Source organism: Helianthus annuus, chromosome 17, assembly GCF_002127325.2.
Source record: "Helianthus annuus cultivar XRQ/B chromosome 17, HanXRQr2.0-SUNRISE, whole genome shotgun sequence".
In the NCBI taxonomy this organism is placed as follows: Eukaryota; Viridiplantae; Streptophyta; class Magnoliopsida; order Asterales; family Asteraceae; genus Helianthus; species Helianthus annuus.
In genome coordinates, this window is record NC_035449.2 from 81,091,008 (window position 1) to 81,163,096 (window position 72,089).

General features: G+C 37.4%; 1 protein-coding gene across 1 annotated transcript; it reads left to right on the forward strand.

Moving 5' to 3' along the window:
* Positions 1 to 41,695: 41,695 nt before the first annotated feature.
* On the forward strand, positions 41,696 to 42,058 carry LOC110925104. The gene has a single exon (XM_022169071.1). It carries the CDS (start codon positions 41,696 to 41,698, stop codon positions 42,056 to 42,058), a length of 363 nt encoding a protein of 120 aa, XP_022024763.1.
* The last annotated feature ends 30,031 nt before the right edge of the window (positions 42,059 to 72,089 follow it).

Consider the following 72,089-nt stretch of genomic DNA (forward strand, 5'->3'; position numbering starts at 1 on the left):
AAGGGTTGTTTGACAACATCTGAATGGTTAAGGGGTTGTTTGTTTACCTCTTAATGAGACCCTTAATAGTTCAGACATCTTACTGGTTCAACACTTAATGGTTCAAACTGTTCGTTTCAGACATTTGCCTCTGAATGGTTAAGCATTATACAGAGTCTGAATGGTTAAGACCTCTAATCTGAATTGGTCAGACATTTACCTTTGAACAGTAAAACGTTATACAAGCTCTTAATGGTTCAGACCTCTTACTGGTTCAGCACTTAATGTTTCATACCTCTTACTGGTTCAACACTTAGCCATTCAGATGTTGCCAAACAGCCCCTAAGTGCTGAACCAGTAAGAGGTCTGAATCATTAAGTGTTTAACCAGTAAGTGGTATGAACCATTAAGAGATAGTGTAAAGCTTAACCGTTCAGAGGCAAATGTCTGACCAGTTCAGATTAGAGGTCTTCACCATTCAGACTCAGTATAATGCTTAACCATTAGAGGCAATTGTCTGAACCATTCAGACATTTGCTCGTGAAACAAACAGTCTGAACCATTAAGTGCTGAACCAGTAAAATGTCTGAGCCATTAAGAGCCCCACTGAGAGGTAAACAAACAGCCCCTAACACCTATAGTCCCCAACTTTTGAAAATTACACTAGTGCTCCCTGTGGTTTGTTTTTTGTTACTCGGATGATACCTGGAGTGGATGTCCGTTAGTTTTCACCGTTAAGTCCATGTGAAATTACTTATTTACCCATCTCTTTAAAAATATATTATACACACTTCTATTATTATATTGAAAGTGTGGGGCCCACAAAATCTTTTGTCTTCTACAAAACAATCGGCCACCATCACCATAGTCACCCACATCCACCTCCACCTCCACCTTCTAGCTCCACCCACACCCACCTCCGCCACCTAAACCTAACCCCTACAACCCTTAACCCATCACAAAACACCACCACATTCACTACCACCACAACAGCAGTCACCAGCAGCCACCATCTGCACCACTACCATCTCTATACACATTTAGTGAGAGAAACAGCTAGAGAGAGATCGATCAAAGAGATAGATTTGGGGCTCGGATAGTCTGAAACAGAGGCTAGTATACGTATATAAACCCTCACGCGACCACCTGTTACCAATTTGGGGAAAAAGGTATCTTCACACAGTCATACTTCCATCAATCAGCAACACAATTGATTAAGTACTGTTAGGATTTAGATTGTGAGGTTTATATGGCGGAGCACACCGACGAAATCGAGCCACGAAGAGTCGATTCCTTCATGGATAAGGTTACGAAGAAGATTCACCGCGACGATTCTTCGTCGTCGGATTCTGAATCGGAGAAGAAGAAGCATGATGATAGTCGATTCCTTCATGGATAAGGTTACGAAGAAGATTCACCGCGACGATTCTTCGTCGTCGGATTCTGAATCGGAGAAGAAGAAGCATGATGATGCCTTAAAGAAGAAGAAGCATGATCTCTCTCTCTCTCTCACTCTCTCTCTAGTTTTTTCTCTTTCTAAATGTGGTAGATGAAGGGATCTGGGATGGAGGAGGGAGTTCAGGTGGTAGAGATGTTGATGTTGATGTTGGTGGAGTTGCAGGTGGCGGCGGCTGGTGGTAAGTGGCGACGGCAGGTGGTGGTGAGTGAGTGAGTGTGTGTGTGTGTGTGTGTTTGAGAGAGAGAGAGAGAGAGAGAGGCATACAAGGGCTTAAAGAGTGAATAAGAAGGTTGGTGGGTCCTACCTTTAATTTTAATATATCTATTTTAGTGTTTTATTTTAATACTAAGGGCATGTTGATCATTTTACATGGAGCTAACGGAGAAAACTAATGGACATCCACTCCAAGGACCATCCGAGTAACAAAAAGCAAACCACATGGAGCACCGGTGTAATTTCTAAAAGTTGGGGACTATAGGGGATATTTTACAAAACCACATGGACTATCCGGGCATTTTACTCCTTCATTTAATTATTTGATGACGAGTACTTAACTAGAGTAAGCCTCGTCGCTTCACGGACGGGTTTGTTAGCAGATATGTTAATTTGTCAACATAGTGTACAAGGTACAATCGAAGACATTGGATTATATCATTGATCGTTAATAAAAATTATTACAAAATTTAACAATCAATGATTACAAAAAAAAAAACAAATATATCTAAACATATTAACTTTTATTAGCATTGTTAGACTGAGCAAAACGCGCATAAAGCGTGTTTAATTCAACTTGTAGCTCAATTTGTTTTTCATGTATTTTCGCCATTCGTTAGGTTAGTTTGTCTAGTGTAACAACTTCTTCGAGTACACGCCTAAGTTGTTTGGAAGGTTACTACGTATTTTTACACAACTTACAAGTTCATGTGTTTGCGATTTATACTTGTTTTGACTAGTTCGACATTTGAATATTGTTTGTTGATGATGGGAAAATTGTTGATTGAATTTTGAAAAGAAAATGATACGCTTGTAAGCGTGGCCACCTCCAGTTACAGAGGAAACTCGGCGAAATTTTTCCAGAAATATAACACTTGGAAAATATTTTTACAACAAGTGTTATGAATATTTTTTTAACTTATTTTTCCAAATAAAAATTCGCCATGAATTTTTATTACAAAATTACCAAGTGTCGGAGGTGAATTTTCATAAATAAAACTTGCGAAATATATATTTAGAATATATATTTTTCATAGTAAATGCTTGTGTGAATTTTATGATTATTTGTGTGAACTACATAAATATTATTTTAGAGTAAAAATAATACTACTGGAAACACTGAACACTAACGACTCCAAAATAATACTAACCCCCTCACAATAAATATTTAAGTTACACCGGTATTATTATTACCACACGAACCTTAAAATGTAACTTATGTATTTTCGGTAAAATACTCTTAATTGCGTATTGTGATAGAAGTATTATTTTGAGAAATGGTATGAAATAAAATATAATATTTTTGGGAAAAATATGTATATTTTGGAAGTAGAATATTTTAGACAAATGAATTAAAATATATGTTATTAAGTGAGACTTAATAATATATTTTGAAATTATATAAACGCACATGTATTAAAACCCCCATCCTTGGGAAGGAATATAATTAATACATAATTACGAAGTGTAAAAACGAAATAGTTGTCTAACTATTTCCCAAAAACGTTAAACCTTAAGCCAAGGCACGACCGTCCGTCTAATAGAAGTTAGTACGTGTAGGTCGTCACGCAGCAGGTTGACTGGGAGATTACTATTTCGAGACGCACTTCAGTGAGTTCATGTCCCCCTTTTCTCTTAACTGTTTTCAGTTTTTATACTCCGGGGGTGAAATACATGTTACTATGATTACGAATACTTTTTACATGGTATGGTTAGCGTAAGGAGGGTTACTACTTAGATCATATGAGTGGGTAGGCGGGAACTGGAGGCCATTAATCCTCATTGTAGGACCGAGGGTCATTAGCGGTAGATCTATCTGGGTGTAGCGAGCCCAACCCCTGAGTTTGCTGAATGAGCCAGGTGGTGACTTTGAGCCCGACGCAAAAATCTGCTAGGTTTGAGTCTTCCTACTGCACTTCACACATATCATTGGCTTTGCAACCCAATGACGATCTCTTTTTCCTTATTTGCTACATACCAGGGATTTTTATACATATAGACATTTTTATAACGGGTTATACATACCCACTTACACATGAACTCGCTCAACTTTATGTTGACTTTTCCAAACTATATGTATTTCAGGAAACTAACGGATCTGGCACGGTATGCACGTATTTTCAAGCTGCGTTTGAATAAAGAAGTCATCCAGGGCTTAGAAGGTGTAACCTCTTCCTGGACGGGTTACATATCCCTAAACCTAGTATTGTTTAAAGTCTTTTGCTAACTCTTTATGAACTCAATTAAATCAAGTTAAGGTTTGTAACTTATTTTGTGATTGTTGAAAATGGGATTTTTCTAAACTTTATTAATGGTGAATATCTCATGTTTTTATCATATAACATTGTTATGATTGTTGCTATGGTATTAAGAAGTCACACCAAATGAACCCACGCTTCCGCAAAGCCAGGGTGTGACAGCTTGGTATCAGAGCCTTGATCATAGCGAACTAGGATTCCTTCTCGAGTCTAGACTATGATCAATAGGGCTCCCACGAAAACATTTTTTTACATTGCATACACTACGTCCAGATCCCGGATACAAACCGTTTTTACAAACAAAAGTTGAGCACTTTTCCTTCTTAAAAATTATAATTCAGTCGGGGAGACTGAGAGAGTTCAGTCGGGGAGACTGAGGGAGTTCAGTCGGGGAGACTGGGGGAGTTCAGTCGGGGAGACTGAGGGAGTTCAGTCGGGGAGACTGAGGGAATTCCGTCGGGGAGACTGAGGGAATTAGTCGGGGAGACTAGGAGATTCAGTCGGGGAGACTGAGGGAATTAGTCAGGGAGACTAGGAGATTCAGTCGGGGAGACTGAGGGAATTAGTCGGGGAGACAGGAGATTCAGACAGGGAGACTGAGGGAATTAGTCGGAGAGACTAGGAGATTTAGTCGGGGATGCTGGGAGGATAATCTAGTGGGACTAGGATGATTACTTGCTTACATTAATTAAGACTTACCTGCTTATTTGATTTAAGGTTGATGTACGTACATATGGGGTATTTGTTCGCATATGCTAATTGTTAATAATTACTATGGATATACATGCTACGCACCGGCACACATGTCACGAGTTATCAGACATTGATAACCCTACGACCACCGCCACGGATAATGAGACTGCAACGGCACCAGAGACAATTACGTCAGAAAATGAGAGTGATCCTGATGTGTTAAGGACGAGGACGACTCCTAGCAGTCCGTGCTACCAGACTTTGGTGATACTTCATCTCTACTGATGGTTTCTCTGACAAGAATCTTTCTGTCACTCTCGTTTCAATCCATGACCACTCCAATCACTGGTCATCCCGATGATGGACACACCATGGCTCCAATCCTCGACGATGCGCCTCCTACGGACATTTCTACTGAAGGTTGGCTACTCGACAAACAATATATGACTACGTTGGCATGCTTATCGATGGTCCTCCTACCGACGCCCATAACAATGGAAAATTAGACGAGAACACTGTTACCAACTTCACTTCATAAGACCCCTGTTAACAAGCCTTCCCCTGATTCTAGCATGCATTCAGACTCCTTTGACTCTGTGATACCTGCCACCTTACAAACAGCTGGATTTCAGCATTCTACTACTGACACGAAATGACGATGACATGGCTGCTGCTCTATCACCTGCTCGAGACACCACACCGTTACACGACCCAGAGCCTGCTCTTGAGCTAACTTCTACACCTTTTGGGTCAGCTTGATGTTGCGCCTGCTGAACCTACACCTTTACGTGATCACGATCCTGTTTCTTTTTGGTCTGCCAGACATTGCACCCCTTATATCTACCTACATCGGGCAATCTCCTCATTTGTTGAGATGTTTGTTTTTACACCCGCAACCGCCGACATTGCTCCTTTCCCCTATGAAGACTGACGTCCATTGCGCGAAGGTGCCTATAGCTTTCTTACAAAATATACCCGCACCCCGGGAAAGTACTTCAGGTCAGCACCCGCATAACGATTCATTTACTACAACAACATTTTCCCAACTGCGCAGGTCGCATCATTTGCTACATTCACCTCTACAATACCGGACGAGCCACTTTGATGGATCTTATAACACGCTATACTGATTTTAGACCCTTGCCATCCCTCTCATTATGGAGGCTGTACACAGGATGAGTGCTCCTGTAACATCAACTACAGTTTAAGGATACGAGTCGCAGAATGTTGGGGCTTGAGCCGACGCCACAATTGGCAACTTCAAACGCAAAACATTACATAACCGAAAACATGATTTGAGTGTCTACGTCACAAGACAGCATATTGTCTGAAAAGTTTATGTGAAACACCACGTCCTCCACCCTGTCTATCACCAGCATGCTTTGATCCGCCACATACATCAAGATTCCTTTGTGCTCTTAACCTTTGCTATTTCACCATTCCCGGGATTCTGATGCTCGTTCCTTTTACCATCAAGCGGCAAATCAGTGGATTACTTCAACTTATGTACAAGCTCGAGGAAAGACTCACGCATGCTAACAATTACTTTTCTTTCCTCCTCCACCTCAGTCACCAGTATAGTTGGTTCCTGGATTATGCGGATTGCATTACGTTTGGGTAAAGACACTAATGATAAGCCGGGATTGCAGAAACTTTTGAGGACTACTTCTGACTACGTAATTTTGATGCGCTAATATACTGGTTGGACAAGGGTAGGGTGACCCTGTGTCCCTTCTGCTGTGATGCATTTTGTAAGACACAGTGATTGTGGCCGAAGGAAAATGAAAGCCCGATCATCTTTAAACACGCGACAATACTTATGACTAGTGACTAACGAAAAACTCCGTCGCTATGTCCCCACTAAGCACGCTGTTGATCTACATCTTTGTGCTATAACTATAATGCTACATGCTTACTTGCTACATTTACTAGCTGTGCAATACTTATGATGATATGTGATACAATGTTATAACAACTACATATATGCATATATGTAATACACCTCGGAAGTCTTATTCGTTGAATAGAGGCTTGTGTGCTCGTGTCCTTCACAAAACCTGACTTAACCAATCTTCTCTTCAGAAGATGTCGATACCAGGGAACGCTGATACCAACAACCCTCTACCTACAACAGAGGCGGAAATGCAAGAGCGCCTCTTACAGGTCATCGCACGGTACGAGACCCGTCGCTCTAACTGCAGCGGAGGTACCTCAGGAAATAATCCCCCCAATGGTAATGTCTAGTCCTTTAAGATACATTACAAAACATTTGGACATTTCCACGAGAGCCTTGCTAAGGCCTTACGCGAATAATGTTGCTTACATCGCAGGTTACACCTACAAGCAGTTCTTGGACCACAAACCTCGAGAGTTCGACGGCACTGGGGGTGCCTTAGCCTTCGTACGCTGGGTTGAGAAGACGGATTATGTTCTACGATTGAGCAAATGTGACCCCGAACATCAGGTCACGTATATAGCTGGACTATTGGTGGATGAGGCTCTGTCATGGTGGAATCATCAAGTTCGGACAATGGGCGAGGCCGCTGCGTATGCTATGACGTGCGACGAACTGAAAGATCTGATGCATAAGAGATTGATGTGCGTTAGGTGTAATATATTTTAGATGTATAATTAAGCCCTTTTTACACTTTTAGCCAAGTTTTAAATTTATAAAACACGATATTCACTAACACTAAACACACATATGGGCAAGTGCACCCATCGTGAACGTAGTATAGTGTTGGTAAGATACCGAGGTCGTCCAAGGACACAAGAGCTTTTAATACCGGTTTATCCTCAACGTCTAACCAAATCAAAAAGTTAGAAAAATGTTTTAAACTAAGAAAAATAAAAACTAACTAAATGCTGAAAATTAAAATAAAAATAAAAACAGATAGACAAGATGAATCACTTGGATCCGACACGTGTATTAGTATAACCTTTGATTATTTTCGCACTTTTGCACTTGTTTAAGAGATTATCTTAGTTATTGTAGTAGGCCCCTCTTTTGAAGGCGACGTTACCCTCAACCCAGTAGTTTGAGTCAGCAAGGATACAATCCTAAAGGGTCGGATTATTGAAAGATAATGAATTAAGTTATTAATGCAAATTATGGTAGGCCCCGCTTTTGGCGGTGACGTTACCCTCGGCTAAGTAGTCTGAGTCAGCAGGGATACAGTCCTAAATAGCCGGGTTATAGTATTAATAGTAGTTAGCTTATGAGGGGGTCAAAGAGTTTGGAGCCCCGCCATCCAATACCTATGGGTATTGAAGGAGATCCTACTAAATTTGACCCAGGTCCCAAGCAGGACCTCTAAACGCTGAACAAGGGCAAGACCCTTACCAAACCGTTCCCTTAACCCCCGACCAGGTAGCCAACATACCTCCATATAGACCGTGGAGATATGAATGGTGAAAATCTTTTATTTTATATAGACAGTAAAATAATGCCAAGACACCACGGACAAACGATAAGGAAAGATCACCTTCAACATAAGTAACTAGTTATTAAAGTCATTAATACAAAACCAAATAAAAAGTGCAAAAGATTAAAAATAAAAAGTATTATACTAAACACTTGTCTTCACCAAGTGATGTAAGAGACTTAGGCAAACATGGCCTTGATTGTCAAGAACTCTTACGATCAATCTTGGATCCCGAGACGACTCACACACTCTACGATGGACAATGGATGATGGTGGTGGATGATGGTGTTATGGTGGTGGTGGGTGGTGGATGAAGTGTGAGAGAGGTGGTGTGCCAAGGGATGAGAGAGAATGAAACCAAGCTCCTCTATTTATAGGCTGGACAGAACGCTGGACACGGCCTCGTGTCCGCTGGACACGGCCCCGTGCCCGTCTGACACTCTCTCTCTTCATTAATTGTAATTGCGAATTACAATTAATGCGCCTGCTGTACTTTCAACACGCCCCCGTGCCCGCTGGGCACGGCCCCGTGGTGAGCAATGGAAGCTTCTACTGGTTTGTCTTTTCTGCTGCTTCCTGGGCACGCCCCCGTGTTCGCTGGACACGGGGCGTGTTCAGACTCTGTTTTCTTCTCTTTGTCTTGGGAGGTGCCGTTGAGGGTTCGGGCAGTCCACTTTTGTTCCTTTTCTTGTATTTATGGTAGAATTAGTGGTCTTTTTGCTTCTTTTGTGATTTTGAGCTCATTTCATCCTGAAAATACAAAAGAAAGACAAAAACACTCTTTTTCCAACATTAGTACTTAAAAAGGGTTAGTTTTATCCCTTAATTGATGTGTTTTATATGTTGCATTTTACACACATCAGAGATATTGCTCGAGGGCAAAAGTCCAGAAGTTGGAGACAAAACTGTGGAATTTGAAAATGGAAGGACCAAAGATAGCGGAGTATGTGCAGAGATTTAATGAATTATCACAAGTTGCTTTACTACTGGGGGGACCAGAGTTTAAGAGAATTGAACAGTTCATAAGAGGATTGGCACCTCAGATTCTAAGCCTGGTAACAACATCTAAACCTTCAACGATCACCGAGGCTATCAACATAAGCGTGGCGCTCACGGAAGAAGCAGTTAGACGAGGAGAATTTTCCACTGCGGAGGAGAAAAAGGAGACTGCTATAGAGGCGTCTGGGATAACAAGATAAAGCTCACAAATTTCAAGATGGTTACTCGGGGGAGTAGCAAGAAGAAGGCTAAAAAGGGAAAAGACTACACGGGCATCCTACCTAAGTGCGACAATTGTTTACGTTATCATGTCGGGCGATGTAGATATGGGAAATGTACTAACTGTGGTAAGAGGGGGCATCCTAAAGAAACTTGTTGGCAAGATACTGAACGTCGTAATGGGGGCCAAGACGTAGTGAGAATCACGAAGGGGACAACGACAATGAAAATTGTCAGGGCAGAATAAGTGATAAACAGAAACGTACTCAAGGTTGTTTTAACTGTGGAAGCAAAAAGCATTTAAGAGAATACTGCCCCAAGAAGAATCAGGCACAGGGATAAAAGCTCAGTAGCAGAGCTAGGGGAGAACCCCAGGAATCCAAGCATGGATATCGGTATGTCCCGAATTACTTAATGTTATGCATCTGTATTGCCAAATACTGTAGCAAATTTTACGATTCGCATCTCTAGAGTTCAAGAGTATAATTGGTTTAAGTAGCGAGTAAGTAGACATTCCAGTACCCATTAGAACTAGCTTAGGGGAAGCTAGTGGAAGCCAACGCAGTAACTGGAATTGGCAAGATAGAACCCGGAGAGTGTAAGTTTACGCTAGATCTATTGCCAGTTAAGTTGGGAAGCTTCAACGTGGTAATTGGATGAATTAGTTGGCAAGCGGTCGAGCGGAGGTTGATATCCACACCTCGATGACGAATGAAGGAACGATTGTGACTCACGAAGCAGGATACGCCTCTACAGATCACGAATTGCTTGAGGGCACGAAAGTTGTTGCGGAAAGGATGTGTTGTTTTCTGGCTCATGTCGGGGACAAGGGAGCCAAAGAACTAAAACTTAACGATACCCCCGTGATCGGAGAATACCCTGAAGTCTTCCTCGAAGACTAGTCGGAATTATCTCCTCAACGACGAGTCGAATTCTTGCATCGATTTGATTCCAGGCGTCGCGCCTGTAGTCAATGCACCCTGAGCGACTTACAGCTTCGGAAATTCAAGGATTGACAGTGAAGTTTTAGCAGTGGATAGAGAAGGAAGATAACAGACCAAGATGTTCCTTTTGGGTAACCCCATTTCTGCTCGTCGAAAAGAAGGATGATGATTTTTAAATAAACGTCAACTACCAGGGGCCGAACGAGCTAACATACGAGAGTCGATGACTCTTACTAAGGGTTAATGAACCTCTTACATAATTGACTATGAGGACCCAACTATTACTACACGACCGGTCGACAATTGAGCGTCGTTAGCGGTGAAATTCAGGAAGAAAGTATACCAGGGCGAAATTGTGGGACAATGACCTATTCTAGACGTAGACAAAATGGTGCTTCCTACCCAATGTACAAACCAGATCCACACGGGATACGAAATCTGGAGAATCTAGAAAGCTTATATCTAGGACCTTTGGGAACCCAGGACTAAACTCGTAAGGGTTTTACTTAGGAACCATATCTGTCAACTCAATCAAACATCATTAACTTGACAAACTTGTCATTGCAGAACCGAAAGTACTTAAATTTTCTTCCGTTGAAGTCTTCACTTTTACTTCTAACGAGTAGATAATTGCATTTCTACTCCCCTCAAAGTAGTTTCATCACGTTGATTTCCTTCGCTGAGAGCGAACACACGTTTGCTTCGTATACTTGGTCACTTCTCCCTGTTGGTAGAAACACATTGCTTCATTTCTTGAAAACCCATATGTTAAACATGCACCTTTTATTACGCATGCGGTTTCATTTCGAATAAACGCCTCATTAAAGTTCAAATATTACGATGCTAAATCTAATTACTGGGTTGTGATTCGAATGACCTACATCTTGTCATTTTTGACTCTTTTGTTATCAAATCAACACACTTTCTTGAAACCGCTTTCCTTCAAGTTACATGTTTGCTATCATGCCAAGATTCCCTTGTTGATATGTACGTTTATTGTTGGGTTACGTTGAAACTAAGTTCGATTGCTTGAACTTATCCAGTTCACATGTTTGATTTGAGACGCCATATGATGTATTGAGAGCATCATATTCTAATACTTTGGCACAGATCCTTTTGTTTCGAGTCGTAGTAGACTTGTTTGGTCTATGACCCCACTAAACCGTTGGTTGATTTCGATACCTTGCAGTGATACTTCCACAGAATTGAAGCTTGCACTAATTTGATTACTCACTCCGTACGCGGATTTAATTGCCTATTTATTTGTTAACAACCCACTTTGATATCCACGATCGAAGCAGTCTTAACACAATTGTGTGTTGAGGAAATGGTACATATATTCATTTCATAAGCACAAAGTACCTCCTAACGATTCTTTCGTTGTCAATCAAATGCCTTACAGTACTTAATACTTTTTCATCTTCGATCAAAACAGTGGCTCTTTGATGATTCCGTATTCAACTGAAAAACTTTATGACATTATGTAAATCAATTCTTCAGGCTTGTTTCGGTACACTTTCATCTGAGCACAAACACGGTGAACTTGTTCAATCACCGCCATTATGGAATTATGTCATTGCGACACCTTGTGGTGTCATTACAAACTTGTAGCTTGTGCTAATCGTGGTCAACCGTTTCACACAAAACTGCATATACTTTAGTTTGACCTGTCATTTAAACATTTCTGATGCAACTACGAATCATGATACACCAGATTCGCCTGTATTTCATTCAGTGTACTTTCGAAATTTAAGAATGTCAACACACTAAACTTTACCATTCATCTACTCGGGAGTTGACGGATCAATTTACTATTTCATTTGAGTTGTTGATTTTTGAATTTATATAGCGGGTGCTATGTTTCGTGGAAACTCGCTTGCATATTGCGATCGATCGTTTGAGAGCCTTATTAGTCAAGGCTCCTCTTTGTGGAACCCCCTACTAGCTGGATTACACTAGGCTATACGTCAAGTACGTCTTGTACCCATGACATCAACTGCTATGAGCACACACCTTTTAACCCTAGAATTCGGGTTGATATATATTCTTGGACTCACCAAATGTGAGTAAGGTTTGATTTGGATTGCAGATTATCTACCTTGATATTATTCATATACATACACGTGTGACGAAACCATAAGGGGGCTAAGGTAGTACATATTTTGAAGACCAAATTTTTCTAACGGGGGGAGAATGTGACAACCCTAAAAATTACGGGTATTCGTACAATTAATTTATATTTAATTAATGCTTAATTACTGTGCTTGCTTACAATTGTGATCTAACTGCTTACTGATTTCTGTTACATACATGCACATGCATCATACTTTATTACTGTCACTCCACTTATTATACACAAAACAATAGTGACAAACTTGATGCACAAAGCACAGTTAGCGCAGTGAACGGATAACCCAGTAAACATGCTGACATAGCCAGCACTAGACAGACACTGTCTCTGAGGCCAGTATGAGCCGGGAATAGATTACTACACTAGAAGGGAGTGTAGGGAGGTGAGGATTGTAGAACTGCGTCACTAGGCAATATTTATAGTGACCGGATGTGCCTAAAACATGCTCAAATTACAAAATCCTGCACTTTCTACAAAAATTCAGCATTTAACGTAACTAGTGAAGTGCAAAAACATGGGAAAATAATACTAGACACTTTCCAAAGTGTCGGGAATTCATTGCGTCACTAAAAATAATATTAAAGACACTTTAAATGCTTATTAAGCACTTTAACGGATGAGTATCCAACCGAACAACCGGACTTTACCCGGGACATAAAAATATTGTCAATGACACTGTTTTTCCTTTTCTGAGCCAGTTAGGGTCCCCGAATACCCTAACACCCGCTAATAACTAATTTTAACCTCTAACTAGACTAACCAAACACTAACTATAAAGTTCAAACCAAACCATGACCCCCCCTTCAACCGAATCGGTCCCCAAGGGGACACACCCTTACACACTTGATTATTTTATTTGCTTATATCCCATATCTAACATACATATTGCACCATGGTTAAAACACTAATGAGGTCTATAAGTATACTTGGAGGATAAGAGTTACATTCATTCTAAACACTTAACAAAAATTGCACACTCTCTCCTTCCCTCTCTTGTGTTCGGCCGCAAGCACCCACACACCCACCACCACTTTCGAGTTTCAATCTAGCTAAACCACTAACATCCTAAGGTGCAAGAGTTCATACAAGGAGGCTCGGTGCTTACGGAATCACAAGGACCTCTCTACATCGCTTTTATCCACCTAGTTTTCGCTTTGATTCTTCCCTAGCCTTGAGCTAGTTGTAAGTGATTCTAAACACCCTCTTGATCTTGTCTAAAGTGGTTAAAAAGAGATTTAACGGGTAAAAATCGAGAACACTAAAGATTAAAGCTTAAAGTCTTGTAAGAAGGATGAACAAGGTGGTTAAAGAGTAAATAATGGTGTAAAACTCATGAATCTTCTTTAGTAATGATTATTTTATGTTGTTGGTTGCTAGTAGTGGAACGGATCGTCATCTAACCACGCTAGATCATGTTCATGGAACATGAACTAGCATTATGTTAAGTAGGAAAGTTACTAGATGACGAACCCTTTCATACATAAACATGAACTTGTGTAAAAATAGTTTTTCTTGTAAAATGGAGTTCTAAACTAGTAGATCTAAAGATCTACAAGTGGTATTTTCGAAGAACCAAGTGTAAGATGCAATCACGTTTAAAAGCCGAATCTTTCATGAAACAAAAGCATTTTTTGTGAACAAACAATTGTGTAGACACTTGTGTAACGAAAGGATTTAACAAAGAAATATTTTTGTAATTTTTTACTAAGAAGTTGTAAAGATGCATTTTCTTTAAAAATAAAGCTTTCAAGAAACCGATTTCATTTTTAAAGGTAGAAAGACCTACGAAAAAGGTTGGAAGGTTACTACGTATTTTTACACAACTTACAAGTTCATGTGTTTGCGATTTATACTTGTTTTGACTAGTTCGACATTTGAATATTGTTTGTTGATGATGGGAAAATTGTTGATTGAATTTTGAAAAGAAAATGATACGCTTGTAAGCGTGACCACCTCTAGTTACAGAGGAAACTCTGGCGAAAGTTTTCCAGAAATCTAACACTTGGAAAATATTTTTACAACAAGTGTTATGAATATTTTTTTAACTTATTTTTCCAAATAAAAATTCGCCATGAATTTTTATTACAAAATTACCAAGTGTCAGAGGTGGATTTTCATAAATAAAACTTGCGAAATATATATTTAGAATATATATTTTTCGTAGTAAATGCTTGTGTGAATTTTATGATTATTTGTGTGAACCACATAAATATTATTTTTAGAGTAAAAATAATACTACTGGAATACACTGAACCTTAACGACTCCAAAATAATACTAACGCCCTCACAATAAATATTTAAGTTACACCGGTATTATTATTACCACACGAACCTTAAAATGTAACTTATGTATTTTCGATAAAATATTCTTAATTGCGTATTGTGATAGAAGTATTATTTTGAGAAATGATATGAAATAAAATATAATATTTTTGGGAAAAATATGTATATTTTGGAAGTAGAATATTTTAGACAAATGAATTAAAATATATTTTATTAAGTGAGACTTAATAATATATTTTGAAATTATACAAACGCACATATATTAAAACCCCCATCCTTGGGAAGGAATATAATTAATACACAATTACGAAGTGTAAAAACGAAATAGTTGTCTAACTATTTCCCAAAAACGTTAAACCTTAAGCCAAGGCACGACCGTCCGTCTAATAGAAGTTAGTACGTGTAGGTCGTCACGCAGCAGGTTGACTGGGAGATTACTATTTCGAGACGCACTTCAGTGAGTTCATGTCCCCCTTTTCTCTTAACTGTTTTCAGTTTTTATACTCCGGAGGAGACATACATGTTACTATGATTACGAATACTTTTTACATGGTATGGTTAGCGTAAGAAGGGTTACTACTTAGATCATGTGAGTGGGTAGGCGGGAACTGGAGGCCATTAATCCTCATTGTAGGACCGAGGTTCATTAGCGGTAGATCTATCTGGGTGTAGCGAGCCCAACCCCTGAGTTCGCTGAATGAGCCAAGTGGTGACTTTGAGCCCGACGCAAAAATCTGCTAGGTTTGAGTCCTCCTACTGCACTTCACACATATCATTGGCTTTGCAATCCAATGGCGATCTCTTTTTCCTTATTTGCTACATACCATGGATTATTATACATACATACATTTTTACAACGGGTTATACATACCCACTTACACAGGAACTCGCTTAACTTTATGTTGACTTTTCCAAACTACATGTATTTCAGGAAACTAACGGATCTGGCACGGTATGCACGTATGAAGGTGTTCGTAAAGTAAAGGGTTGTTTGACAACATCTGAATGGTTAAGGGGCTATTTGTTTACCTCTTAATGAGACCCTTAATGGTTCAGACCTCTTACTGGTTCAACACTTAATGGTTCAAACTGTTCGTTTCAGACATTTGCCTCTGAATGGTTAAGCATTATACAGAGTCTGAATGGTTAAGACCTCTAATCTGAATTGGTCAGACATTTACCTTTGAACGGTAAAACGTTATACAAGCTCTTAATGGTTAATACCTCTTACTGGTTCAGCACTTAATGTTTCAGACCTCTTACTGGTTCAGCACTTAGCCATTCAGATGTTGCCAAACAACCCCTAAGTGCTGAACCAGTAAGAGGTCTGAATCATTAAGTGTTGAACCAGTAAGTGGTATGAACCATTAAGAGATAGTGTAAAGCTTAACCGTTCAGAGGCAAATGTCTGACCAGTTCAGATTAGAGGTCTTAACCATTCAGACTCAGTATAATGCTTAACCATTCAGAGGCAATTGTCTGAACCATTCAGACATTTGCTCGTGAAACAAACAGTCTGAACCATTAAGTGTTGAACCAGTAAAATGTCTGAGCTATTAAGAGCCCCATTAAGAGGTAAACAAACAGCCCCTAACACCTATAGTCCCCAACTTTTGAAAATTACACTAGTGCTCCCTGTGGTTTGTTTTTTGTTACTCGGATGATACCTGGAGTGGATGTCCGTTAGTTTTCACCGTTAAGTCCATGTGAAATTACTTATTTACTCATCTCTTTAAAAATATATTATACACACTTATATTATTATATTGAAAGTGTGGGGCCCACAAACTCTTTTGTCTTCTACAAAACAATCGGCCACCATCACCATAGTCACCCACATCCACCTCCACCTCCACCTTCTAGCTCCACCCACACCCACCTCCGCCACCTAAACCTAACCCCTACAACCCTTAACCCATCACAAAACACCACCACATTCACTACCACCACAACAGCAGTCACTAACAGCCACCATCTGAACCACTACTATCTCTATACACATTTAGTAAGAGAAACAGCTAGAGAGAGATCGATCAAAGAGATAGATTTGGGGCTCGGATAGTCTGAAACAGAGGCTAGTATACGTATATAAACCCTCACGCGACCACCTGTTACTTTGGGGAAAAAGTTATATTCACACAGTCATACTTCCATCAATCAGCAACACAATTGATTAAGTACTGTTAGGATTTAGATTGTGAGGTTTATATGGCGGAGCACACCGACGAAATCGAGCCACGAAGAGTCAATTCCTTCATGGATAAGGTTACGAAGAAGATTCCCCGCGACTATTCTTCGTCGTCGGATTTTGAATCGGAGAAGAAGAAGCATGATGATGACTTAAAGAAGAAGAAGCATGATCTATCTCTCTCACTGTCTCTCTAGTTTTTCTCTCTCTCTAAATGTGGTAGATGAAGGGATCTGGGATGGAGGAGGGAGTTCACGTGGTAGAGATGTTGATGTTGGTGGAGTTGCAGGTGGTGGCGGCTGGTGGTAAGTGGCGACGGCAGGTGGTGGTGAGTGAGTGTGAGAGAGAGAGAGAGAGAGAGACATACAAGGGCTTAAAAGAGTGAATAAGAAGGTTGGTGGGTCCTACCTTTAATTTTAATATATCTATTTTAGTGTTTTATTTTAATACTAAGGGCATGTTGGTCATTTTACATGGAGCTATCGGAGAAAACTAACGGACATCCACTCCAAGGACCATCTGAGTAAGAAAAAGCAAACCACAGGGAGCACCGGTGTAATTTCTAAAAGTTGGGGACTATAGGTGTTATTTTACAAAACCACATAGACTATCCGGGCATTTTACTCCTTCATTTAACTATTTGATGACAAGTACTTAACTAGAGTAAGCCTCGTCGCTTCACGGACGGGTTTGTTAGCAGATATGTTAATTTGTCAATATAGTGTACAAGGTACAATCGAAGACATTGGATTATATCATTGATCGTTAATAAAAATTATTACAAAATTTAACAATCAATGATTACAAAAAAAAAAACAAATATATCTAAACATATTGACTTTTATTAGCATTGTTAGACTGAGCAAAACGCGCATAAAGCGTGTTTAATTCAACTTGTAGCTCAATTTGTTTTTCATGTATTTTCGCCATTCGTTAGGTTAGTTTGTCTAGTGTAACAACTTCTTCGAGTACAAGCCTAAGTTGTTCAAAAACGTTAATTTCTTCATTCGAAGTCGACATTATAAACCTATAAATTTAAGTAGATATTAGAATATATATTTAACTAAAAAAACAGCATAAAATAATACGAACTAATTTTCTATAAGGAAACATAAGGCTCGTACACATCATTTTTAGCCTTACACTTCTTTGATGTAGGTTAGTCACAGAAACACGTAGCTCCTGAATAGTCATCGCCAAAAAATACGTAAACCTCATATAAACTTATAAAAAAGGAAAAACATATAAAAGAGGCAATAACAATTTGACGTAAACATTAACGCGTTTAACATGTTCGTAAACCATGAACAATGTAGAACAATATCATTTATCAATGAAACGATGTGTTTTGGTCTCAATGTTTATGTATTTGTGTTTGACAATTTCACGTTTTGATTCTAGTTCAATTTCAAGCTTTTAATCGCTTTCTGGAATGTTATATGCAAACCATTACGTAAACGTAATCAGTTTAACGTGACAAACACTCCGGAATAGTGACATAAGCTTAACATACCTTAAATAACCTTTACATAACTTAGAAATAAGTTTTGAAGGGTTTGGTGTGTCAAAAACAAGTTTATTCGATCACAGGGATTATTTGCGACAAACTGCAAAAGTCTGCCGATTCGTATAGCAACGCACACTCTGGAACAAATAAGTTTTGAGGGGTTCGGTATGCGAAAATACGCTTATTTGATCACAGGGACTAAAAGCGTCAAAACTGCGAAAGTATGCATTTACGTGTATATCTTGCATTCTGACCATATCCGGACATTCAAAATTTGTTTTGTAATCACTAGAATATTGTATTGTAGTGATAGGAATGCAAAAACACCATTCGTCGCGCAATTTGGATCGTTTTCGCGTCCATTCGAGTTTCGTCGTAATTAACCAAACAACACGGTTGTACGATCAAACGAACCGACATCCATGACATTTTTTAGCATAATTCAAGTTAAATATACTTTAACTTCATTATGGAGATTGAAAATGGGCTTGACGGGTGTTAGAAGTGCCAAAACGCGACAAAACGAAGTGCAGGGACTAAACTGTCAACTTTTGAAAGTTGCTGTCAGATCAAGGTCCATACGGACCGTATGTAGGACCCCTTACGGTCCGTAAGGTTTCCCCAGATCAGCAGAAATGTGGCAGCTCCTTGTTTAATCTCTTCGACACTAAGCAATTCGATTGTTGCCACTTCTCACCTGCAATTGACACCTGTTGGACCACCCTAGGATCATGCCAACACATGGGACACTTGGAATGATCTTATGGCACTTGAAAATCTATAAATAGCAAGGGTTTTGTAACAATTGTCACTAAAAACCATAATTAGGATGGTAATTAGCTATTAAGGAAACCCTAATTAAGAAACCCAAGTAATTCTGCACTAACCCTAAAATTTCCAGAACAATCAGAATCAGGATCAGGGCCCCTAAAACTCAGGGGGGGGGGCAAAACCCTAGTTACGATTATCTAAATAACTTGTTGGCCGTTTTGAATTTTACAATTTCATCAACTCAGCAAGCCTAGTTAGGGACGTGGCTACCTATAGAAACTAGGTTACCCCTCGCGTAGCGCGACGCCCATGGGGGGTACCCCTCGCGCTACGCGACAGGGTCAAATTTCGGGTATAAATAGTAGAGGTTGGGACTTGAATTCTGGCACAAAATCGACGTTAAAAGTCGAATTATACACGGAGTTATGCTCTGTTTACCACAATTAACACACACAAACCTCGAAACGCTGCCGCAATCAGGGTAATAACTCGATCGCTATTACGATTCAACGTCCGATCGATTGTAACTATCCAACGATAGTCCAGGTGCTGCTCAATTGAGCTTGTACTTTGATTATTCGTCGTGATTTCGACTTGAATATTAGAGTGCTGTTCGAATTCGGACTATGCTCTGTTATTCGTTGTGAATCCGATTGAATTATCGAGTATTGCACTGATTAATCGTTGTGAAGTTTTAATCTCGTGAATTGTCGTAATTGCTGTATTAGTTACAACCCCGTTTATGTGAATTAGGCTAATCAGTAGACTAGACTCTGCCCAAATTGAATCAGCAGTATATCAAGGATATCTGTAGACTAAACTTTACCCGTAGAAATCTGCAATGTGAGTTCATTTCTCTTTTCTCACCGTTTGTGAGTCCATACTCTTTTATCACAGTTTTATCACCTTTTTGTGAAACAATTATATTACAAAATGCTTTCTAAAATCCTAAATGGTTACCAGTTATACGTACAGTGATTAAGTTATTATATTTTACTGGTATAGGAGGTATTATACATTATTGATTCTCGTTACTATTATCCAGGAAGTTAGCATGACCACAATGATAACTAATATTACTCTTAAATTATTAGGTATAAATCTAAATGGTGCATGCCATAATAAAATAGTCAAGTATAATACTTTTAGTCAGGTTACTATACACTGATATTACAATTAGTGAATTAATATATTTTGATAAGTTATAATAATTGACATAAAATGTCATTATTCTGGATTGCATGATTTAGTGCTAGAGGTAATATATTTGACAAAGTAATAAGACATCATTATGTCCAAAGTCACTAGCTGAAAGAATGATCAGCAGTGATATGTCCAAAGACACTAGTTGAAAGAATGATCAACAGTGTTATAATTAAAATCACTAGTTGAAAGAATGATCAACAGTGATAATGACCAGAAGCACTAGTTGAAAGAATGATCAACAGTGCCATGAATAGAATCGCTAGTTGAAAGAATGATCAACAGCGATATGACCAAAGACCTTAGTTGAAAGAATGATCAACAGTATTATAATTAGAATCACTAGTTGAAAGAATGATCAACAGTGATAATGTCCAGGAACACTAGTTGAAAGAATGATCAACAGTGTTATAATTAGAATCACTAGTTGAAAGAATGATCAACAGTGTTATAATTAGAATCACTAGTTGAAAGAATGATCAACAGTGATATGACCCAGTCAAAGGAATTGCCTAATGATAGATAAATTGAATAACAGTAAAATATAGTTATTTGATTAATTCACTATTGGATGAAAGTAAACCAATGAGTGATATTATTGCTGTTATATTGGAATTGCTATTATGTGACAAAATACTGATTGAGTAAGGTAAATGCAAATAAATATAAAACCTTAATACTGTAAGGTATAACAATATATTTGTATAAAAATGGAATGAATTCACTCAGCATTCCCGCTGACAAAACCTTTTTCAAACATGTTTCAGGTAATTATCATAAGGCTGGATACGACACTGAAAGGCATCAAGAAATGGCTTATTAAAGAAATATTGTTTTATAAAATAAAATTTATCTTTATTAAAGCTACCATTTTAAAATAGGGAATTATCCCATCTATTCAAATCAAATCCGGTGTTTTCTAAACTCTGATATTATTCCTAACTCACGGTCCTGATGAAAATTCCGCTGCAATGTTTTTCAAAAATAATCACCGGTACCACGGGATTGCTCACGGCACCCGATTCCGTCCAGGGTGGGTCGGGGGTCGTGACAGAAGGTGGTATCAGAGCTAAGCCACTACTTTGAGCCTATAAGTGTTGTGATAATAATATTTAAACTTAAAAGAGTTAGGAAATTGCTATTAACTGGTAGCACATCTGATAACATTCAAAAGTTGAATAAGAAAAGATGCCTTCGTATAAGTTAAGCCACTTGTTTAAGCTAATTAGGTGTTCTTTAATACCTAAAGTTAAGAAACTAATACAAATTAACTTATGTGTTGTACATGAATATGTATATGTCAATATGCACATATAATATCCTGGAGATATTATTTTTAATTATTATGTGATATTAATAAGTGAAAATATTTGCAATCCAGATGTCGAATGAAGTATCACCTAATCCAGAAGCTCATGCTAATAATGAAAATCCTTTGGATAAAAATGCTATAGAAAATCTAATAGCTCAAGGAATAGCTAATGCTTTACCTTTAATAATTAAAGCTGTTAAAAATCCTATAGAACCCACCAAAGCTATGAGCAGTAAGCATACCCGTGACAATAGTTTTAACCATAGTGTCAATAGTGATAATAATAATATTATCAAAACCCCATTTCCTAAGAAAAAGAAGGCAATGACTCTCGGGTGTACTTACAAAGAATTTCTAGCCTGTAAACCAACCGAGTTCGCGGGCAGTGAAGGTGCCACGGCTGCTCTGCGATGGTTGGAAAAGACAGAGGCTGTTCTTACGATCAGCAAATGTGCTGAAGAAGATAAGGTGATGTATGCATCTAATCTCTTTAAGGAAGAAGCCTTAGAATGGTGGAATACAATTCTTCAGGCAAAAGGAAGGACCATGGCTTATGCCATTAACTGGGAAGAATTCAAGGGAATGGTAGAAAGAAAATTTTGTCCTCCTTATGAAAAGGAAAGAATAACTAACAAGTTCCTAAATCATAAAATGACAGATGTGAATTGTCGTGAATATACGACAATATTCTTCGAATATGCAAGAATGGTACCAACTCTGGCTTCGCCAGAACCCGTACTAATTTCTCGTTATATTTGGGGATTAGTTAGCGAAATCCGAGACATAGTCAAGGCCGTTAGACCACAGACTATCGAGGAAGCAGTTGAACTAGCTAACATGCTGACCGATGGACTAATCCGCACAAGAGAAGGAAATAAGAAGAAAGAATTAGCCCAGAAAATTTCCCAAGAACTCAAGAAGAAAGAAACTGAACCGTCATTAGAGCAACCTATCTGCAGAAATAGTAACAAAACGCATTCAGGACGATGTCGTTTTAGGAACACACCCTACTGTGACTTCTGCAAGATGACCGGGCACACAGAGGAAGAGTGCAGAAGGAAAACTAACATCTGTTACAATTGCGGGGAAACCGGACACATCAAACCATATTGCCCAAAATTAACCAAAACATCTGACAACAAGGCTAGAACAACAAAAGGAGCTAAGAAGAACGCGCTAGCATACGCACTTACTACACAAGAAGTAGAGATGATTCCAGACGTAGTCACTGATATATATCTAAGTTAAGTTATTATTTGACCCTAGTACAAATAAAAGTTCATAAATAAATACATTCCGTCAAATATTTCCTCTATTTCAGATCCATACCAAACTTGTTTGGTTTTCACTTTCGTTAAATCATTTATTTGGTCACGATCACCTTGTGGTGACGTTTTCACAAATTTGAAGCTTGTGCTAATCTCGTTGCACCTCTTACATACAGGTTTAATTATTCATTCATATTGAATCACTTTGATTTATTCTATCAAAACAATCTTAACACAATCGTGTGCTAAGATAATGATACACAAATTCATTTCATATTTCCGTGTATGTATCGAGCGCTTCGCAATCTTTATTGCTTTATCATCTTTGATCATTTCAATTTCAATCCAAAATCCTAATGTATTTATTTGAAACATTCGGATTTACTTCATTTGATTTACATCATGGTGAAACTCGTTTCATTCACCGCTAGTATTTCAATCACTATGACACCTTGTGGCGTCATAATAAATTTGTAGCTTGAGCTATTTTCACTCCTAATATACGAATTTTAATTTTTGGTTCATATTCTTAACCAATCTTAATACAACTATGTGTTAAGATAAAAGTACACAAATTCGTATCATATTCCGGTGTACTTCCTAAACATTTCTTCTATCATCGAAAATTTTATAATATTTCATTTTGTCTTTTCATCATCAATTGAAACTCCTATTTGAAATGAGTATCCAAGTTTTCTTCATTTAAACTTTCAGTTGATTATACGGTGAAATTGTTCGAGCACCGTAACTATTGAAATTATTCCAATCATTACGACACCTTGCGGAGTCGTTACAAACTTGTAGCTTGGGCTAATCCTAATCATACGAACCATTCAAAACCACGTATGTCTTTGTGTATTAAGACAATGATACACTAAACTTTATTGCATTCCAGTGTATCCTTGCAATGTCAACACACTGATTTTTCTCTTGATATGATTCGATAAATAACAATGATCTTCGTGCTATTATTCTGACCTTATTGATTCTGAGTTTTCCTCAGTTGCCAATCAAAGTAAGTTTTCTTTTGACCATGAATTTTATTCTAAAAAGTCATTTCATTAACTGTAAACAGATATCTATTTGATCATATATCTGTTGACTTGAACCTAGTCCCATTCGAAACTATATCATTTCATCTCATTCAGTGGTCATCGATTTCTTGAACTATTTCAGTTGGATTTTTTTTTAAAACCCTACTGATACAACTAGTATTCACAAAATTTGACTCTGTGTCATTTACCTTAAAAGAATCCAGTTTCATTGACTAAATTATGACATAAATCTAACAGAAATATCATAACCCAAATCTCGAGGACGAGATTTTTATTAAGGTGGGGAGGATGTAACAACTGTCACTAAAAACCATAATTAGGATGGTAATTAGCTATTAAGGAAACCCTAATTAAGAAACCCAAGTAATTCTGCACTAACCCTAAAATTTCCAGAACAATCAGAATCAGGATCAGGGCCCCTAAAACTCAGGGGGAGGCAAAACCCTAGTTACGATTATCTAAATAACTTGTTGGCCGTTTTGAATTTTACAATTTCATCAACTCAGCAAGCCTAGTTAGGGACGTGGCTACCTATAGAAACTAGGTTACCCCTCGCGTAGCGCGACGCCCATGGGGGGTACCCCTCGCGCTAAGCGACAGGGTCAAATTTCGGGTATAAATAGTAGAGGTTGGGACTTGAATTCTGGCACAAAATCGACGTTAAAAGTCGAATTATACACGGAGTTATGCTCTGTTTACCACAATTAACACACACAACCCTCGAAACGCTGCCGCAATCAGGGTAATAACTCGATCGCTATTACGATTCAACGTCCGATCGATTGTAACTATCCAACGATAGTCCAGGTGCTGCTCAATTGAGCTTGTACTTTGATTATTCGTCGTGATTTCGACTTGAATATTAGAGTGCTGTTCGAATTCGGACTATGCTCTGTTATTCGTTGTGAATCCGATTGAATTATCGAGTATTGCACTGATTAATCGTTGTGAAGGTTTAATCTCGTGAATTGTCGTAATTGCTGTATTAGTTACAACCCCGTTTATGTGAATTAGGCTAATCAGTAGACTAGACTCTGCCCAAATTGAATCAGCAGTATATCAAGGATATCTGTAGACTAAACTTTACCCGTAGAAATCTGCAATGTGAGTTCATTTCTCTTTTCTCACCGTTTGTGAGTCCATACTCTTTTATCACAGTTTTATCACCTTTTTGTGAAACAATTATATTACAAAATGCTTTCTAAAATCCTAAATGGTTACCAGTTATACTTACAGTGATTAAGTTATTATATTTTACTGGTATAGGAGGTATTATACATTATTGATTCTCGTTACTATTATCCAGGAAGTTAGCATGACCACAATGATAACTAATATTACTCTTAAATTATTAGGTATAAATCTAAATGGTGCATGCCATAATAAAATAGTCAAGTATAATACTTTTAGTCAGGTTACTATACACTGATATTACAATTAGTGAATTAATATATTTTGATAAGTTATAATAATTGACATAAAATGTCATTATTCTGGATTGCATGATTTAGTTCTAGAGGTAATATATTTGACAAAGTAATAAGACATCATTATGTCCAAAGTCACTAGCTGAAAGAATGATCAGCAGTGATATGTCCAAAGACACTAGTTGAAAGAATGATCAACAGTGTTATAATTAAAATCACTAGTTGAAAGAATGATCAACAGTGATAATGACCAGAAGCACTAGTTGAAAGAATGATCAACAGTGCCATGAATAGAATCGCTAGTTGAAAGAATGATCAACAGCGATATGACCAAAGACCTTAGTTGAAAGAATGATCAACAGTATTATAATTAGAATCACTAGTTGAAAGAATGATCAACAGTGATAATGTCCAGGAACACTAGTTGAAAGAATGATCAACAGTGTTATAATTAGAATCACTAGTTGAAAGAATGATCAACAGTGTTATAATTAGAATCACTAGTTGAAAGAATGATCAACAGTGATATGACCCAGTCAAAGGAATTGCCTAATGATAGATAAATTGAATAACAGTAAAATATAGTTATTTGATTAATTCACTATTGGATGAAAGTAAACCAATGAGTGATATTATTGCTGTTATATTGGAATTGCTATTATGTGACAAAATACTGATTGAGTAAGGTAAATGCAAATAAATATAAAACCTTAATACTGTAAGGTATAACAATATATTTGTATAAAAATGGAATGAATTCACTCAGCATTCCCGCTTACAAAACCTTTTTCAAACATGTTTCAGGTAATTATCATAAGGCTGGATACGGCACTGAAAGGCATCAAGAAATGGCTTATTAAAGAAATATTGTTTTATAAAATAAAATTTATCTTTATTAAAGCTACCATTTTAAAATAGGGAATTATCCCATCTATTCAAATCAAATCCGGTGTTTTCTAAACTCTGATATTATTCCTAACTCACGGTCCTGATGAAAATTCCGCTGCAATGTTTTTCAAAAATAATCACCGGTACCACGGGATTGCTCACGGCACCCGATTCCGTCCAGGGTGGGTCGGGGGTCGTGACAGAAGGTGGTATCAGAGCTAAGCCACTACTTTGAGCCTATAAGTGTTGTGATAATAATATTTAAACTTAAAAGAGTTAGGAAATTGCTATTAACTGGTAGCACATCTGATAACATTCAAAAGTTGAATAAGAAAAGATGCCTTCGTATAAGTTAAGCCACTTGTTTAAGCTAATTAGGTGTTCTTTAATACCTAAAGTTAAGAAACTAATACAAATTAACTTATGTGTTGTACATGAATATGTATATGTCAATATGCACATATAATATCCTGGAGATATTATTTTTAATTATTATGTGATATTAATAAGTGAAAATATTTGCAATCCAGATGTCGAATGAAGTATCACCTAATCCAGAAGCTCATGCTAATAATGAAAATCCTTTGGATAAAAATGCTATAGAAAATCTAATAGCTCAAGGAATAGCTAATGCTTTACCTTTAATAATTAAAGCTGTTAAAAATCCTATAGAACCCACCAAAGCTATGAGCAGTAAGCATACCCGTGACAATAGTTTTAACCATAGTGTCAATAGTGATAATAATAATATTATCAAAACCCCATTTCCTAAGAAAAAGAAGGCAATGACTCTCGGGTGTACCTACAAAGAATTTCTAGCCTGTAAACCAACCGAGTTCGCGGGCAGTGAAGGTGCCACGGCTGCTCTGCGATGGTTGGAAAAGACAGAGGCTGTTCTTACGATCAGCAAATGTGCTGAAGAAGATAAGGTGATGTATGCATCTAATCTCTTTAAGGAAGAAGCCTTAGAATGGTGGAATACAATTCTTCAGGCAAAAGGAAGGACCATGGCTTATGCCATTAACTGGGAAGAATTCAAGGGAATGGTAGAAAGAAAATTTTGTCCTCCTTATGAAAAGGAAAGAATAACTAACAAGTTCCTAAATCATAAAATGACAGATGTGAATTGTCGTGAATATACGACAATATTCTTCGAATATGCAAGAATGGTACCAACTCTGGCTTCGCCAGAACCCGTACTAATTTCTCGTTATATTTGGGGATTAGTTAGCAAAATCCGAGACATAGTCAAGGCCGTTAGACCACAGACTATCGAGGAAGCAGTTGAACTAGCTAACATGCTGACAGATGGACTAATCCGCACAAGAGAAGGAAATAAGAAGAAAGAATTAGCCCAGAAAATTTCCCAAGAACTCAAGAAGAAAGAAACTGAACCGTCATTAGAGCAACCTATCTGCAGAAATAGTAACAAAACGCATTCAGGACGATGTCGTTTTAGGAACACACCCTACTGTGACTTCTGCAAGATGACCGGGCACACAGAGGAAGAGTGCAGAAGGAAAACTAACATCTGTTACAATTGCGGGGAAACCGGACACATCAAACCATATTGCCCAAAATTAACCAAAACATCTGACAACAAGGCTAGAACAACAAAAGGAGCTAAGAAGAACGCGCTAGCATACGCACTTACTACACAAGAAGTAGAGATGATTCCAGACGTAGTCACTGATATATATCTAAGTTAAGTTATTATTTGACCCTAGTACAAATAAAAGTTCATAAATAAATACATTCCGTCAAATATTTCCTCTATTTCAGATCCATACCAAACTTGTTTGGTTTTCACTTTCGTTAAATCATTTATTTGGTCACGATCACCTTGTGGTGACGTTTTCACAAATTTGAAGCTTGTGCTAATCTCGTTGCACCTCTTACATACAGGTTTAATTATTCATTCATATTGAATCACTTTGATTTATTCTATCAAAACAATCTTAACACAATCGTGTGCTAAGATAATGATACACAAATTCATTTCATATTTCCGTGTATCTATCGAGCGCTTCGCAATCTTTATTGCTTTATCATCTTTGATCATTTCAATTTCAATCCAAAATCCTAATGTATTTATTTGAAACATTCGGATTTACTTCATTTGATTTACATCATGGTGAAACTCGTTTCATTCACCGCTACTATTTCAATCACTATGACACCTTGTGGCGTCATAATAAATTTGTAGCTTGAGCTATTTTCACTCCTAATATACGAATTTTAATTTTTGGTTCATATTCTTAACCAATCTTAATACAACTATGTGTTAAGATAAAAGTACACAAATTCGTATCATATTCCGGTGTACTTCCTAAACATTTCTTCTATCATCGAAAATTTTATAATATTTCATTTTGTCTTTTCATCATCAATTGAAACTCCTATTTGAAATGAGTATCCAAGTTTTCTTCATTTAAACTTTCAGTTGATTATACGGTGAAATTGTTCGAGCACCGTAACTATTGAAATTATTCCAATCATTACGACACCTTGCGGAGTCGTTACAAACTTGTAGCTTGGGCTAATCCTAATCATACGAACCATTCAAAACCACGTATGTCTTTGTGTATTAAGACAATGATACACTAAACTTTATTGCATTCCAGTGTATCCTTGCAATGTCAACACACTGATTTTTCTCTTGATATGATTCGATAAATAACAATGATCTTCGTGCTATTATTCTGACCTTATTGATTCTGAGTTTTCCTCAGTTGCCAATCAAAGTAAGTTTTCTTTTGACCATGAATTTTATTCTAAAAAGTCATTTCATTAACTGTAAACAGATATCTATTTGATCATATATCTGTTGACTTGAACCTAGTCCCATTCGAAACTATATCATTTCATCTCATTCAGTGGTCATCGATTTCTTGAACTATTTCAGTTGGATTTTTTTTAAAACCCTACTGATACAACTAGTATTCACAAAATTTGACTCTGTGTCATTTACCTTAAAAGAATCCAGTTTCATTGATTAAATTATGACATAAATCTAATAGAAATATCATAACCCAAATCTCGAGGACGAGATTTTTATTAAGGTGGGGAGGATGTAACAACTGTCACTAAAAACCATAATTAGGATGGTAATTAGCTATTAAGGAAACCCTAATTAAGAAACCCAAGTAATTCTGCACTAACCCTAAAATTTCCAGAACAATCAGAATCAGGATCAGGGCCCCTAAAACTCAGGGGGGGGGGCAAAACCCTAGTTACGATTATCTAAATAACTTGTTGGCCGTTTTGAATTTTACAATTTCATCAACTCAGCAAGCCTAGTTAGGGACGTGGCTACCTATAGAAACTAGGTTACCCCTCGCGTAGCGCGACGCCCATGGGGGGTACCCCTCGCGCTACGCGACAGGGTCAAATTTCGGGTATAAATAGTAGAGGTTGGGACTTGAATTCTGGCACAAAATCGACGTTAAAAGTCGAATTATACACGGAGTTATGCTCTGTTTACCACAATTAACACACACAAACCTCGAAACGCTGCCGCAATCAGGGTAATAACTCGATCGCTATTACGATTCAACGTCCGATCGATTGTAACTATCCAACGATAGTCCAGGTGCTGCTCAATTGAGCTTGTACTTTGATTATTCGTCGTGATTTCGACTTGAATATTAGAGTGCTGTTCGAATTCGGACTATGCTCTGTTATTCGTTGTGAATCCGATTGAATTATCGAGTATTGCACTGATTAATCGTTGTGAAGGTTTAATCTCGTGAATTGTCGTAATTGCTGTATTAGTTACAACCCCGTTTATGTGAATTAGGCTAATCAGTAGACTAGACTCTGCCCAAATTGAATCAGCAGTATATCAAGGATATCTGTAGACTAAACTTTACCCGTAGAAATCTGCAATGTGAGTTCATTTCTCTTTTCTCACCGTTTGTGAGTCCATACTCTTTTATCACAGTTTTATCACCTTTTTGTGAAACAATTATATTACAAAATGCTTTCTAAAATCCTAAATGGTTACCAGTTATACTTACAGTGATTAAGTTATTATATTTTACTGGTATAGGAGGTATTATACATTATTGATTCTCGTTACTATTATCCAGGAAGTTAGCATGACCACAACTATAACTAATATTACTCTTAAATTATTAGGTATAAATCTAAATGGTGCATGCCATAATAAAATAGTCAAGTATAATACTTTTAGTCAGGTTACTATACACTGATATTACAATTAGTGAATTAATATATTTTGAAAAGTTATAATAATTGACATAAAATGTCATTATTCTGGATTGCATGATTTAGTGCTAGAGGTAATATATTTGACAAAGTAATAAGACATCATTATGTCCAAAGTCACTAGCTGAAAGAATGATCAGCAGTGATATGTCCAAAGACACTAGTTGAAAGAATGATTAACAGTGTTATAATTAAAATCACTAGTTGAAAGAATGATCAACAGTGATAATGACCAGAAGCACTAGTTGAAAGAATGATCAACAGTGCCATGAATAGAATCGCTAGTTGAAAGAATGATCAACAGCGATATGACCAAAGACCTTAGTTGAAAGAATGATCAACAGTATTATAATTAGAATCACTAGTTGAAAGAATGATCAACAGTGATAATGTCCAGGAACACTGTTGAAAGAATGATCAACAGTGTTATAATTAGAATCACTAGTTGAAAGAATGATCAAAAGTGATATAATTAGAATCACTAGTTGAAAGAATGATCAACAGTGATATGACCCAGTCAAAGGAATTGCCTAATGATAGATAAATTGAATAACAGTAAAATATAGTTATTTGATTAATTCACTATTGGATGAAAGTAAACCAATGAGTGATATTATTGCTGTTATATTGGAATTGCTATTATGTGACAAAATACTGATTGAGTAAGGTAAATGCAAATAAATATAAAACCTTAATACTGTAAGGTATAACAATATATTTGTATAAAAATGGAATGAATTCACTCAGCATTCCCGCTGACAAAACCTTTTTCAAACATGTCTCAGGTAATTATCATAAGGCTGGATACGGCACTGAAAGGCATCAAGAAATGGCTTATTAAAGAAATATTGTTTTATAAAATAAAATTTATCTTTATTAAAGCTACCATTTTAAAATAGGGAATTATCCCATCTATTCAAATCAAATCCGGTGTTTTCTAAACTTTGATATTATTCCTAACTCACGGTCCTGATGAAAATTCCGCTGCAATGTTTTTCAAAAATAATCACCGGTACCACGGGACTGCTCACGGCACCCGATTCCGTCCAGGGTGGGTCGGGGGTCGTGACAGGTTTTTTCATGGATTCCTTGCTCATTTGCTTCTTATTCTCAAATCTGCTCTAAGTGGAGGCAATCACATAGTTGAAGGCCCCCTACCTGAGTATTCTTAGTCTTCTCTTTAAGTATTGGACTCTTGTAAGTATTCCTTCATGCTTGTGTAGTTATTTCAAGCAAGAAAGTCAAACAGTGTTTGACTTTCAGCTTTGACCATGATTTGGTCAACACAAAGTTCGTTTGAACTTTGCAACATGAGCGTAATCACGATGGTTATAATCCCTTGTGACAATACCTACTGATTACCACGTTGATTAGTCGAAGTGACGAGTCAAAGTTTCGGTCAAAATGCACGATTATGTGCATTTTGCGATGAAACTATTTTCGGATATCAAAACACTTTGTTTTGATATCAAATCAGTTTTCTAGCATAGTTAAACATGTTTTAACATTTTTAACTCGTCACTTTTAGTTTAGTGCTTACTTAGGGTCGTAAGTCAAGCGGTCTAAACAACCGCTTAGACTTTTGAACCCGACCCGTTTGGTCGATCATTAGGATCCGACCAAACATATTTGTGACCATAGTTGTATAGGGAATAACCTTTCGAGGTTATACCTTATGGTCACTTAGTTTGATTAGTTGTATGATAGGTAGTTTATATGCCTTAGAAAAATGACCAAAATACCCTTTTCATGCATAATTTGAATTTAAGCATATGTAACTTAATTTTTGATACTTAAACTGATTATGCAATGTTACTAAACATGTTAAGTCATATAATACTTGTCATAGGACTAGTTACGCGGTTCGAATGCGCTTTTGCGCAAACGACACGTTAAAGTAGCGTAGATTACCTTAACGGGTCATAAGCACTTAGGATAGGTTCCGAACCAGAATGTAGGCTTTGTAAACCATATCACATGAGTTCCAATCCTCATATGGTTTACGAAACCTCATTCTACCCGATCTCCCGATTTAGGTGTCGATTTATTAACATTGTAATCCGATTACTAGGTACCACTTGAATTCCTTGATTTCCCGAGCTTGTTAGTTCACTTAAATCGATGATACCTTGCAATATCAAGTGAGTACATAGTTCCCCTATTTTACTGCTTTCAATTATTTTGGGGTGATTCATATGTGCTAAACGATTTCAAGTTTTCAAAACAAATACTATGGTTTATATTAAATACAACGATTTTAATAATGTGGACGAACTTGTTGGTACGTTAATACATAACACGAATGACATTGTTAGGATCTGAGTTTGGTTTTGATTGTGTTTTACGTTTGAATAAAGATGAAGATGAAAGAGTTGTGCAGCGGAATTAAGATGGAAGCAAACTTTTCACAATCAAACAGGAGAAATGCTTTTAACATACAAGTTTAACATTGAACCGAATGATTGAATTTAATTTCAACAACGATTACAATATGCAAGTATGCAACAAACTCCCCCTCAGCCCGAGCTCACAGTATTTGTTCGTGCAAGAAGAAGATGGTGAAAGAGCTAAATAGAACAGTACAGAGGACTGTTCTATTTATAGGCACGTACAAACCACTGAAGCATCTAAGCTGACGTCACCATGAAAGTGACATCTAACCTCCTAACAAACTCTAACATCTGACCTATACAAACACTGCTATGCTAACTACTGATATTACAATACATTACATAAAGTAAACAAAACAACTGCTGCATCCTTCCACTGCTGAGAACCCAGCAGTACTTATCATGATCAGCAGTGCTTGACACAAGGCAGTAGATTGGGCAGCAGGGCTTTAGTTCTTCATCAGTCTTTGACTTGATCAGCAGTTGTAGGTCAGCAGTTTGTATGATCAGTAGATAGGAGGTCAACAGATGTTGAAACCACTTTCAAGGGGAGAGACTTGTATCCATAACATCTGCTTATTCTGGATCCACTGCTCTGATCTAGTTTTGACTTTAATTATCTGTTCCTTTGGCAGGGTTCAATCCCAACAGACATTCATTAGCTTTGGCCGAGCCGACCAGTAGTATGTTATGGTACCACAGGATCTGACAAATCCCGTTATCAGACTATCACCATGGTTATGTATGGGGGTAATGTGGGTAACGACAGAACCTGATGAATGTTAACAAACCCTTTGGTGGTTTGTTAATACGATTTGAACGATTGGAACGAGTCAGAACACAGGTTTGAATGTATTCAACGAGAACGACCAAAAGTTAGTTTTCACAATTAAAACACGAACGATTTGAACAATTTGAACGATTGGAACGATTTGAATGATTGAACAATGGTTTATAACACGAACGAGTTGAACGATTGGTTTTGATAACACGAACTATTAAGAACAAGTACAATTGAACGATTGGTTTTTGATGTGTGATTAGATAACGGGACGGATGTAATGTGATAAAAGCATGGTAGATACGCCGCTGGTACTTCTTATATATAAGTGCTTTTATCATATTACATTCCGTGGCGTTATTTAGTTCACTCGAATGATTGATTTCAAGCGATGATATGCAACGACGTTTACTAAATGATATAAACCATACGAGTTTTATTACCAGAACGATTTACAATTTGGTTTACAAAAGCAAATGTTTTTGGGTCAAGATTCATGGCAACGAGGTTTTATAAACTATAACCAACTTGTTTTAAGTTGGTTAATCATATTGCAATACAAAACACTTTTCAAAACAAGGTTTTCAATTATCGACTCTTGTAGTCGTACGAGGTATTGCAACAAGTATACAAGCCATGAATTTGACACATTCACAAAACCTATGTGCTCGCCGGCATTTCTTTGCTGACTTTATTTTCACAAATGTTTCAGGTGGTGTTTAATGATGTTGATGATGACTAGGATGCATGCTCACATAGGATCGGACGAGGCCTTAGTAACTTAATAACAATGATAGACAATATATTTTTTGTTTTAAATTTTAATATCAAGACAATGTAGCAAACTTAATCCAATAAAATGAAACTCTAATCCATGTGTTGTGAAACAATGATTCTGTTACTCCACTCCCCGACGTTTCCGCCGCGGTTTCGTTGTTTTAACGCGGTCGGGGTGTGACAATAGCCAACATACCCATACCATACAATACAGTCAATCTCATATGTCAACAAAGTCATCTTCATCGATACTGATGTATAAGAATCTATACATCTTTAAAACGTCAAATATGCCCCATTTATGCGAGAACTCTTTGTATTTTCATTGATTTTGGTACTTATTTGAGTTGTTTGTGAAAATACAGGCCCGACTTCGGCCCGATGTTGAAACGAAGGCTTTTGGAGCAAATGGAGAAAAAATGGAACATTCCAACAAACTGCCAGATATGGCACGACCGTGCCAAACACTCGCACGACCATGCCAAGTGAGCCATCATCGGCACTCTCGCCAACACTATCAGTCATCAGCGCCAACCTGGAGAATCCACGACTCGCACGACCATGCCATCCCCAAGCACGATCGTACCTGGTCCAAGTCAGTCTCTGATCAGCTCATTTCCGAGATCGCAGCAGTTATCGTCGGTAATTCATCAATATGCACGGTTGTGCCATAGTCTGGCATGGTCGTGCCACCTCGGGAAATTTTGAGCGGGATTTTTCCAGAAATGGTAGTAAACAAGATCGACAGACGGAAAGCTAGTCTGACACTTACCACGCACGACCGTGCCAAAAGGTGGCATGGTCGTGCCAAACGACCAGCAACTTAAATATGGGTCTCAAGCTCATTTGCAAGAGAGTTGGACCATTTTGGTGAAGTTTTCTCTAAAAAAATCTGGACTTAGAAGCTTGTTGGAGCCAAGGAGGAGCTTTGAAGAAGACTTAACATTTGAAGATTCACTCATTTACCATTTAATCTTGTCTTTAAACTTGGTTAGCTTACTTATTACATTATGAACAATTTAAGCTTTCTTGTATTTGATCTAGTAGTTATGAGCCTTATGGGCTAAACATTTGTGTTGCTTAAACTTTGTTGAAGCTAACGAATATGTGATAATATGGAAGGAGATGTGATGATTGTTTTTGTTAATCTTCATAGTGATGTTTAATCTTGTTCTTGGAGTTCATGTACATGTTTAAAGTTGTTGTTCTTGAATGTTTGATCATAAGTATATACATGATGTGTTGGAAAGCCCATGTAAAGATTATGATTGTTGAATCTTGTTAACTTGTTAGTATGATTCATAGCATGAAACAAGGAATGGTAATTGCTAACATGAATTGGGTGATGATTTGAACATGTGTATGAGCTGACGTATGTGCGGGTGGTATATAATGTTTAGATATATTTTAGCTCTTTTTGTCACACCCCGACCGCGTAAAACAACAACCGCGGCGGAAACATCGGGGAGTGTCGTAACAGAATCATTGTTTTATAACACATGGTAATTGAAGTTTTGTTTTATTGAATTAAAAGAGGTTACAATGTCTTAAAAACAAAGAAACATAACATAATTAACTAGTCTTGCATCTTTTATTGTCACTAAAGCCCAAGTCTGCCTAAGTGTATCTTGATCAACTCTATGCATCAGCTCCTGAAAACACATGTGAAAATAGGTACGTCAGCATAAAAATGCCTGTGAGATACATAGGTTTTATTGATGCAGGATTCATGACTTGTAGGTTAAAAGAATGTTTAACAAAAATAATCATGAACCTTATAAAAATGTTTTCTTTTATAAATTATACGAAAATCGATAAGAAAAAGACGATATAAAAGGAAGATGTATGGTTAAATGAATAACCAAATAAAATGAGTTTGTATAAAATATGTTGTTTGTAAAATAATGTTTTGTGAAATTATGTTATTTGTGTAAAATGTAATATGTCTAAATTGAAATGGTTTAAATAACACTACGATATGTAATATCATAAAAGCACTTATATATAGGAAGTACCAAGGGCGTATCCACCATGCTTTTATCATATTACACACGTCTCGTTATTTAAATCACTTACCCAAACAAACCACCAAATTGTATTGTTTTAACCAATTTAAAAATGTTCATGTATAATCAAATGTTATGTACGGCAAATAAAAATTTCTACTCAAGCCATATGTAAAATGTACAAAACAATGTATTTGAATAAATCATAGTTTAAATCAAAAGTTATGTTTTGTAAAATTAATGCTTTATTGATACAAACATCTATGCGGTAATGTTAAAACGCATACATTCAAGCCTTGCGACTTTGGAGACAAACCCTTAAACAAATTAAAGGTTTATCAAAATTATGTATATCGGATTCAGTCATTCCTTCTACCCAAACAAACCTAGGATTTCGGGAATGGGAGTTGTCAATTCCTATGGTACCACTACTTACTACCGAGCGGCGTGATCAATGTTAATGAACGTATTTTTGAGCCGTTAAACAAACCAAATGTCATACCAAATGTAAGCATGTTATGTGAAAACAATGTACTAAGTATGCTAAATGAACTTACATAGCAAAAATGTGATGTAAATCAATATGTACATATGCTAAAATAAACATATGAAACAAATGTGTTTATGAAATCAATGTACTAGCATGTTAATTAAACATACATAGCATAAACATAGATGAAATCATGTACTATATACGTGTACTATATGAACATAGCAAGTATATGTTATAAAAGCATGAAAAGCACGAAAGTAAACAAGTAGGCACATGTGTTTCACCCCAAAATGTTTGAAAACAGTAAAAGAGGGGACTATGTACTCACTTGAGAATGCTCAATAGTCTTTGAATAACAACCAAGCAATGCTAGAGGGATCATGGAATCAATCGGCACCTAATATAGGTAACTACGTTGATAAACCGGTCCTAAATCGGAAGATCGGATAGAATGAGGTTTCGTAAACCATATGAGTATAGGAACTCATGTAATATGGTTTAACAAAGCCTACATTCTAAATCGAAACCTATCCTAAGTGCTTATGACCCATTACGACTCGTTAAGGTAGCTTATGCTACGTTAACGCGTCGTTCGCGTAAAACGCGTTCGAACCACCTAACTAGTCCTATGACAAGTATTATATGCCTTAACAGGTCTAATATTATTTCCTAATCAGTTTAGATGTCAAAATTTAGGTTACATATGCTTAAAATTAAATTATGCGTAAAAAGGGCATTTTGGTCACTTTCCTAAGGCATATAAACTACCTATCATACAACTAACTAAACGAAGTGACCATAAGGTATAACCTCGAAAGGTTATTCCCTATGCGATTATGGCCACAAATATGTTTGGTCGGATCCTAATGATCGACCAAACGGGTCGGGTTTGAAAGTCTAAGCGGTTGTTTAGACCGCTTATCTTACTACCCTATATAAGCACTAAACTAAAAGTGACGAGTTAAACATGTTAAAACATGTTTAACTAAGTTATAAAACAAGTTTGATATCAAAACAAAGTGTTTTGATACCCAAAGATAGTTTCGTGGCAAAATACGCATAAACACGTATTTTGACCGAAACTATGACTCGTCACTATGCCTAATCAACGTGGTAATCAGTAGGTATAGTCACAAGGGACCATAACCATCGTGATTATGCTTACGTTGCAAAGTTCAAACGAACTTTGTGTTGACTATAAACTGGTCAAAGCAGAAAGTCAAACACCGTTTGACTTTCATGCTTGAAATACATAAAAAGCATGAAAGAAACTTACAAAAGGTCCAAGCTAGGAAGATTTGAACTCAAAATACTCAGGTATGAAGCCTCAGAAGGGAGAGCTTCAACTTAGAGCAGAAGTGAGTTCAATTGTGAGGAATGAGGGTTGAATTGGTGGGTATTTATAGATTTCGGACAACCGTTAGGATCGTTTCTTGAAATTTGAGCTTCAATTTTGACCATCCATGTGTTACCCACTGAATTATAATACTAGGGGTGTCCAAAACCAGCCCAAATTTTGATTAAACCATGTCCCAAAACCTAGAAACCAGCTGCTGTTTGAGAAAATGGTTTCTGCTGACCTGATGATGGCTTACGGACCGCAAATCATTTTTTATTGATTGCACGAGCTAGCCAGCAAGCCGTAAAGGACTCCATACGGTCCGTATGGTGCTTGTTTGTCACACCCCCAAAATCCACCATGCAGAGTATCACCGCTTGGAGGCGTGACATGACCAGGATCGAGCCACCAATCATATTGAACAACGCAATTAAGTAAATAAAACCAACCACAATACAATTGGTGACCAAAAGAAAGTAACCGATTTTAAGTTTACAACGAAAGCATAAAACGTAAGTCCAAAACATAAGTTCCATAGTTCATAGGTTTAAAGTCCAAAACGTAGGTTTAATAAGTTCATAAGGAATAAATGTTTAGCGCGGGATATAACAATCCATATTCCAGAACGACCTCCTCCTCGTGCGAGCTCCATAAGCATCTAACGACCTGTAAGGCATGTAACAATGAGTCAACAACAAAGTTGAGTGAGTTCACGGTTGGTTGTTTAGTTTTAAGTTGTTTCCGAAAACATGGTTTGTCTTTCGTTGGCTTATTTGCCGTGGGGGTTACCCCATAGTTGAAAGTGTGATTAACCAGTTCCTTCTTTATTACCCAAACCATATCCAAAATCAGTGGGGGTTTCCCCATGTAAACCACTAGACCATACCATATTGACAACTGACGAACAATAGTTGTGCCCTACGTCAATGTCTATCATCATTGACAGTTTGCCATAGTCCATTAGTACACGCCCGTCCGACTGGCACGGTGTGAGGTTTGTTAAACCTAATAGCGCTATTAACTAATGACCCGCTCACCATTGGCCTCGGCGATTAAGTCGATATAAAATGAGGGACTTAATGATAGAGTTTTGTCTAGTAAGTTTTAAGGTTGTTGTCCTACCCAAGGAGGTCGAACGTACGTATTCTACCCAAGGAGAATACGCAGGATTAATATTGGCATCCTACCCAAGGAGGATGGCAGTACATATCCTACCCAAGGAGGATATGTAGGTTCCGTTTTAATTCTTTAACCCATTCCCAAACCACCGGGAATCCCATGCCTTGTAGAAAGTGTGAACTCACCTTGGTTTGCTCGGTTAGATTAATTACTCAAATAATCAGGAAATCAAGCACGTCCTAATAAGGTACAGATAACAATCAGTTTCTCATGCATAACACGTATCCTACGTACGGTTTATCTACTCACTACTTCTATCACATACCACATAATTCTAGTGTCATGGTACTTTGTTAGGTTATATTATTTTACCCTAAAATAATATAACTATCTCACAAAATAAACAAGTATCCACACAAGTGTTCTAGTATAAAATATATATTCTAAACATATATATTTATCCATTTCACTTGTAAAAATCAACTTCCGATACTTTGTGTTTTTGAAACAAAACTGATGGCGAAGTTTATTTTGAAAAGCAAGGTTAAAACGTATATGTGAACACTTGTTAGAAAAATAATTTCTAAGTGTTGGAAATTTTAGAAAATTTCGCCAGAGTTTCCTTTGTAAATGGAGGTGTCCATGCTAATAAGCATATCATTTTCTTTTCCGAAAACCAATCAAACAATCAACAACAATTTACTAAGAGCAAACTATTCCAATTACAAACCAACATGAACTTGATGTTTCGTAAAAACGCATAGTAACTTGGTACGGCGTTTAGTGGACTTAGTTACCTTTCAAAGTATATTTATTTCTTTAAATATCATTTTATTAAAAAGAGTTAAGTGTTTACAACTTGTAAACAATTTTTACAAAATTTAACCTTTTGAACTCTTCTTGTAATAAAATGTTTCTACACTTGTTTCACTTCCAAAAATGGTGTAAGTGTATGTAATAGTCATGTCTTTCCAAAAATCGCTTCTTGAACTTGGTTCATTTAGAAAAGCCTTTTGTAAAACTTGGATCTACATGATCCTCAACTTACTTGTTCACTCATTTTTTAGGAAATTCATTTTTATCAAGTTCATATTTAAACTAGAAGGTGATTATTTCATGTATCACATAATCACCTTCCTAGTCTTGTTAAATCATGTTTCTAAACATCATTTATCAAGCTCCATATGGTAATTAACATCACACAACCAAGAAATCAACAAGAAATCAACAATATAACCACAACAACATCATACTACAACATTTCATCATGTTTTCCTTTTTATGTAAGCTTTATGTTTAATCTTTTAGTTCATGTTCTTAGTGTTCTTGATAAGATTAACATACTACAAATTTTTAACCACAAAAGAGAAGTAACAAGGGTTAACCAAGGAACTTACAACTAGCTCAAAGGCTAGGGAAGAACTCTAGTGAAAAATATGATGAAAAATGGTGTGAGAAAGCAAAGTATGAAGTTCCTTCAAGTTCCTCAATCTTCCTTCTTCCCAGGGCACCTTCTAATACTTGAATAAAGCTTGGGGATGGATGAAGATGATGATGATAAAGTGGTGGTGGCGGTTCTAGTGAGGGCCGAGAGAGGGAGAAAGAGAGTGAAGGAGAAGGAGTGTGATCTTTGTGAAGATATCTAATGATATGGTGATCCAAGGGAGCCATACTTATAAGATTCATTTCAATATCTTGTTCATGACCACAAGTAACAAATCCAATAAAATATAGAATAAATCTTGAAAGGCATGGGGGTGGGTCCCTTGGTGACCGAATTCGGTTAGGGGGGGGGGGTTTGATGTAAATTTTGTAACTAGATGGTAAAGGTAAGTTCAATTCCAAGTAATATGATTTCATATATTAGTTAGTTGATATTTATGGGGTGTTATGGTGTACGGGGATCATGACTAGCCAAGAAATAATTAAACAATGTTTCTTGCAATATTTTGGTGTTCCGGGTAATGTCCGGTTGTTCGGTTGGATACCGTTCTGTTAAAGTGCTAAGTTATTCCATCTAGTGTCCTATATATATCTTTTTGTAACATTTTTAATTCCCAACAGAGAAAAATGCCCGGATAGTCCCTGTGGTTTCGCCTTTTTTCACCTTTAGTCCCCAACTTTCTAAAATTACCTGAATAGTCCCTAAGTTTTCATTTTTTGTTCCCGGATTGTCCCTGGCGTGGATGGGAGTTAGTATTTTCAGTTAAGTTGATGTAAGATGACCGAAATACCCTTAATATAAAATAAAATAAACTAATCAACTAATAAATAAATAAACATATTTAGCAATGCCATTCTCTCTCTCTCTTTGATCCCCTCTCTCTCTATAACAGCCATGGCCTCTCTCTCTGTCTCTGTCAAGAATCAAGACTTATCAACAATACCACCACCACCCAACAATCATTCTTTCTCCGCCGTTCCCGCCACGGTTCTACCATTGCCACCCAACAGTCACTTAAATCCACCACCACATCATCCTCACGCACTCCCACTCGCCGTCAGTCTTTCTCCACCTGCCGCCGTGGAGACGCTTGTTCTCTTCTCTGGTCATGGGTGTGAAGTTGAAGACCTGCAAATCGAATGGCCGGTGGTGGTAGTCAAAAACCTATACCTGCAAATCACGGTTCTACCATCGCCACCCAACAGTTACTTAAATCCACCACCGCCGCCATCATCACTATCTTCTTTCCAATTCTAATTCTCTTTTATGTTATAGCTGCTGATTGATCGTCACATTGAGTTCTGTGTTGTTGATTTTGACATTTTGTTCTTAGAGTTGTGAGGTTTGATTGGATGAGAATTAATCTGCTGAGGGTGAATTAGGGTTCCATTTATGTTTGAGAGAGGTTGAATTTGAATAGGGCTGGGTTGAGATGGAAGGGAGTGTGGATAATAATAAGAAGAAGAAGAACGAGGGGAAAAGTGGCATGTGGGCTTTGCAACATAAGTTTAATCAGCCAATGGAGGATGAAGTAGCTAGCAAGCTCAAGAACATGTACACAGAGAGGGTACCACTTTCTTCTTTTTATCTCCTGTTAAAAAAAATTACATTTTGACATTTGTTGTTCTATGAATAATAAGCATGATGATCATCGTCATCTTTTCTGAGTGCTTTTCGTGTTATATACTTGCTACTTTGTATTTTGGGTTTTTAAAGTATATTGTTAAGTAATTTTCTTAAATGAAAGTGTTATAAGTTCTAGTAAATTGAAATGAACATCACTTCTGTCACAGAGATGAATAAGGTGAAATGGTGTGTGTGTGGGTGGTGGTGGTGGGGGGGGGGGGGAGATGGTTGTGGTGGTTGAAGGTGGAGATGGTGGTGGTGTGGAGTGGGGAAGATGAAGTGGGTGGTGGGGTTTTATAAATAAAAATGAAGAAGATGCCCGGATAGTCCCTGTGGTTTGGCCTTTTAAAGGAAAGGGTATTTTTGTCATTTCACACCCTCTTAACAGAGAAAACAAACTAAAGTTAGACTCAGGGACTATCCGGGAACAAAAAATGAAAACTTGAGGACTATTCAGGTAATTTTAGAAAGTTGGGGACTATAGGTGAAAAAGGCGAAACCACAGGGACTATCCGGGCATTTTTCTCTTCCCAACACTTAGGAAAACATACAGGACTATTTAGTCAATTTTCTGCACAAAACTAGTATGTTAACAAGCACATGTAAGTATGACATAGTAATCAGAAAGCAGTTAAGTAATTCAGCACAGTCGTCAAGCACTTTAATTAACATTAATAAATCGTACGGATACATGTAATTATGAGGGTTGTCACATTCTCCCCCTGTTAAGAAAATTTCGTCCCGAAATTTAGAGCGTGGTTACTGAGGAAGCTAGTTAAGTTGCGTGGTTTCCTGGTTTTCCTGGGGTGTCACATCATCCCCCCGTTGGTTTGGAATTTCGTCCCAAAATTCTGCAGTAGCTTCAGTCTCAGTAGTGGTTGCACTTTTCTTAAACAACTGGGGATACTTGAGTTTCATTTGGTCTTCTCGTTCCCAGGTATACTTGTCACACCCCAACCGATGGCGGAAACATCGGGATGAGACGAAGTGTGTAGATTGTAAGAGACTTCATAACACTATGTGACAATATTAATTTAATTCAAATTTCATTTCAAAACTAATTGTCATACAAGATTCAAATAAAAATAACAACATCGTTCAAATTGTAACATAATCAACGAAAGATAGATTAATCTAGGTGTGTATCTAGTCCACCCTAAATCTTGTTTCATCTTGTAACATCACTTCATCAATTAACCTGCAACATGTATTAAAATAGAGTTCAATGCAAAAGCAAAGGCGAGTATACAAGTTTTGTTACATAGCATAAATAGAGTAAAAAGTGCTCATATCCAACATGATTCATAATATGTGAGTACTAGTATGCAAATATGGCACACAAAATGTTCAAACCCGAGTATACAACGCGTTAAAATAGCCTAATCCCAATAGAGTAGCGGGTGGTAACATGTTTAACTTAACAATACCCCAAGTCTAACGGGCGGTGCGTTAATCCTATAACGCTATAATTGTTAAGGGAGGCTAGCAAAGTTAATGAGCATATATCGACCAATTAGTTTACATAGCATACGAGAATAACAAGTATCACACATAGTTACATGTTAAGCATGGATAGAGTATGTTTAAAATGGTTTAGCATCATTTTGTATAATGTACATGTTGCATCCCAAGGAGATAAAAGTGAAAAGGGATCGAGTATACTCACGGTTTTTGCAAGCTTTCCTACTTGATGTTCCGTGAGTGTTAGTTGTTTAGATTGAAGCACCTTGTCCTCCTACACAAGGAACATAGGTGTGTGAGTTGGGGATAACGGTAGATTATAGATTGGAGTTTAAAAGTGCAAGAACATAACATAGGAAAATAACCATCCATTACATATGATGTTTAGATGGTATACTTACTAACTTGACAATGACCACTTGTTCATCATCAAGGGTTCGGTTTGTTTGAATATTATATAAGTATTACTTAGGTTATAGTATATCATATATGTCAAGCATGAGGTAGAAGACTAAGGTCTTCATTTAGGCACCTCAAAGTGTCATAGAAATCATACATGAGGTAGGAAGAACAAGCTCCTATTTAGGTACCTCCAATGTTCACCATTACACTTGATGTAAAAACATTCAAGGAGGGTCTTGAACTTACATAAGAAATGAAACGAAAAACTATTCTATGAGAAAACATCAAGAAGTGAGTGGATGTTCATGAAAGATAGCCCAAGCTAGTCTAACCATCACACTTTTACCAAGCTTCAAGCTTAAACACTTCTTGTGGGTAGAACCCTAACTAAAACAGAAAGTTTATAAAGTTTAATCCTCTGATTTTAAGTGTCTCAACCTTATTTTTAAGCCCAACTAACCATTCATTTGATTATGAGCATTAGGACATAGGTTTGAGATGAGAAAACTCAAGTTTGGTTAAATTTAACAAAGATTTCATGAAAACAAAAACAATCAGTGGACTTTGGAGTCTTTTTGCCGGAGTTCCAGGGACTTATTTACTGTGAAAAACCCATGGAATCGAAGCTAAGGTCAAACCAAGCACATAGGAAAAAGAATGAGCAAAAACGGACAAGAAACGAGTGAGATATGCTCACTTTTGTGAAGTAGGATGAATCTGCTCGAACACCAATTTGCAGCTGCGTTTTTGATGATTTGAGAGTGATTTGGATGAGTTTGTAAAGTGAAATGAGCTTGGATTAGCTTGGTATTTATAGGAGAGGGTTTAGATTAGGTTATGGTTGAGTATTTAATGTTATAACATGTTTAAAACTCAAAACAAACCCAAAATCCCGCTCAAACAGCGAGCTAAAGGGTCTGGTCGCGCTGATCAGGCCTTTTAAACGAGTGTTTAAATGATAGTTGGGCCGGGTTTATAACCATCAGAAGGCCGCAGCCCAGTGGTTAGTTTGTGTGTGTGCGAGACAGGTTACCCGTGTTCGAGTCTCGACAGCCTCTTTTTATTTGTTTGATTATTTATAGTTTCAGAAGTTACACAATTGGTCCCAGCAGGTTTAAACTTTCAGCTAATTGCATAACACACCCCCGAATTATTAGATCACCAAGTCATATTAAAAGAAAACTAACTTTTTGTTTCTTTTTCTTTAGTTTAAACTAACTCAGTTAGTTTACTAACTGTAATATCTAACGAGGTTAACAAGTTTATTGATAAACATGATCTTTAAATAACTAATTAATTAATTTAAATAATCTAATTAGTTTAAATAATTGAATAATGTCCATAATTATAACGAATAAAATTCTTTAAATGATTATTCATTTCATGGAGCTTTCGAGTCTCAGTATTTCAGGAGTTTTAACCAGTTTAACGAGTATCAAGTGTCGATAAATAAGAATCATTGAATAATATTTCGATCAAACGAGTAATTGACTAACAGTTGCACATAAGTCTAATATGAATACACAAAATAGTTTCGTTTTCATTATGATCAATAGTCTCGATTTACAATGACACGAAAGTAGATTACAAAGAGAGTACACGCGTCTAAATATGGAAGGTACAACATGACTTGCTAAAATAAGAAGTTCGAAAATGCGGAGCGTTACAATACTCTGGGCCACGATGGGAATTCCAATGAACTCGGACGAGAGGTATTCTGGTACGCTTGAGAATCTTAACATCTCGATCAGTAATCTCTACTGGTTCCTCGACGAATCGTAGCTGGTCGTCGATAGTGAGCTCCTTTAAGGGAACTATGAGGGTCTCATCTGACAGACACTTTTTCAGATTCGACACGTGGAATACGTTGTGAACTCCGCTGAGTTCTTCAGGTAGATTCAACCTGTAAGCGACTTTACCAATTTTCTCAATGATTTCGAACGGTCCGACATAACACGGATTGAGTTTCTCTCATTTGCCAAAATGAACTACATCTTTCCAAAGTGAGACTTTGAGTAGCACCCGATCCCCAACCTGGAACTCGAGTGGTTTCCTTCGCTTATCAGCATAGCTTTTCTGACGGTCACGAGCTGCCACCATTCGTTGTCATATTTGAGCAATCTTCTCGGTTGTATCTACTACAAGTTCTGGGCCAGTGATTTGACTGTCGCCAACCTCTGCCCAACAAAGAGGTGATCGGCACTTCCGTCCGTACAAAGCCTCGAACGGAGCGGCCTGGATACTGGTGTGGTAACTGTTGTTATATGAAAACTCCACTAACGGGAGGTGTTTTTCCCAGCCATTACCAAAGTCGATTACACATGCCCTAAGCATGTCTTCAAGGGTTTGGATGGTGCGTTCAGATTGCCCATCCGTCTGTGGATGATATGCCGTGCTCATATCTAATCGAGAGCCAAAGGACTTGTGCATAGCTTGCCACAATTCAGATGTAAAACGTGAGTCACGATCAGAGATGATGGAGGTTGGCACTCCGTGCCTTGATACCACTTCTTTTAGGTAGATGTCTGCTAGAGTAGAAAACTTACCCGTTTCCTTGATAGCCAGAAAATGTGCAGACTTGGTCAGTCGATCCACGGTTACCCAAATGGTATCATTTCCGCGTTGAGATCTAGGCAGGCCAGTAATGAAATCCATGGAAATCTGCTCCCATTTCCATTTCGAGATCTCTGGTTGTTGAAGTAGGCCTGATGGTTTCTGATATTCGGTCTTGACTCTCGCACAAGTCAAACATTTGCTAACGTAGGTTGCTATGTGGGCTTTCATGCTAGGCCACCAGTATGTAGTCTTGAGATCATGGTACATCTTATTCGAACCAAGATGTACTGAATAACGAGACTTGTGTGCTTCATCGATCACAAGTTCGTGTAAGTTCCCGTAAAGTGGGACCCAGATGTGCCCTGTTACGTAGTAAGCGCCATCTTCCTTTTGTTCTAACCGTTTCCTTGATCCGCGCAGGGACTCAGCCCTGATGTTTTCTGCTTTTAATGCTTCGACCTGAGCATCACGAATTTGAGCGGGAAGGTTAGAGTGAATGGTAAGCTGTAACGCACGTACACGCTTAGGTACAGTATCCTTTCGACTGAGGGCGTCGGCCACAACATTGGCTTTGCCCAGATGATACTTGATCGCACATTCGTAATCGTTCAAGAGCTCGATCCATCGGTGTTGTCGCATGTTTAACTCCTTTTGCTTGAAGATATGCTCGAGACTCTTGTGATCGGTGTAAATGGTGCACTTGGTACCGTACAGGTAACGTCTCCATATCTTAAGTGCGAAGACAACTGCTCCCAATTCCAAGTCGTGTGTAGTGTAGTTTCTTTCGTGAACCTTAAGTTGGCGCGATGCGTAAGCAATGACCTTGTCACGTTGCATTAACACGCAACCAAGTCCTTGGATGGAAGCGTTGCAATAAACCACAAAATCATCTGTGCCTTCAGGAAATGAGAGGATAGGCGCGCTACAAAGTCTATCCTTCAAGTGTTGAAACGGGAACTCCTGTGCATCACCCCAACGATAGGTGACACCCTTCTGGGTTAGTGAAGTGAGAGGTTGCGCAATCTTTGAGAAATCCTTGATAAACCTTCGGTAATATCCTGCCAAGCCCAAGAATTGGCGGATTTCTGTTGGTGTACGGGGTGCAGGCCAGTTCTTGATCGAGTCAACCTTGGATGGATCAACATAAATTCCATCCTTGTTTACCACATGGCCTAGAAAGTGGACTTCGCGAAGCCAGAAGTCACATTTCGAGGATTTGGCATACAACTGCTCTGCTCGAAGAAGTTCCAGAATAAGTCGTAGATGCTGCTCATGTTCCTCCTGACTCTTAGAATAGATCAGAATTTGTCGACGAAAACTATGACAAACTTATCCAGGTAAGCTTTGCACACTCGGTTCATGAGATCCATGAAGACTGCAGGTGCATTCGTCAATCCGAAAGGTATAACCAGAAATTCATAATGCCCATAATGAGTCCTGAATGCTGTTTTAGGGATGTCCTCATCTCGGACTCTCAGTTGATGGTAACCTGACCTTAGGTCAATTTTGGAATAGAAACTCGACCCTTGCAACTGGTCGAATAAGTCATCAATGCATGGAAGAGGATAACGATTCTTCGCGGTCACCTTGTTGAGTTCGCGGTAGTCAATACACATCCTGAAGGTACCGTCTTTTTTCTTTACGAATAACACTGGAGCTCCCCAAGGTGAAGAGCTAGGACGTATGAAACCCTTTTCCATGAGTTCTTGTAGTTGGGTGGACTGTTCTTCAAGTTCTGATGGAGCTAGACGATAAGGTGCTCGAGCTATGGGCACTGCTCTAGGAGCTAGCTCGATTTGAAATTCAACTTGACGATGAGGCGGAAGACCAGGTAATTCCTCACGAAATACCTCAGGAAAGTCACGTACAATAGGTATGTCTTCTATCTTCCTTTCTTCCGAGGATGTATCAGAAACGAGGGCTAGAATAGCAGTGTGGCCCTTTCGCAGCCACTTCTGGGCCTTAAGGAAATAGATGATGCCCACAACAGCACCACTCTTGTCGCCACGAATTACGAGGGGTTCTTTACAAGAACGAGGGATGCGGACAATCTTCTCGTTGCAAAGAATTTCAGCTTGCTGATGAGATAACCAATCCATCCCAATAACAACGTCAAAACTACCCAGAACGATAGGAATAAGATCGATAGAGAAGGTCTGACCAGCTAGGACGAGGTTACAGCCCTTAACTATGTGTGTGGCTTCAAGACTTTTACCGTTTGCTAGTTCTACTGTGTGTTTGGCGTTCATAAGTGTTGGAGTGCGCTTAAGCATTTGGCTAACTTTTAAGGACACATAACTAGTATCGGCACCCGAATCAAATAAAACAGTAACAAAGAAGTCGTCCAAAAGAAACGTACCCATCACAACGTTGGGATCGTTCCTTGCATCACCCTGACCAATCACGAAGGCACGACCTCGGGCGCCATTGCCATTATTGTTATCCCCGTTGTTGCCTCCATTATTGCCTCCATTGTTGTTCCCGTTTCCTTGGTTGTTGTTGTTGTTCTAATTCTGGTTCAGCTAGGGATAGTTCCTCTTAAAGTGGCCTTCAGCGCCACACTGAAAGCATCCTTTATTGCCCTTCTGTTGCTGCTGTTGGTGATTCTGTGGAGCTTGTTGTTGCTGTTGACGATTCTGATTCGCAGGACGCGGGCTCCTGCAATCCTTGGCTTCATGACCCAGCTTGTTACATCTCAGACAACGACCCTTGTGGCACTGCCCGCTATGATGCTTATTGCACCGGTTGCACTTGGGGTGGTTCCCTCGGTATCCACCCTGTCCTTGACTACCAGAAGATTGCTGACCAGGACTCTGGTGGTCATCAGTCTTTCGCTGCTAAGACTGAACTGAAGTAGAACCCTTACCCGAATTTCCATCCCACTTGCGCTTGTTATCATTGGGAGCATCAGAAGTAGTAGTAGCGCTAATATGCTTGGGCAGCCTGTTCTGCTCAACTGCCTGATCAATGAGACGATGAGCTAACCGGATGATTTGCTGAATGGTGCCAAGATTAGCTGAGGTCACGTGGCTTTGAATTTCTGGCACCAAACCCTTAAGGTACAGCTCGATACGCTTGATAGGAGGATCCACCATAGTAGGGCACAAGATAGCTAGTTCATTCGATCTCTTTGTGTATGCCTCGATCTCAGACCCCGTCATCTTCAGATTGAAAAATTCCACCTCTAGCTTGTGGATGTCGTCACGACTACAGTACTCTTCTTTGATCAAATCTTTGAAGTCGTTCCATGGGGTGGCATTAGCAACCGCCAGCCCTAACAGTTTTTTCCACCAGGTTAACGCAGCACCTTCGAGTGTTCCAGTAGCAAATTTCACCCTACGATCTTCAGGGCATTCACACATCTCAAAAACAGACTCAAGCTTCTCGAACCAGTGAAGAAGGCCTACAGCTCCTTCTGTGCCGCTGAAAGTACTAGGTCGGCAGTCCATGAATGTTTTGAAAGTGCACACAGGAGGCTGTGCAGGTTGACCTGTCGTGAGAGTAAGGAAGGACAAAGTTTATCACAAGGGTTGGTTTATGAGAGTAGGATCTAAACATCCTAGGATAGGTCGAAATAGCAGGTTATACCTCCTGCTGGAGCTGCTGCGAGTGCCTCAGCAACTCGTTCATTCAAAGCTGTCAACTGAGCTTGAGTTAGGTTGATACCACCACGTCCTCCGCGTCCGCTCATGATCTTCACAATGAAGCAACGTAAGTGAGGAAAGTGTCGCAAAAGTGCGTAAGCATGGGACGACAGAAGAGAGTAAGCACACAAGGCTCAAATAGCAGTTATCACGTTAACTAATGCACTCTGTGAACTATCTAACCAACAGTATAAACATAATTCATACCACCTATTGTGTCGAGTCTTGCACGTGGAGCGAAGCGTCGTTGTGGATCGTCGAGCACTGTACAGGTTATAGTCTGGTTTTGTCAAAAAGCTTTTCCCTTTTTAAAACCAAGTTCACTATAACCAATGGCTCTGATACCAATCTGTCACACCCCCAAAATCCACCATGCAGAGTATCACCGCTTGGAGGCGTGACATGACCAGGATCGAGCCACCAATCATATTGAACAACGTAATTAAGTAAATAAAACCAACCACAATACAATTGGTGACCAAAAGAAAGTAACCGATTTTAAGTTTATAGCGGAAGCATAAAACGTAAGTCCAAAACATAAGTTCTATAGTTCATAGGTTTAAAGTAAAAAACGAAGGTTTAATAAGTTCATAAGGAACAAATGTTTAGCGCGGGATATAACAATCCATATTCCACAACGACCTCTTAATCGTGCAAGCTCCATAAGCATCTAACGACCTGTAATGCATGTAACAACGAGTCAACAACAAAGTTGAGTGAGTTCACGGTTGGTTGTTTAGTTTTAAGTTGTTTCCGAAAACATGGTTTGTCTTTCGTTGGCTTATTTGCCGTGGGGGTTACCCCATAGTTGAAAGTGTGATTAACCAGTTCCTTCTTTATTACCCAAACCATATCCAAAATCAGTGGGGGTTTCCCCATGTAAACCACTAGACCATACCATATCGACAACTGACGAACAATAGTTGTGCCCTACGTCAATGTCTATCATCATTGACAGTTTGCCATAGTCCATTAGTACACGCCCGTCCGACTGGCTCGGTGTGAGGTTTGTTAAACCTAATAGCGCTATTAACTAATGACGTGCTCGCCATTGGTCTCGGCGATTAAGTCGATATAAAATGAGGGACTTAATAATAGAGTTTTGTATAGTAATTTTTAAGGTTGTTGTCCTACCCAAGGAGGACGGACGTACGTATTCTACCCAAGGAGAATACGCAGGATTAATATTGGCATCCTACCTAAGGAGGATGGCGGTACATATCCTACCCAAGGAGGATATGTAGGTTCCGTTTTAATTCTTTAACCCATTCCCAAACCACCGGGAATCCCATGTCTTGTAGAAAGTGTGAACTCACCTTGGTTTGCTCGGTTAGATTAATTACTCAAATAATCAGGAAATCAAGCACGTCCTAATAAGGTACAAATAACAATCAGTTTCTCATGCATAACACGTATCCTACGTACGGTTTATCTACTCACTACTTCTATCACATACCACATAATTCTAGTGTCATGGTACTTTGTTAGGTTATATTATTTTACCCTAAAATAATATAACTATCTCACAAAATAAACAAGTATCCACACAAGTGTTCTAGTATAAAATATATATTCTAAACATATATATTTATCCATTTCACTTGTAAAAATCAACCTCCGATACTTTATGTTTTTGTGACAAAACTCATGGCGAAGTTTATTTTGAAAAGCAAGGTTAAAACGTATATGTGAACACTTGTTAGAAAAATAATTTCTAAGTGTTGCAAATTTTAGAAAATTTCGCCAGAGTTTCCTTTGTAAATGGAGGGGTCCATGCTAATAAGCATATCATTTTCTTTTCCGAAAACCAATCAAACAATCAACAACAATTTACTAAGAGCAAACTATTCCAATTACAAACCAACATGAACTTGATGTTTCGTAAAAACGCGTAGTAACTTGGTATGGCGTTTAGTGGACTTAGTTACCTTTCAAAGTGTATTTATTTCTTTAAAAATCATTTTATTAAAAAGAGTTAAGTGTTTACAACTTGTAAACAATTTTTACAAAATTTAACCTTTTGAACTCTTCTTGTAATAAAATGTTTCTACACTTGTTTCACTTCCAAAAATGGTGTAAGTGTATGTAATAGTCATGTCTTTCCAGAAATCGCTTCTTGAACTTGGTTCATTTAGAAAAGCCTTTTGTAAAACTCGGATCTACATGATCCTCAACTTACTTGTTCACTCATTTTTCAAGAAATTCATTTTTATCAAGTTCATATTTAAACTAGAAGGTGATTATTTCATGTATCACATAATCACCTTCCTAGTCTTGTTAAATCATGTTTCTAAACATCATTTATCAAGCTTCATATGGTGATTAACATCACACAACCAAGAAATCAACAAGAAATCAACAATATAACCACAACAACATTATACTACAACATTTCATCATGTTTTCCTTTTTATGTAAGCTTTATGTTTAATCTTTTAGTTCATGTTCTTAGTGTTCTTGATAAGATAAACATACTACAAATTTTTAACCACAAAATAGAAGTAACAAGGGTTAACCAAGGAACTTACAACTAGCTCAAAGGCTAGGGAAGAACTCTAGTGAAAAATATGATGAAAAATGGTGTGAGAAAGCAAAGTATGAAGTTCCTTCAAGTTCCTCAAGCTTCATCCTTCACAGGGCACCTTCTAATACTTGAATAAAGCTTGGGGATGGATGAAGATGATGATGATGATAAAGTGGTGGTGGTGGCGGTTCTAGTGAGGGCCGAGAGAGGGAGAGAGAGAGTGAAGGAGAAGGAGTGTGATCTTTGTGAAGATATCTAATGATATGGTGATCCAAGGGAGCCATACTTATAAGATTCATTTCAATATCTTGTTCATGATCACAAGTAACAAATCCAATAAAATATAGAATAAATCTTGGAAGGCATGGGGGTGGGTCCCTTGGTGATCGAATTCGGTTAGGGGGGGGGGTTGATGTAAATTTTGTAACTAGATGGTAAAGGTAAGTTCAATTCCAAGTAATATGATCTCATATATTAGTTAGTTGATATTTAGGGGGTGTGATGGTGTACGGGGATCATGACTAGCCAAGAAATAATTAAACAATGTTTCTTGCAATATTTTGGTGTTCCGGGTAATGTCCGATTGTTCGGTTGGATACCGTTCTGTTAAAGTGCTAAGTTATTCCATCTAGTGTCCTATATATATCTTTTTGTAACATTTTTAATTCCCAACACTTAGGAAAGCATACAAGACTATTTAGTCAATTTTCTGCACAAAACTAGTATGTTAACAAGCACATGTAAGTATGACATAGTAATCAGAAAGCAGTTAACTAATTCAGCATAGTCATCAAGCACTTTAATTAACATTAATAAATCGTACGGATACATGTAATTATGAGGGTTGTCACATTGTTGCTGGCAGTAAGTTTTGCAAATTGGCAGAATAGGCCCCTGAGACTCCAAACTTGATTTTTGATGCGTTTTGGCACTTCTAACACCCGTCAAGCCCATTTTTAAGCTCCATAAAGAAGTTAAAACATAGGGAACTTGAAATATGCTCAGAAATGTTACGGATGTCGGTTCGTTCGGCCATACGGTTGCGTTGTTCGGTTAATTATGACAGAAATCGTAACGGATGCGAAAACGATCCAAATTGCGAAACGAATGAAGTTTTAGCATTCAAATCACTAAGATAAATATTTTAATGATTACAAAAATTTTTGGATGTGCAGATATGGTCAGAACGTAAGCTATGCGCGTAAATGCAAACTTATGCACTTTTTGACGTTTTTAGTCCCTGTTTGACCAAATAAGTTTATTTTAGCATACCGAACCCCTCAAAGCCTATTTCTAAGCTTTGTAAAGGATATTTAGGGTATGTTTAACTTATGATCATATTCTGGAAGGTTCGTTACTATACGAATCGACAGGCTTTCGCAGTTTGACACAAATAGTCCCTACGAGCGAATTAACTTGATTTAGCCATACCAAACCCTTCAAAACTTATTTATAAGTTATGTATATGTTATTTAAGGTATGTTAAGCTTATTTTTAATGTTCCGGAGTGTTTGTGGCATTAAACTGACTACGTTTACGCATCAGTTTGCGTATAACTTTCCAGAAAGCGATTTAGAGTTTGAAATCGAACAAGGATTGAAATGAAAATTTTTTAAACATGAATAATCAAATATAGAGATCAAAATACGTTGTTTCATTGATAATTGATCTGCCCAGATTTTGAATAATGATTACACAAGCACAGGTGTCACACTTTTTACTCGCGAATCAAGTTTTAAATTTATAAAACACAATACAATACTATCACTCTACACACACGTTAGAGCAAGTGCACCCATAGCGGACGTAGTATAGTGATGATAAGATACCGAGGTCATCCAAGGACACAAGAGCCTTTAATACCGGCTTATCGTTAACGTCTAATCTAACCAAGTTTTGATAAAAATTTTTGAAAGTTATAAAAAGTAAACTAGAAAACAAAAAATAAAATATAAGGAAAAACAAATAGACAAGAAGGAATCACTTGGTTTCAACTCCTCTTTTATGTATCCCTTAATGATTTCCGTACTTTAGGCATTTTAAAAGATTATCTTTAAGTTATCGTAGTTTGCCCCATTCCAGGCAGCGTTACCCTCAACCTATTGGTCTGAGTTAGCAGGGATACAGTCCCGCAAAGTCGGATTGTTAAAAGATAATTAAGTAAGTTGTTAATGCGAAAAGTGGTAGGCCCCCTTGTAGGCAGCGTTACACTCAACCCATTCGTCTGAGTCAGCAAGGATACAATCCCGCAGGATTGGTTTAAAGTTTTAATAGTAGTTTATAGATAAGGGATTCAAGCGGTTTCTTACTTCTCCCGAGGCGGACATTACCGCCCACTCATGAAGTCTTACTAAGCTTGAACCAGGTTCTCGCAGGATCTATACACTGAACGAAACATAGAATTACCCAACCCCCCTTTTAACCCCCTTCCAGACAGTTAATGTGCTTTATACAGACAATAAAGACACAAATGAGTGAACCACCAAAGCACGAAGAATGGTTAAATAAATTCGCCTTCAGTATAGAAAACTAGTTATTAAAGTCATTAATACATACCCAAATAAAAAGGAGCCAAAGGTTGGAAATCAAAAAGTAATACATAAAAGATTTATCTTCACCAAGTGATGTAAGAGTTTAGCCAAGCATGGCCTTTGTTTGACAAGAACTCTTACGATCGATCTTGGATCCCGAGACTACTACACACTCTAAATGATGGAAGATGGATGATTGTGGTGGGTGTTGGTGTTATAGTGGTGGTGGAGTGGTGGCAAGTTTGAGAGAAGTGGTTTACCAAGGGATGGATTGGAATGGAACCAAGCACCCCTATTTATAGCTTAATTCAGATGATCAACATGGCCTGCGCCCGCCTGGCACGGCCCCGTGTCCATCCTTATCTCTCTTCCTCATTAACTGCAGTGTCAGGTCTTGTACTAGTACGAACCCGTGTGTCAACGACACTGCCCGTGGCCATTGTACTTGATGTACTATCTCAGATTCTGCAAATCTTAGAGTTGACCTTGACCACGCCCCGTGTTGCCTTAGCACGGCCCCGTGTTGGTTTGTCTGGTTTGTCTTTTGCTGTTGTCTTTTCTTCTGCAGAGAATCTTGATTGGGCACGACCCATGCCCGGTGGGCACGACCCCATGCCAGAGCTTCTGATCTTATTATTTTGTTGGTTTCAATGTGGATGGGGGCTTGGCGAGTCGTGTCAATGCTCCTTATTTGTATTTATGTTGTTTTTTGCTGTTAGTTTGCCTCTTTTGTGCATTTAAGCCCTTTTGACCCTGTAAATTCAAAAGGAACAAATAAACATGCTTTTTCCAACATTAGTACTGAAAAATGGTTGATTTTACGCCGTATTTGATATAATTTACATGTTGTATTTTACGCATTTCACTTGCATTTAGATTTGGAAAGATCAAAAGAATGTTTATATGAATTCTATAGTTTGTGATTATGTTAGTATGATGATTTAGGCCAAGATTGTTATCTAGTATGACCATGCTTGTGGTTCATATCAAGAACATGATGAATATTTTACTTACTTAAAAGCAAGTTAGGGTGATTAGTATGTTGTTCATGGTGGTTTTCCCTAATTTGTAGAGTTAGGAGTTTTAACAAACAAATAACTCATGATTAAAGATTAACATCAACTTAGCAAGTGAACTTAAAAAGAATAATTTTTAGGTGATTAGAATTTAATTTCATTTTAGTTTTCCTAAAGATTATAAAACTAGGAAGCCTTGAATGGGGACTTAGTTAAATTTGGATCTTGCATCATCACTAGTTCTTCCCCTTTGTTGTCACATTTTTGTTAGTGGAAACTTAGTTTAGGCAACCTCCTTTAGATTAGTTAGTAGTTTGTTTTTCGCATGATAAATTAGAAACAAAACCAACCCGTTGATTGAAAAGGCTTTTAAGTAGCAAAAGTTTAGTATCGAGACACCACATCCACGGATTGATATCCGGTTCTTACCGATAAACTATATTACCACTCGACAGGTACACTTGCCCTTTTGTGTGTGTAGTTTAGTTCTTTGGTGAAAATCATTTCTAAAACTAAAACTCTGTGAAGAAAAATTCCTGTAAAAAATATATATAATTCACGCACATCAGATACTAAATTTCCTTACAATATGGCTTCGAAATGAGGCCAAATAACATTAAAAAACCCAACTTCAATTCCCATAACAAAGACAACCCAAAAACCATAAAATACAACTAATAGAAACGTAAACCAATACATAAGCATCGGGTACAAGCAACCAATGCATTGCCATGTTACTAATTGATAGTACGTAAATAAATAATTTGGATCTGCTCATACACATGCACAACAGTCCATAGCAACTAAATGTTACAAACTGATAATATATAGATGAAAATGCATGTTCACACAGCCATAACCGAACATACACCATCAAACAAATCAAGATCAAAAGCTTTAGAAAGGCTGCAACAAAAAGTGTCACGTCAAAATTGAAGAACCATCATTGTCACACTCTTATAACCATCAAACCACACACTCTTATATAACCATCAAACCATCTTCATCAAGACAAAAGAGGCATGCAATACCAAAAAACGTCTTTTAAACAAATACATCAGATCTCTTTGACCAAAACAGTCTCGGGTGAACATCCAAGTATCATCTTCATCGACATCAAGTCATAAAGTAACCAAAGCCATGAACATAAGGAAAAAGGTTCAATCAGGTAACCAAATAAGAAAAACCTAGTTCACAGGAATCAAACAAATAATCAAAATCCGAGTACAAAACAACAACTTCTTCACCAAGTAATGACAACATGTTGGGTTATGTAAGATATGTTGATGATGAAATCCAAAACCCTGGGAAACCATCTCCCAGCCTGATGGAATAAGTTGGAGTACAAGTCAATGTACATAAATTTTCCTCCCTTGAAAGTTATCCAAACAACCACCCAAACTACTGGTCTTAGGAATTATTGCCTAAAGATAAAAAACAACAAGTACAAAGAGCTGGAATGCAAAGTGTTGGTGAACTAGTCAACAGTCAAAGTCAACACAATGAAGGCTGAAGACCAGAAGACAAGGTCAAGTCAAATGAAGACCATAAGCACTGGATTTCTAAAAGTATTGGTTTGCACCAGCAGTCTAGGAATCCCTGTTGTTTGTATTGTATTATCTAGCAGTTTTGTTTCCTTGTAGTTTACTTCAAATGTCTAGTAGTTGCGCAACAGTTCTACACAACTACTGGCAGTTACACATTCAATAGGGTAGTTTAGGGTCGCTTTCATGGTGATGTCACCAGCAGTTCTCTCCTCTATATATAGTTCACTCTTCAGTTCGGTGAACTAACTCTAGGAAAAAAACATAAGAACCTAAGAGAGAGAGTTCGCTTGATGGGGGAGTACAATCTTGTACAATTGATTGTAATTGACATATGAATGAATAATATATGAATCATTGACAATGATTCCCAAATCCAGCAATGTTTATGATGATGTGTCTATTATCTCAAACTGTTTGATTACTTGTTAATTTAGCAACTGTTATTATCAAAAACTCACATCATTCACTAACTCTCAGATCCAACAACTGGTATCAGAGCAAGGTTACACTAAATTGACATAATCATTGATTCAGAACATCAACCAGCTCATATTGATAACTAATTATGAGATCAAAAGGACTTGAGAAGTATTAGACCAATTGAAATATTAAATTGTTTTGATACTTTGTTTTTAGAGTAATTCTCTATAGAATTTAGAGAGATGTCAATCACTCATGATCCTCACAATACCGGATCGGTAAACAAGCCTACGATGCTCGTTTGCCATGAATTCAAAATCTAGAAACGAAGGTTGTGTCACCACTTATCCCAGCAGAACATAGGTTACTGGAGGTCTGTGGTCTTTGGTTCGTATGTTCCCTCTATACCGAGTATCGAACAACCAAATGTCAATGTTCCAAAGAAACCCACTGATTATCTTAGCAAGATTTCTAGAAATTGGAGCTCGATGCTAAGGCAATCGGGATACTGGCCATGGCTTTACCCAATGAAATCTATGTTGGATTGCTCCACTGTGAGAATGCCAAAGAATTGTGGGATGCTTTGAACGAACAATTTGGTGTTACAGATGAAGTACAAGAAATTTTAAGGGAAATTTTGAAGCAACAATATGAAACATTCACCCATATTAAGGGAGAATCTCTGACTCAACAGTTTGAGTGATTCAATTGCTTAATCAGTGAGCTAAGGATTGTTGATGAAACGTTCACAAATGTTGCTCTGAGTCACAGATTGTTAATATCTATCCCTAACAAGTGGGATACAATAGCAATTGTTTTGAGAAACTCTGTTGGTTTCAAGGAACTAACCCTGACACAACTTCATGGTACGCTCCTCACATTTGAGAGAGAAATAAACCAGAAACAAAATTTGTTATCAGTTGGAAAGGTTGCAGATGATTATTCATTGGAAATAGTGCTTTATTTAGTGAAAATGAATCTTCATCAACCAGCAGTTTGGGTGATTAGGGTTATGATCACTTTGTTGACATAACTACTGGTTTTAATTCATAGACAACCCACAATCTGTTGGAAACAAAAATTTTGTATTAGTAACAAATGATTAATGACCCATGGACCCTACTGATCAAGAGGAATTTGATCTTCTAGACCAACTTACACTTCTGAGCATTAGAATAAGCAAATTTTATAACAAAGCTGGTAGAAGATTTCCAGGGTTAACGGGTAAGAGTAAATTTGAGAGGGAAGAGTCCAAAGTTGAATGGTACAAATGCCATAGATCAGGTCATTTTGCCCAACATCATTTGTGACATACCCTAGCCAAATGATTCATTCTGAATCAACTGCTGGACAACACAAACATATTCTTCGAATGCATATCAAAACTCTTCACAAAGTGCTCTTGGTCCATCCACACAATACACTACACACCTAGCACATGGTCCAACTCAAATGGCATACCAATATATCACTGGATTGTCCCAACAACCTCAAGCATATATCCAGATGTCATCACAATCACAAAGTCTATCCCAGGCTTCTTTACCAGCAGTTTCACAAGCTGTTGTATTCCCTGCACCAGAAACCACTCAACAAAGCTTTTTCACTCAAAACTTTGTATATTAGAGTAGTCTGCCAAAGGATTTGAATGATGAGCATTTTGGACTGATTGTTATGGGCTAAGGCAATAAAAATCTAGCATTAGTAGCTATAGAAACTCTTAATGAGTCCTTTGACCAAAGCACTAGTGAAACTGATTGATTTAACATTATAACACACAATGTGTCAACAAATGCCGGTCCATCACAGACTGTTGAGATTTATCCAAACATATTATAAGTACTTTGTTCGGAAAAATGCGCCAAAGCATTTGGAGATATTAAGATTGTGAACATCATGCTAAGAAAAAAATTGTGAAAAAACAAAAATTCGCTTAAATCAAACCATTAAGCCACACAGAGAAATTTTGTAAGAAAAGGACCAAATTATTTCGAAATTTAAAACATGAAGCAACTATTCATAATGCATTGGGTCATTGCTTTCAAAATATCAAGAGTGTTATGATTCAACCCAAGTAAATTGTAAAAAATGGGTATAATCATGCAAAGGGTTTGAAATTTTGTTAAATAAACAAACCTAAAGCAATGTTAAGTTTGGTATAGGTTACAATCACACATAAGGACCTAGTGATTATACCCCAAAACACAATGATCACAATGAAACTACTGGATCAGATCACTCAAATGTTGACCACCACACCTTAAATGGTTGAACGAAACTTGTGTTGATAAAAGTTTCAAACAATAATATGTGTGACATCTGGAGAGAAAATGGTACCTAGTGCTAATTCCCCTGCAGTTTTATCCAAAACTGCTGAACCTTGCCAAAACATTAAAGCCAAATCTAAGTTTGCTTCAAAAAGAAGAAAAAATCAATAGAGCACAAAGGTCTGCAACATTTGTGAAAGAATTTATCATAGCACAGAAGACTACCACAAGGTCATTGCTTATGAAAAGAACAAAAGGGTAAATCTAGAAAATCTTCAAGAAAGGCCAGATTTCTATCCTTGTAGTGACTCCAGCTACCGTGAATCAACAGGATCTAATGATGTACACAATATAGTTGAAGCTGAAATAATTAAGAACTCAATACACAGGAAGGTATCCAGTATAAGCAAATGGCCAAAATAGAAAAAAATACTTCTTTTTTTCATCAGCACAAGCATGAGAGGTCTGATTAAAGTGCTAAATTGAAAATATTCGCAGAGGACCAAAAGGAGCTGGTAAAAATGGTACAAAACTGACAGTGAGTCAAAATAGTGGTCAAAGTGACAAATCAAGCACAGATGGAAGCAGAACTACAAATTTGCAGGCCTGGACTTTAAAAACATTCTTTTGAAGCATCACAATAAAAAACAGTTGTTTATTTTACACTAAACTACTGGATTGTTCTAGCAGTTTACTAACTATCCAACAGTACAACTATGACCGTTACATATGTCCTACATATACTCTCACAATGACCCAGATTAAGATTATCAGTTTTACGATGGCCTTCAGTTTAATTGTAAATCTCAACTTCCAATTTCTTTCGAAGTGTGTGTATAACCCTCATTTCTATAATCATGGCTAACTTAGCTTTTCGACCTTCTCACAATTTTATTCTCTATCTAACCAAAAAAAAAAAGGTCACCCTTAATATCACAAATACATTGATCTGATTAAGGAATCTTTATTCTATCATGCACTCGCTGTGAATCCATTTATCTATGAAACTCCTTTAAGATAATTCTTGTCAACAACCAAGTTTACAACCGACAAGAAAGAAGAAGTGTTGGCTATTGTGGGTACAGTTGCAAGAAAATCTGTTGCTGTTACTCTTGAAAATTCTATCCATCAAGCTTCAACTAAATGATATTATTGGAGTCGAAAATTTTGCTAAATCAATAACGGAAGTGGAGTTTGTTGAAGAAGGATTTGGCTCAACAAAGTATGCCACATATGACAAGAAAGACTGCTCTGCTGGTCTCAAGTTTAATTCCACACCCTAATGCAATGCCTTTTAGGTAAATCAGGTATATGGAACGAAGTTCCTCAGTATACGTAATACATTTCTTATTCTATTTTGAGTGGTTCTAAATCCAGACTTTCAAAATAATTTTAAAGACTTATGTTCAAATGTTAATTCATCAACAATGTTTTTAATGTACCCCAGACTCATTATGGAATTTTTACAACAAGAATTGTCTGATGAAGTTCTTCAAAGGGCTAATGTTCTTCCCATTAAAGCTCTTTCTGCACAAACTTCTAGAAGAATGGGAAAACTTAAAACAAAGCCTGAAATTGAAAAGGAGGTTGAGTTAGTGAAGGATGACAATCCCGCACAGCCAGTAGTTGATGAACCACACTCCCTGAGCCCACTGCTCCTGCTGACCAAAGGGAACAACCCACCCCTGGGGAACAACAACAAAAACTACCAAAAAGAGGGAGAAGTCTATTGCACAAAAGTCTTCTACGCCCCTAAAATTAAGAAAATCCTCTGCCACCTCCTTAAATTACTCAAATCATATGTTACTCAGGAAGATGAGGTCCCGGCGAACCTTGCTAAAACACAAATCAGAAATTTGAAACTAATGTTACTTCTTCACATCATGTTTCAGAACCTCAAGCTAGCCAAACTCCTCAAAGGTTCTCTCCAAAGAGCTTTGTTGTAAAACAAGAAACTTATTCACTTATCAACAATTTTAGGGAATCACTTATGAAGGAATGAAATGAATACCTTTGTACCATAAAATGTGCATATCTCAACCGCAAACTACTAAAATGCAACCACGGAAACACACTCGGGTACAAAAGGATTCTACTCCTAGCCCACATGAGCAAGAGGTACATCCTACTCAGGTTGATCCTGTTGTAGTGATTGCAGAGGTGGCTTCTACTATTCTTGATAAACCCATTGGTTTACAAGAAGAAAATAGAAACATATTTAAGACCACCCTGCAGGCAACAACAACTGAACTTCACCATGCCTATAAGGTCTTGGAAGAAGAAAGTGTTGGAGGTGTCACTGTGCCTAAAAAGAGACAAACAACTACTGATACAACCACCATTGGTGGGGAAGCAGACGAGTCCATTTAATTAGATGATGCCCAAAAATAGCAGTTTGAGGCTTTGACGAAATAGCTGGGTGCTGTGGTATCCAATCTTAAGCAGATGGTCACCATAATGCCCCAAGCTAAAGTCCAGCTAAACTCCAAATACACCCAAAAGCTGGCCTCCTCACAAAAGGATCTTCAATCCATATACACTTTGCTCACATCATAAAAGCCACCAGCCACAGAAAGCCAAACAACTAGAGAGACCAAAACCACCTCATCTTTACCAGTAGGGGAGCTTCACTAATCATTCAAACAAATCCTTGAACCTATGTTCGAATTGTATCTTGCAAGCTCTGAAACAAAGATCTTTGGCTCAACTGCTCCTAGACCTTGGTTGGGTCATTATCTTAAAAGGCATGATGATGATGGTGCTGATGCCAAAAGGGGGAGAAGGTGGAAAAGCCCAACATAATCAATGATGGTGCTATTGCAGCAAAGAAAAGGGCAGCTGAAGCAAGGGCAATTACTATGATTGAGAAACAGAAAAGGGCCTTTTGTTAGTGATATTGAGCTTAAAGAAAGGATTGAAGAATTTAAATGGATCAAAGAGGATTAAGTGTTGCCTTGGTGAAAGAAGAAATTGAAAAACATAGGGAAGTAGAGAATGTTGTAAGGAAATACTTGAAGATAAACACAGAAGTTGAAATTGATATGAGGCCACCAGTAGAGAAGCAGGGAACATTGTAAAGAAAGACCTAAAGATAAACACATAAGTTGACATTGATATGAGACCAACAACGGTCATTAAAAGAGCATAAACAATTGAATATTGGAAGATTAGAGAAGAACAGTTCAACTTCCTGAAATAGTTGGTTCAAACAACAACAACAAAACTACTAGAACATATCTAGCTCAACCAAGAACAACAAGAAGCTCAACCTCAAAAGCTGTTGAAAAACCAGTAGTTGATAACAACAAAACCACTGGTTCACTTCACAAGGAAGAGAAAGCTAATTCTTCAAGCTGATCCTGAAGACTCTCCTTCAACACTAGCTGAAACAATTGCATCTGACCCAATTTCAACCGCAGATTTTACTAAAAGCTTCAATCCAATCTCCTCTAAAACAACCGAAGATCCTTCCTTATTTCCAAGGTTCATTATTGAATTAAAAGGATTGCCTCTACTCAAAATAGACGGCAAGCTAAATTATTTGGAAAACGTAAAGAACATGGAAAATGAGGCTTTCCAAGAATTCATTATAAATCAACTAAAGATGACAAAATAAAGGCTCAGTACATCTTGGAAAGGAGAATGGAGGAAGTCAGAGCTTATGAACAACTCATGTTTGAAGAATATCAAAAGCTTTCCAAAACAACTCCCTTCAAAGATCTAGCAGTTGCAAGATTATCAAAGGAAGCATGTTTTGATTGGATTAAAAGAAATGCTCCTTATACAGTCAAGCATTTCAACATCTTCAACTACTAGAATCTTCAACAATTGTTGGATGATGTGGATCGAGTCAAAAGGATCATTGTTGGCCCAAAGGCCAAAGCAACACCTCCCAATTGGAAGATTGGCTAGAAAAGACTGCTAACACCAGAACCAAAAAAAATGTTTAGACTTAAACAAGAACTGATACAAGTTGAATGGAAACAAAGGAGTATAATCATAAATGGAAAGAATCCACACTCCTAAAAGAATACCATGAGTTCTTGAAAGACATGAGACTACATCTAGGGAGGTTTCCTCCTTTACTTGATTGGAAGAACACAGAGATCTATCTTGCTGACAAAAAGAAGTCATCTGCTATTCCTTATAGAGGAAATCGTCTCCAATATGTTTGAACTGCTAAAAGAGTACAAAAACAATGTCACACAAGACCATGAATATGTCATCTGGACATCTAAGATGGACGATGAGACAAAATTCTTCCTATTAAACTGCATGCCGGAAGTTACACATGTCTTCAAGACAAATGAAGATAAGGCAACAGGAATCTCAAAGTAAGCTGGAATCCTCTAGAAGCAACTGCAACCTCTTAGGTCAACTGAGGTCCAAATGGTAGCCTCCAATCTTCCCAAACCCAGAGATTGAGAGAAAACAAGTACTTACGGATTAAAAGGAATGATGTTGAGTTCTTCTACTAGTCAGGATGTGTGACAACCCTCAAAATTCCATGTATTCCGCACAATTTATTAATGATAATTAAAGTGCTTGATGACTGTGTGGAATCACTTAACTGCTTTCTGAATTGTGTGATATACTTACATGTGCTTGTTAACATACTAGTAGTATACAGAAAAGTTACTAAACAGTCCGGTGTGCTTTCCAGAGTGTTGAAAAGTAAAAACATTATAAAAATATATATGTAGGACACTTTACGGATTAATTAAGCACTTTAACGGAACAACACCGAACCGAACAACCGGAATTTACCCGAAGCACAAAAATATTGTAAAACACATTATTTCTATTTTTCTAAACTAGTTATGGGTCCCGAACACCCTAACGCGCTATATATTTCATAACACACCATAAACCACTAATTGTTCCATTTATTCCTAACTAGATTGGTAACTAACCTTTACAACCCAACCAAGCACCCCCCCCTCAAAACCGGTTACAAGGGTGGAGACCCACCCATGATTTTTCTTGATTAAATTAATAGGTATGTATGGTACTTAAGAGACACTTTGTCTAATGGGTAACTAGGTGTTGGAAAGTTTATAAATTGAACCCCTAGTCCATCACTTTCATCATTCACAAATCAACAACAAGCTCCATCTTCTTCCCCCTTGTTCGGCCGCCCCTTGTAGCACCACCACCACCACGACTTGATCACTTCCAAGCATTCTACAAGCATACAAAGGTGCTAGAAGGTGCACAACGAAGCTTAGTGTTCTTGGAAGTTGAAGGGCCACTCCCATCTTCTTTTATCCACCACTTTTCACTCTCGAACTTCCCTAGTCTCGAACTAGTGGTAAGAACTTAGATCTGTTCATTTTTCATGTTATTAGAGTGGTTAATAGTTGTTTGATGATGAAAATCGATGAACACTGAAGAACCATGAACAAAGTCTTGCATATAAACTAACTTGTAATGAAATATTGATGAAACATAATGAAGTGATGATAAACTAAAGTTGTCTTGATTATGTTAATGATTTACTTGCTGATCTACTTGTAATATTGATGTTTGATGTTGTTGTGGTCAGTAAACATGTTAACGGAATCAATCGAACACAAGTTAGAAAATCAGAAGCTGAAACAGTAGGCTGTTTGATAATTACAGCCAACTTCAGTTGGCTATAACAGAACTGTAACTTAACGAAAAATGTATTTTCTGGAGTCTAGATTTATGTATTATGAAATACGGTTCTAATGGCACCGGAATCGTAATTTTTGGACTTCGTTTACTATTTTTAAAGTGTCATTTTGTAACAGTAGCTAGAGCTGCATTTTTACTGCTGAAAATATGCATTCTGTTTTCTGTCATAACTTGAGTTCTGTGTAGAGTTGGATCATGAAATTGGTACTGTAGTTGGACACTGATGTTGTAGTAATTGTCCCACTAGAATTTCGTCAATCTGACTTACAATGAATTTTTAATGAATTATTCCGTGGACTGCAGTCAGAAAAAGATAAATCCGAGTGCAGTCCGGAAAATGATTTATAATAAAATATTGGTAATGAATAGGATCTCGAGATTTTTACACAATAATATTTGGATCGTTTAGCACCTTCTGTAAAAAGTTGGGAATTTTTGAAATAAGATAACTATTTTATTAAAATGCTCGAAAACAGCACAGTTTCGGATATTTAAGTTGAAATGACATAAGTAGTAATTTGCGTGTCTAAATGTCAAGTATGTTATCCGTGAATGATCTAACATGTTATGTGTCAATAAAAGCGTTATGTGCAATGTCATATGTTTATTTGTGAACGGGAATAGATGGGGAGTTTACATGGGCATAAACTGTTAAAGTAATTCATGTTATGTGATAGATACGTGTAGGAACTTTGTGCTCTATTTGAAAACCACTAAATGACTAACTGGTAATCATATTAGGACGTGATTGACCGACTCTGACTGTTAGCTATATTTGAGAATCTAACCGAGCAAACCGAGGTGAGTTCACACACTTTCTATGGCATGGGATTCCCGGTGGTTTGGGAATGGGTTAAAGAATTAAAACGGAATCTACATGTCTTACTTAGGTAGGATATGTACGGCCATCCTCCTTGGGTAGGATGCCAATATTAATCCTGCGTATTCTCTTTGGGAGAACTACGTACGTTCGTCCTCCTTGGGTAGGACAACAACCTTAAAACTTACTAGACAAAACTCTATCATAAGTCCCTCATTTTATATCGACTTAATCGCCGAGGCCGATGGCGAGCGGGTCATTAGTTAATAGCGCTATTAGGTTTAACAAACCTCACACCGTGTCGTCCGAACGGGAGTGTACTAATGGACTAAGGCAAAGGGTCAATGCTGATAGACATTGACTTAGGGCACAACTTACTTTCGTTAGTAGTCGATATCATACCGTCTAGTAGTTCACATGGGGAAGCCCCCACTAATCATGGATATGGTTTGTGTAATAAAGAATAAACTGGTTAATCATGCTTTCAACTACGGGGTAACCCCCACGGCAATTACGCCAACGAAAGACAAACCACATTTTCAGAAAACAACTTAAAACTAAACAACCAAACGTGAACTCACTCAACTTTGTTGTTGACTCGTTGTTACATGCCTTACATGTCGTTAAATGCTTGGAGCTTGCACGAGGAAGGAGTCGTTGTGGGATGCGGACATGATATTTCCCGTTCTTAATAAATAAACCTTATGAACTTATGAAACTTATGATTTGGACTTTAAACTTATGAACTATGGACTTATGTTCTTGGATTTACGTTTATGCTTCCGCTGTTTAAACTAAACTTAGTTAACTAGCTTTGGTCACCAATTGTATTGTGGTTGATTTTATTTACTTAATTACGTTGTTCAATATGATTGGTGGCTCGGTCCTGGTCACATCACGCCTCTAAGCGGTGGTACTCCGCATGGTGGATTTTGGGGGTGTGACAGGATGGTTGACCATGATGAGCAAATTCAGTGTCAAGAAGAACACATAAACAACTTGGTTTTGTAGTTCTCATCATCATATAAATAAAAAACAGGCCCGTAAGAGAGATTTTGGCATCAATAGATCTAAGGGGAGATTGTTGGGTTATGTAAGATATGATGATGATGAAAGCCAAAACCCAGGGAAACCATCTCCCTGTCTGATGGAATAAGTTGGATTACAAGTCAAATGTACAAAAGTTTTACTCCCTAGAAAGTTATCCAAACAACCACCCAAACTACTTTCTCATGAACTACTGCCTAAATATACAAGGCAACAAGTACAAAGAGCTGAAATGCAAAGTGCTGGTCAGCTAGTCAACAATCAAAGTCAACACAATGAAGATTGAAGACCATAAGACCAAGTCAAAAAGTCAAATGAAGACTAGAAGTACTGGATTCCGAAAAGTGCTGGTTTGCACCAGCAGTTTAGGAATCCCTGTTATTTGCATTGTATTATCCAACAGTTTTGCTTCCTTGTAGATTACTTTAATTGTCTAGAAGTTATGCACAACTGCTGGCAGTTACACATTTAATAGGGTTGTTTATGGTCGCTTTCATGGTGATGTCACCAACAGTTCTCTCCTCTATATATAGTTCACTTTGCATTTCAGTGAACTAACTCTAGGAGTTGAAAAAGCATAAGAACCTAAGAAAGAGAGAGAGAGTTTGACTGGTGAGGGGGAGTACAATCTTGTACAATTGATTGAATTAACATATGAATAATATATGAATCTTGACAACCATTCCCAAATCCAACAGTATTTATGATGATGTGTTTATTATTTTAGATTGTTTGATTACTCGTTAATTTAGCAACTGTTTTATCCAACATACACACAATTCACTAACTCTCAAATCCAACATAACCAAACAGAAGAATAACATCATGATGGGGTTACGCAAAACCCCTTTACCATAAAAAAAACATATGCGTTGACATCAAACAACCGGGTCAAAAAGACGATCGGAAAAAAAGCCAAACCAAATGTATAAAGCTAGTCGGAGGAACAAACCGTCATAAACTGTATGCACCTTAGAAATCTAAGGCCTAAATAGAGAAGAATATAAAATATACCGATCAAAGTAGCAAGGGTGTTAAAGGAGGTGCGACAGTGGTGGGTTGGCGGTGTTCTAACGGTAGGAGGAGAGAGAGGCAGAGGGAGGCAGTAGGTGAGAGAAGAGTTTGCTTCAAAACAAAGCCAAACCACATAAAAAAACTCCACATAAGTATCCACCACAAATACAACACAGTAAGCACAGGGTACAACCAACACAAACATAAACCAACTAATAAGCATATGGTACAAACAACAAATGCACTAACATGTTTCTAATTAATAGTATATAAATTTATATAACTAGATTGTTTTTTAATGGGTTAGATTATATGTTTATTTTAGAATTAATACTGTGATAATTGTTTGATGAATTTATACAATTTATTTTATGTGTAATACGATAAACCGCCTACAATACTATTTTTCTCTCATTTTAAATTTTTAATGTAGTATGTACAAATATTTTATGTGTTTCTTTTAATTCTCTAACTAGTGTTAATTTTTAAGATAAGGTGTTCCCTTGTACAATAAGCAATCAAAACGCTCTCTTAAGAGGATATTGGATAAGATAGAAGGTTATTTAATATATGATTGATTTTATGTAGATATTTGTTTGAACAATATAATTACTTGAATAAAGCAACCTAGGTCTATTTGACCTTGGGTATTTTAACACAATACGATTCGTTCAATTTTGAAAAATCTTTTTCGTTTTTCACAAAAAACTTGTTCATTCTTGACTTCAACCTTTTTGGTTGAATCGATTTTCCTTTTTTTATTTACAGAAGTACTTTGTTTCTTTACCACCCAAATTTGTCCTTTTGAAACATTCTTGTCATAAAATCTTGAATCATTTTGAATGTTTCTTTTTAACACTTCAACTTTTTGTTTCCAACTTTGTTTTGGCTCAAACTTGGGTGACTTCTATTTCACAAACTCAGATTTCTTTTTCTCTTCTCAACATCAACAGGCTTCAGATTTTGTGGACATTTACGACCAATGTGTCCAACTTGTTGACATTTAAAACATGTTTTCTTCGAAACATCTTTGGCCTGTTGTTGTTGTTTCTTCTAAGCATAGAATTCTTCAATAGTTTATCGACTAAATCAGAATTCTTTCTCCTTTTCAGAACTTGTTCCATGAACAAAATACATCTTTTTATGAAAATTTGTCTTTCCAAATCTTTTCTTTTGATTTTGTTTCTTTTTATAACCCAAACCAGCCTTTGTGTTTTTCTTTTTGTAACCTGGTTTGTTATAAAAAGCTTTCTTGCCCTTTCCAGCAAATTTCTCAATTTCAGTTTTCTCAATTTCCACCAATTTAAAAACTTTATCAATCTTTTCCGCAATCACATTTTGAATTGGAACTTCAACATCCGAGAACAATTTGTCAGATCCAACCATATAATATGCCAACATTATTGGATCATCATTCGTGTTTATCTCAGATTTTGAACTCTTCAGATAATTTTTATGAAAGCTTTCTTCATCTTCAATCTGTGATTCGAAACTTTTATTCTTGGTGGAATCATTTTCATCTTTCAAAACACTTTCAACAACCTTACTTACCACCTCTAATTCACCAACATCAGATTTGGTGTATGTCACATCAATGTTTTCAGGCAATTGATCAACCATATTTATTGCCTTTGCCACCTTTTCATCATCATAGAAAGTATAATTTTTCTCCAATGGTGGTGGAACTTGATGATATTCTGATCCAATTCCCTTTTTATTCTTTTCAGAATCATTATCATCTGGTGTAATGTTAAAAATACGTTCGAGAATATATGAAGAAGCATCATAAGTTTGTAGTTTATTATTTTTCTTTTCCCTTTCAGCCAATTCTCATTTTAACTCAGCAACTTCATCAATATAACTATTTAAAACCAATTGTTTACCTTTATACTTGGCTTCAAGAAATTTTCTCGTTTCACAATATTTAAAACTTTTCCTTCAAGACGTTTTATTTGACTTTTCAAGTTTTTATATGCTTCTTTTATGATGTGAGTATTTCATCCCATCATATTCTTTTTGCAACTCTCGAATAATATTATCTTTTTGTAACGTTGCAATTTGCTAAACCCTTTTGTTTTAAAATTTCATTTTCTTTTTCAAAACTGTTGCATTTCAATGTCAGCTCTTCTTCTTTTTGTTTCAAAATCTTTTCATTTTCAGACATTTCTTTACATTTTTCTTTGAATAAATTCTCGATTTTAGTAAATTCAATGTTTCTGGATTTTAAATTTCCATCCTTCTCAGTATAGGTTCTACATGGTTCCATGCATTTCCTGCACTACACTTCATTTTTCTAGTCAGATTTTTTACCAATTTCATCCTTTTTACCCATCGATTTAACCTGGTTTGACGACTCAGTAGATTCAGTTTGAGTTTCTATCTCTGTTTGATTTTCCATCATTGTTTTGTCAGTTGTTTTCTTCAGATTCTTATCCATCTTCTCTTGGTTCTCATCAACGGTTTCTTCCACGCTCTTCTTCATTGCTTCTTTTTCCATTTTCTTCTTCGCATAATATTTTGCAGCAGTAGGAATAGAAGCAATCAGTGCATCAAAATCTACTGTCTTGGGATCTGTTACAGGATTTCCTTGAGGATCTAAATAGCATTTCCTCTCAATATCCCATCTCTTGGCCTGTTTTGCTTCTTTAAAGATTTCATACATTGCATCCAATCTCCAATGTGCAATACGATGTTCTCGACTCCATTTCACCTCAGCAATGCAACTTTCTCATTTGAAATGTATTTGTTCCAATTG

Bases quoted from the DNA above. Each gene is read 5' to 3' on its own strand.
- LOC110925104 (XM_022169071.1), top strand. From the start codon at position 41,696: ATGGCCTCTCTCTCTGTCTCTGTCAAGAATCAAGACTTATCAACAATA.